At 45.4% G+C, this 72,089-nt stretch overlaps 1 pseudogene; it reads left to right on the top strand.

Moving 5' to 3' along the window:
- Positions 1-12,249: 12,249 nt before the first annotated feature.
- LOC123114846 (uncharacterized) lies at positions 12,250-47,875 on the top strand (annotated as a pseudogene).
- Positions 47,876-72,089: the final 24,214 nt, after the last annotated feature.

Raw genomic sequence — 72,089 nt, 5'->3', positions numbered from 1 at the left:
GTCACTTTTGGCCAGCCAAAGCGGCGGGAAGCGCATGCCTTTAGTCGCGGTTGGTGTCTCCAATCGCGACTAAAGGGGGGCCTTTAGTCGCAGTTGAAGCCACCAACCGTGAGTAAAGGTGGTGCGCTCCCAGGCGACGGGCGCGGTGGATGTTTAGACCCACCTCGCTAGTTGAGGGGAGCCAGCACTTGTTCATAAGCCCCGGCGCAGGCACTGCATCGAGCTCCTCTCTCATGCAGGCCTTCTGAGCCTGCCTCCCCTACGCTGCCCTGGTGGGCCTACTGGGCCTTTTGGCCTGCATCCTGGCCCAACTACAGGTTGGGTTTCTAGGCATATGCAGGCCGTTGTGGCCTAGTAGGCGGGCTTTTTTTTTAATTTATTTATTTTTCATTCTTTCTGCTTTATTTATATTCTTTTGTTTGTGAGTTGTTTTTTGCTTTATTTAGAGTTTCCTTGTGAATGTTTTTGCTTTAGGTGAAAAAATTATGAACTTTCTATAAGTGTCAGTAGTTTTCACATTTGAATAGTTTAAATTTAAATTATTTGAAATTTGTGTAAATCACTAGTATGTGAATAACACTTCTTTAAAAATATATTTTCCAGTGATATTTTTTCTTTTGTTATTATTAGGTTATTTAAAAAAATAAAATGCCTTTGTAACAGATGAGTTTTCGTCTGAAACCCTGATATTTCGAAAGAGATTGTCCATTTTGTATATGAAGTGCATCCAGTTTTTGCCGTAACCCTCTCAACTTTTTTGCACATGCTATGTTGCTGAAATGATGATACCATGCCAACTTTCAACCTTTTCAAAGTTCATTTATAGTTCTTTTCAATTTCATGGTCATTTAGCTCAAAATAAATCAGTACATGCATGAAAAATAGCAAATGAAGTCAGAAAGGCTTGAAAATAGATGACGTTGCTAAGAATGGTGCATACTGAACACACAAAAAGTCTGGAGTTGAAATATGTTTAAAAATATGAAATGCCTTTGTAATAAATGATATTTTAGCCCAAAATCCTGATACTTCGAAAGAGATTGTCCATTTTATACACGAAGTGCATCCTGTTTTTGCCGTAACCCTCTCAAATTTTTTGCACATGCTATTTTGGTGAAATGATGATACCATCCCAACCTTCAACCATTTTAGAGTTCATTTGTAGTGCTTTTCAATTTTAGGGTCATTTAGCTAAAAAATGAGGAAATGCATGAAAAATAGCAAATAATGTCAGAAAGGGTTGAAAAATGATGAGAAATGAACCACACATAAGTACCCGAACTATTACAAAGATTCCCTCCAGTTTGTCCGAAGTGGGACTTTCCAGATATATAAGTCCAGAAACTCACTATAGAAAAAATTGATGACAGTGAAGTCGGTCAAATTCCAGAGTGGGGTCTTTAGGTGTAAAACTTTTTCTTCGCGTGTCTCCCTTTGCGCCGTAACCATGGAGAATCTTCATCATTTAACTGGATGCTCGGGTGAATATTCATTGTGAAGGAGCAATTTCATGAAACTTTTCATAATCTTCTAACATGTCTGTCTTGTCCTCCACTCCCACAATGTTTCTTTTCCCTGAAAGAACTATGTGGCGCTTTGGCTCATCATATGATGTATTCGCTTCCTTATGTTTTCTTTTTCTCTGCTTGGTAGACATGTCCTTCACATACAAAACATGCGCCACATCCTTATCTAGGACGAATGGTTCGTCTGCGTACGCAAGATTGTTGAGATACACTGTTGTCATTTCGTACTGCAGGTCTTCCGTTACACCGCCTCCTGTCAGATTGACCCATTTGCACCGAAACAAAAGGACCTTCAAATCTCGTCCATAGTCAAGTTCCCATATCTCTATGTAACCATAACATGTATCCTTTGGCCTATTGGTGTTTGCTGCATCAAAGCGGACACCACTGTTTTTGTTGGTGCTCTTTTTATCTTGGGCGATCATGTAAAATGTATTCCCATTCATCTTGTACCCTTTGAAGATGGTAACTTGGACAACAAGTACAACTCATCTTCAACATCGTCATCATCCATGAGACGTGTCTGCAATAAATCAGCGAAGTCTCTGTTTGTTCACATGTAATCCTGTCGTCAGACTGCTCCGGGTGTTTGGAGTGTAGAATATTCTTATGTTCCTCGATATACGGAGCCACCAAGGAGGAATTTTTTAGAACTATGTAGTGTGCTTGAGTGAGAGAATCACTACAAGAAATATGTCAACTTATGACCTTCTGTCAGTGACCCTCGAAGAATTGGTCATAAATTTATGACCATTTCAGATCAATTGGTCAAAAGCTGTTCGGGGGGCTCCAAACCCTAAACCATTGCGACCATTTTGGTCAGAAAGGTCGTAATTTCCTCACACGAAAAGGTCATAAAGCAAACAGCGCTAGTCTGCTACCTTATTTCTAGTTGTTAACGACCAATATAGATGGTCATAGCCTTGTAAATTGTGGTGGGTTGCTATGACTAGGCGCCACCTCATCAGTTTTGCCTATGTGTCATGTCCATGTGGCAGTTTTTGCCCTAGGTTGTGAAGCAACCTATATTTCTGTCATTCCCAAAATTCCCAAAAAAATCTCATAAATTCTTTAGGTCATATCTTCATCAAATATGTAAAAACCTTCCTTGCCTAGTTCAAAACTAATTCAAAAATATTCATTTTCCTATTCTGTTCAGAGCAGCACTTTGTGAAGGAAGTACCACTTTGGCATGTCCAAATGGTATCCATTTTCTACAGTGCTTTCCTATGCCCAAATAACCATCCTCCACCAAATGCCAGCTCAATCCATTCATTATTTTGAGCCGAGCTTCAACATTCGTATTTATGTCCAGTGTGGTGGTTTGCAAAGCAAGTACCACCTAGGCTCCTTCTTTTGAGCTGAAAATTTGTGAAGACGGTCTTCTTAGTAACTGATCATCCTCAGCCAAAACTCACGCCCATTAGCCATGTGCATTTCCCGTACCGCTAATCAAACACTTGGCTGCTAATTCATGTTTGAGCATCGATTGGTCTCCTCGTGAGAATCTTATGTTGTAATTTTCTTCCTAGCACCAACCTGGGGAGTGCCCAACCCACTAGACATGCCTAGGACACCCAGAACACATGGCAACGCCATGGTCACGCGGTGACCACGCGGCGGGCATGCGAGTTTACGCGCTCTAGAGTTGGGGCCCTCGGCCACCGCCCAAACCTCGACGTATCGCCACCAAACCATGTATTTATGATTAAATAGCTCCTTATGTAACTAGAAATGATTTTTGGAAAAAATAAATAACAAATTATGAGGCAGCTGCAGTTCAAATTTGACCCGCTTCCAACTGAATTGGCAGAAATTTGTCTTTTTCACGAGAGGTGGATCAAAAAATTGTACACCAGACCATTTTGTCAATTGTGCATTAAATATGCCCTAGTATTTTATAAAAATGATTTGGTCCAATTTTGCAACAATTATTTGGTAGTTCCTTCACAAAAAAACCTCCTTTCGGGCACTCGAAAAATGGAAAATGGTTTTTCCGTCCAACGAAAATGAAAACTTCCTTAGGCAACATTGTTTGCCATTACAATATGCACCCTTTGCACAATATGAGATCATTTGAACAAACTATGCCATGAATGTGGCCATAAGATTGATCATTTGGCTTGAAAGCCATGAATCTTCACGCATGATAACTCATTTCTGAGAACACTTTTTTAAAATAATTACCGTATTACAAGTTTGTTATTTTTCTTGGGAACTTGGCCACATATAATGACACAATGTGAAGGTTTCCCAATTTTTTGATTTTTTTGGAATTTTTTATGCCCGTCTCAAAATGCGGTCAAAACGGCGGGCTTGACCGTTCCTAGCTAGTGGTTGAATCTTGGAATTTTTTTGGTGTTTCTCTGATTAAATAGATACTTATGTACCTAGAAATGATTTTTGGAAAAAATAAATAGCAAACTATGAGGCAGCTGCAGTTCAAATTTGACCCGCTTCCAACTGAATCGGCGGAAATTTGTCTTTTTCACGAGAGGTGGATAAAAACTTTTTGCACCCAACAATTTTGTCAATTATGCATTAAATATGTCCTAGTATTTTAGAAAATTGATTTGGTCCAATTTTGTAACAATTATTTGGCAGTTCCTTCACAAAAAACCTCCTTTTGGGCACTCGAAAAATGAAAAATGGTTTTTTCGTCCAAAAAAATGAAAACTTCGTTAGGCAACATTGTTTGCCATTCCAATATGCACCCTTGTGCACAATAAGAGATCATTTGAACAAACTATGCCAAGAATGTGGCCACAAGATTGATCATTTGGCTTGAAAGCCATGAATCTTTAGAGATGATAGCTCATTTCTGAGAACATTTTTTTAAAATAATTACCGTATTGCAAGTTTGTTAATTTTCCTGGGAACTTGGTCACATATAATGACACAATGCGAAGGTTTTCCAATTTTTTGATTTTTTTGAATTTTTTATGCCTGTTTCAAAATGCGGTCAAAACGACGGGCTTAGACCATTCCTAGCTAGTGGTTGAATCTTGGAATTTTTTTGGTGTTTCTCTGATTAAATAGATACTTATGTACCTATAAATGATTTTTGGAAAAAATAAATAGCAAACTATGAGGCAGCTGCAGTTCAAATTTGACCCGCTTCCAGCTGAATCGGCGAAAATTTGTCTTTTTCATGAGAGGTGGATAAAAACTTTTTGCACCCAACCATTTTTTCAATTATGCATTAAATATGTCCTAGTATTTTAGAAAATTGATTTGGTCCAATTTTGTAACAATTATTTGGTAGTTTCTTCACAAAAAAACCTCCTTTTGGGCACTCGAAAAATGAAAAATGGTTTTTTCGTCCAAAAAAATGAAAACTTCCTTAGGCAACATTGTTTGCCATTCCAATATGCACCCTTGTGCACAATATGAGATCATTTGAACAAACTATGCCACAAATGTGGCCATAAGATTGATCATTTGGCTTGAAAGCCATGAATCTTCAGAGATGATAGCTCATTTCTGAGAACACTTTTAAAATAATTGCCGTATTACAAGTTTGTTATTTTTCCTGGAAACTTGGTCACATATAATGACACAATGCGGAGGTTTTCCAATTTTTTGATTTTTTTGAATTTTTCATGCCCGTTTCAAAATGCGGTCAAAACGCCGGGAATGACCGGTCCTAGCTAGTGGTTGAATCTTGGAATTTTTTTGGTGTTTCTCTGATTAAATAGATACTTATTTACCTAGAAATGATTTTGGAAAAAATAAAGAGCAAACTATGAGGCACCTGCAGTTCAAATTTGACCCGCTTCCAACTGAATCGACGGGAATTTGTCTTTTTCACCAGAGGTGGATCAAATTTTTTGACACCCAACCATTTTGTCAATTGTGCATTATATATGGCCTAGTATTTTATAAAATTGATTAGGTCTAATTTTACAACAAATATATGATATGTCCTTCACAAAAAAAACTCATTTTGGGCACTCGAAAAAATGGAAAATGAATTTTCGTGGATCAAAAGCATTTACATAAAATCATTTGGTCAATTATACATACAATTTGGTCTAATACATAGAGTTGGTAGGTTCGTCACAACAAAACTATTTTTTATACTTCAACAACGAAAAATGCTTTTCTCCTGCAAAAGAACTTATTTTTAATCATTTACGACCTATTTATATGGTCATAAAATCATCAAGGCCTTTATTGCATTCTGATTGGTCCACGAGCACCTCACGCGGATCATGCCCGACCACCGTTGGATAGGCCTGGATCGACGGCAGCCCTCTTCCCCCACCCCCTCTACCCCTCATCCCTCTCATCCCCCTCCCGAATCAGCGCAGCTCTCGTCCAAACCCTAGCCGCGCCATCCTCCGTGCGCCGCCGCCCCCATCGATTCCGCCCAACACCGCCGATCCCCTTTCACCTCTTCCACCCATCCCCTCGCCGCCACCCACCTTCGCCACCGACCAGTCCCTCGCCGCCACCCACCTCCGCCACACCTCCCCTCCCCACCTCAGATCCCTCTCCCTCTTCCCACTCCCAGATCCAACTTCCCACCGCCGCCTCCGGCGCCCCAATCCCGGCGACCTAAGGCGGGATTCGACGGTGCCCAGCAGACCTACACCCGTCACTGGCCATGGAGGCGGTGGCCCTCTCCGCCAGCGACGCGCGGACGAGACCTACACCCGTCCCGTCCTTCTCCTTTCCTCTGTCTCTCTCTCTCTCCCTCACGCATCTTCCCTCTCTCTCAGGTACATCTACAACAGCCCCACCATGGATGGCCTCTTCACGAGCTCCTGCCGCCGCTGCAGTTCGTCCCGCGTCGTCGCCCTGCAGACCACCCCTGCACCTCTGCAGCGGACCTGCTCCACATCTCCTACAACCATGACTACGTCTGCTTCACGACGAGATGCTCGCGGCAGTGCGGGCCTCCGACGCCATCCTGCTCGGCGCGATAGGAGGGTGAGTGGAAACGATCTGGCAATAGAAATTAGTTCAGAAGTTGTGATGTGCATCTGTGACTTTTAGTTTCAGTAAATGGACGCTGATGTTGTGCTTGCATGTATAAGTGGGACAACAGTGAGAAGCATCTCAAGCCTGAGACCGGGCTGCTCAACATCCGTGCCGGGCTCAGCGTGTTCGCCAATCTGCGGCCAGCCACGGTGTTGCCGCAGGTATATATCCCTATCTTGTTTCAGCTTCAGTGCATTTCACATAAGTACTATGCTTTACTCGACAGCACTGCCTTTCGTACTCTAGTTTGCTAGTTGCATCCAAGGCCATGTATCGAACACATCAGATTGTCTCCTGCATCCCCAATGTAATCTCTAGTAGCGGCACATAGTTTAACCAAGCAGCAAAATACTAGCAAATGTAGCCATAGCTGCAGGATTTGGGATGGGTGGACTTGTTTAATTCACTTAAGAATAATAATGTCCTGTGTAACTACTTCCCTCTCTGCTCAGTTAACTAGCTAGCTCACTGGTTGTTGCTGTGGTGGTTTAGGGTCCTGGAGAACGCTTGTAGGGACGACAAGGAGATGCGCGCCATCCTTGGCGACAGCATCGGCAACCTAGAGCTCATGAAGCAGAGGGTGCATTTTTCTGTAATAATAAATTACCAGGGTCTTGATTCTTGGGGCCTCAAAGTGCAGTGCGTCTGCTGTGCTGAAATTGTAGAGCTTTGTGTGCTTGCTGTGCAGATACAAGAGAGGGTGCGCGCGAAAGGCAGGGAGGGGTTCAACAGGCCCAAGACGGGCTCCGTCGCCGCGTTCAAAGTCAGCTTCCGAGAGTGAGTTGTTGCGTAGATGATGAACACACATGTATTGTTATCTTCTAGGCATGCATGATAGCTGAAAGTGATTCTGGACAGCTTCAATGACTTCGTTGACTGATTCGTTGTTGGTGAACTTGGTGATATTGTGCATGTAGATCATGATGTACCAGCTCTGCAATGGCGTTGCTTTCTGCCACGAACGCGGTGTCCGGGACCATGACTCGAGCCACACAACCTGCTCATGGGTGGATGCGCTGGTATCCTCTGGTTCTGATTCCCAGCAAGAAGGTAGTCTTCTCTTCTCTTTATCAACCAAAGGCACTTTCTTTTCTCATGGATGGATGGACTCCATTAATTTAGTATCAATTCAGGTGTTAGTATGCTATTGATGCTCGTGTTAATGCCATGCTTTTTGTCTTGTCATGTCCTGAAATTAAGTGGCAGCATCAAATGCAAATCTATTAGTGTTGTTAAACTACTGGTAGGCTAGCTACAAACTGACTTGTTATTTTCTTCTCTAGCAAATTGTATACATGAATCTCTAGTTGGCCATAAATTTGACATATTGATTTACATATGCATACACATGACTATTTCTGTACACTGAATATTTAAGCTTCTGCCTAGCTTACCAAAATTATGTATACAGAGCTGCACGTTTTAAACACTAGAAATCAGTTTTCTCTAGCATATATAATAGAAATACAGAAGTGCTTCTTTCCATATTAGAGCTGTGCTTGGCTAATTTTTCCATGTGATGACTACCACTTTTACAGGTAACGCTGATGGTTTCGGAGATACTCGTAAAGAAGAGTTGTACAATGCATGTGCTACTCTTAAGGTACTTGGGGTCCTTCACTTCTCCATAGTAGATTGTTTCCAACCTTTGAACTCCTAGGAGATTTTAACACAAATTGTAACAGATGATTCCCTTAATAGACAATGCATGTGCTACTCTTAAGAATTTAATAAGTGCATGCTATACTGTTGCTTACTAGGCCAGAAGTGTTTTTTTATGCTAGAAGTCATTAGTAGATCATGAGCAGAGTGAAGCCTAGAATTGCTGCTGCACAAATAGATTGCTTGCCACTTTGCTACCTGAAACAGAGCCTCGATTCCATTCAGATGCTTTTCTGACTCTTTATTTATTAGCGGCCCGTGTAAGAACAAAAATAAATAAAGCTCCAATTAAGTATGGTATTTTGTTTTTATTTCATGCTCTTTGTAGCTGACGGGTTGGGCTGTGCTTGGATGGGCCATGTTGTAGCTTACAGTTTGGTGTTGCACATGGTCTTTTTTAATTTTCATTTGATGATTAGGATACACCCCTGTCTCATTTTTCAGAAGTATTTAACTCTGTTATCCACTTGCTTGGTTTAAGGGAGATTCACATGACTAGGGGATGCTATACGTGGTCCAATAAACAGGAAAACCCAACCCTTGAAAAATTAGATAGAGTGTTGATGTCTCTTGATTGGGAAGATTTATTTCCCCTCGCTTCGGTGAGTAAGCTGGTGAAAGAACTATCGGACCACAATCCCCTTTTATTGGATGGTGGGGTCGCCTCATCTAGAGCACCAGGGAATAGGTGCTTTAAGTTTGATAATGCCTGGCTTGGTAATCCTGAATTTCTCCCCTTGGTGGCTGATATTTGGTCAAGACCGGTATATTGTGTCGACCCCATTGATATTCTTAATATCAAGTTGAAGAGGTGCAAGAAGTTTTTCAAAGGTTGGGGGTCCAATGTGTTTGGGCATAATAAGATTAGGAAAAAACTTATCAAGCTGGAGTTGCAGGAGTTGGAAAAGATTGAGGAGACCATTGGTCTATGCGGGGATGCTTATACTAGGAAGCTCGAGATCCTAGTAGAGCTCAATAACATGTATGCAGAAGAAGAGCTTCATTGGCATCAGTTTTCTAACAAAAGGTGGCTGCTGAAAGGAGATAATAACACCGATTTCTTTCATAAAGTTGCGAATGGGCGTCGCAGGAAAAATTCCATGAAATCCCTTGAATACGGGTCTGTGGTTGTAGAAGGGACCAAAAACTTGCTCTCTCATGCCACAGAGTATTATAGAACCCTTTTCGGGACGGCTCTAGGTAACCTCTGTCATATCGATGTAGAATTATGGTCTCACGAGGAGAGAATTACTCATGCTGACAATGAAGACTTAACTCGGCCTTTTTCTCTTGAGGAGATAAAAAATGCTCTTTTTGAGATGAAATCCAACCGTGCTCCTGGGCCGGATGACATCCCTGTTGAGTTTTATCAACATTGCTGGGAGGTGGTTGCTCAGGATCTTTTTCGTCTTTTCGAATGGTTTTACGAAGGCAAGTTGGACGTTCAACGCCTTAACTATGGCGTTATAACTCTTCTGCCCAAATCTGCGAATGCTGCGAAGATCCAGCAATATAGACCCATTTGCTTGCTTCGCTGTCCCTATAAACTTATCACCAAAACTATGGATATTAGAGTGAGCAAATATGCCCATAAGCTGTTTAGTATCCAGCAAAATGCCTTTATTAAAGGGAGACATATTGTTGATGGTATTCTCTCCTTGCAAGAGGTGTTGCATTATACTCATATCAAAAAACAAGTGGGGGTGGTCCTTAAACTCGATTTTGAAAAAGCTTACGACAAAGTTAACTGGGACTTTTTGCTGGATTGCCATCAAAAGCGTGGGTTTAATTCTAAGTGGTGTGGGTGGGTATCTCAAATCCTTAAGAATGGCACGGTGAGTGTCAAGATCAACGATGAGATAGGCCCTTATATTCAAAGTGCTAAAGGGGTGCGGCAAGGCGACCCTCATTCACCCTTTCTGTTTAATATGGCGGCAGAATGCCTGACAAAGATGGTGCTCTCAGCACAAAAAAATGGTCTCATCAAGGGTTTGGCTGCTGATCTTATTGAAGGAGGAGTGGGTATCCTTCAATATGCGGATGACACGGTGGTTTGTTTTGAACATGATATTGATAATGCTGTCAATGTCAAACTTCTGCTATATCTCTTTGAGCTCATGTCAGGATTGAAAATCAATTTTGACAAAAGTGAGGTTTTCACTATTGGAGGGGACAATGAGATTGACGAAATATATGCAGACATGTTTAACTGTCAAGTGGGCACACTGCCCATGAGATATCTGGGTGTCCCTGTCACATACTCTGCTCTTAAGAACATAGAGCTGGATTTCCTGGAGGGTAAGATGATTAAAAAATTGGATGCTTGGATTGCTTATGCTGCATCATCAGGAGCCAGGCTCACTTTGTTAGGATCCAGCTTGGATGGAATTCCATCTTATCTTATGTCGATGTTCCTTTTCAATAAAACTTTTGTTGAAAAAATGAAAAAACATCGCAGACGATTCTTTTGGAGGAAAAAAATAAGAAACATGGATACCATATGGTGAAGTGGGATAGAATATGTCGCTCTAAAAAGATTGGGGGATTGGGGATTAAGGATCTTCGCAGGCAAAACATCAGTTTGCTTGTCAAGTGGTGGTGGAAGCTTGAAACAGGCGATGGCCTATGGCAACTATTGTGAGGGCCAGATACTTTAGAAACAAAACAGTTGCTGATATACCGAGCCGTTTCTCGGACTCACCATGTTGGAAAGCTATTATGAAAGTCAAAGACACATATATGGCTGGTAGAAAATTAATATCAATAGTGGGAACCTAGCCAGAGTTTGGTATGATCCTTGGGTAGATGATACTGCTCTTTGTGAGCGCTTCCCAGATCTTTTTAGTATTTGTCAAGAGCAAGATTGCACTGTTGCTTCTTGGGTTGCAAACAACTATAATCTGGGTTTTAGACGCAGGTTGTTTGGTGAGCTGAGTGATCAATGGGCTTGGATGGTTGCGAAAGCCAGGCAGCTGTCGTTGAATAATTCTTCGGCACTATCTCATGGAAACTTAGTAGTAAAGGAAAATTTACAACTAAGTCGGTTTACGAGTGGCTAGAAAGGAACCTATCTGGCCCTAATTACAAATGGGTGTGGAAGGCCCCTATTCCACTGAAAATCAAAATTTTCTTGTGGCAACTTTTTCAAAATGCTGTACTCACTAGAGATAATATGCGAGCTAGGAGGTGGCATGGGGATCTTACATGTTCCTTTTGTACCGATATGGAAACAACAAATCATTTATTCTTCACTTGCCCGCTCGCCCGCACTGTTTGGGGTGTGTTGGGAATGACGGGTGGGGCATCTTGCTGCCCTCGATCGCTTTGGCAAAGCTGGGCGTGGTTGTATAGGTTCTTCCCAGGAGGGGAACCATTTTATATGATGATTATCGCTGCTGTTTGCTGGGGGATCTGGAACCTTCGTAATAAAGTCACTTTTGATAAACATGTTGCTCGCACTCCACTTGAGGCGGTTTTCACTGCATGTTCTTTTATGCTATATTGGGCAGGTTTGCTTAAAGAGGATGACAATGTGCAGTTCCAGGCTGGTGTGAAGAGGTTGGCTCATGCGGCTGCGGCACTCGCGAATCGATCCTTTCCTCGCGGCAGACTCCTCCTCGGCGACAATGATCGGCTAAGCTGAAGTCCACCAGTGTCCTCTGGTCTGGCCGTCCACTGGGGTTTGATGCCCGCTGGATCTGGCACCTTTTGGTAGTGTCTTGCTGCGGCAAGAAACTTGTTGTTAGTCAGTCTAGTTATTAAACCATCTTAGTTGGGCAGTTGTTGTTAGTGCCATCAGGTTTTCGCCCCACGGCGGATGGTCCGCTTTAGGGTCATCATGCAGTGGGTTTCCTGGTGGTGCGCCAACTCGCTCCTCCCCTTTTAGTCTTCTTTTGCGCTGTCTCATTCCAGTCTAGCTTTTTTCTGTTGGTAGTTGGTTACATGACAAAAGACTTGGATAATGACTGATGTATTTCCGTTGATTGCAAAATTAATGAAAAGGGGTGAGAGCCCGGTTGGAAAATTTGATGATTAGGATTAGCTGGGGCAACCAGGCAAGGCAGCGGACGATGCGATGGCGAGCAATGCTGCGCGGGCATGCGACGGCGGCGAGCCGGAGGAGCACAAGTGTGACAAACCGACGAGGAAGAAGGATCTAATTGTTGCGTACGTGCTCATCTTCGCGGAGCTTTGCTCAGCTCCACTGGCCTTATTGTAATCACACTGTGAAGTTGAAGCAATAGAGAAAATCACCGGGCCATGAGCAAATACGAGAGCAAGAACGATCCGGTTGCTGCGTACGCCCGTGCGATGACCATGCTTGTGTATCCGGCCGGCGGCGGCGAGTCTACCTCCTTGTGTACGTGCCGTAGAAGCCAGCATGGAGCACAAACCTCCGGTTGTCGCATCGCATGTGGCTGAAAATAACTCACGCCATGGACTTCGAAAGGACTAGGCAAACAGATGATGGGAGGAAAGGGAATCTTTTTATTTTTTGAGCAAATGGTGGGAAAGGAATCTGCCTACCTGATTGATAAACATTCAAGTACCCAATATGCCCCTAATTAGTGCCAAAAACCTGAGGTAGTACAGAAATGAACGGCCCAAATTGCATTGATGCACTGTAAAAGGTCTCAAAAATTAGTTTCACCAGACTGTTAGGTCTTCCAAAGGTCATAATAATAAAGAAACAAGGGAAACTCAGAGGGCAGGTATACAGTCCATATCTTCCAAGCATCCCTGGCCCTGACCCTGGTGTATATACAACAGGACACCTGCTCATTTCAGAATACAGACGACATCTTCTTCAGCCTGCAGCCCGGTCCACCTCCCGATCGACTACCAGGTATGTGCAACTCGATGATCCCGACTCGTTTTGGCTTTTGATTTCCTAGCTCCTGACCTGTTGTACTACTCCAAGATCCACTTGTCTGCATGCAAAACTTTGTTGGTTTTAATTTGCCCAACTAAGTTGAGATCTAAACTGCAAGCCGCGAATTTAGCCTGTAGAAATAAGTAGCAACAACACCACCCAAGTCAACCTAAATGGATTTCGGGAGTTGTTGTTGTTGTTGTTGTTGTTGTTGTTGTTGTTGTTGTTGTTGTTGTTGTTGTGTGTGAGAGAGAGAGACCATGGGGAAGAGATGGATTTGACATGAACAACGAGTCGACGGTTTTATCATATAATACAACAAACAGGTCAATGGTTTTTTTTTTCTTTAAGAGAAGTTCCAGGGGTTTGATTTCGCTAGCCACTATGAGTTCAAGGTTGAGAGTGGACTAATTTACTCATCATTTTTTCCCCCACATCTCAGCATCCTTCATTAATATTAATATTAATATATGCAGGGTTGTTTGATGATCAAGTCATTGGACATCTCCATAAACACAGTTCCAGTTTGTGCTCCGTTGACCTCCTACACGCTCATCCCATAGGTACGCAACTCCTGTTTGGATCCATATGCTTAGTCTCTCATGGTTCATGATGAACTGCATTACATTTACTGCGTAAGTACTATGTCGAATTAGCACACTCTGTACTCTACTTAGGATGGACGAGGCAATCATGGAACGCGACGTATTGGAGCGTATATTTGCCGGAAGCATCAAACCAACAGATCTGAAGTTATCAGCTCTACAGAGCATCACCGGAAATTTCTCAGAAAAGCAAATAGTTGGTACGGGCGGATTTGGAATAGTTTACAAGGTAAACTTCACTTTTTAGGGATTTATTTTGTGTAAACAACCCAAATATCTCGCGTGCTTGATCGAACATTTTATTTATGTCGACATAAGCACAAAATAAAACTACCTTTTTTGGAAATGAAGGCGTGCCCCGGGCCTCTGCATCATGACGATACAAGCAGCCATCTTATTAAAAAGTCTCGAAGTATCACAGAAACAAATAAGTATTACAGCTCGCAAGCGGAGCGAAAAATAAAAGGAAAATTACATGCTCAAACTCCCAATCGGAATGACAATGCCAAGGGCAAGCTCCCTAGACTCCGATCCTGTTATGCAACCGTCATCCGAACTGGTTGAATATAGCCCGCGCTACCATCTCCCACTAGTTGCACCCAGTAACCAAAGGCTGCTTGGAGTCCGTAGGAGTGAGTAAGAACCACATACGGATCCATGCAGACGCTCTGAAGATGACCTGCAAGAAAGTTAAAGTATATTGTCTGTTAAAAATCATATCATTCCTGCAATTCCATATATCTCACATGAGCACACATATTCCAATCCGAATACGAGCCGCAGTAGTCTGATCAACCCTAGCTAACCACGTTCCAAACAACGATTCAATGTCAACTGGAGGAGTAATGTTAAAGGCTATATGGATCGTTCTCCAAAGCAGCTTGGCGAGTGGGCACTCTATGAATAAGTGTTGTATTGTTTCACCATGATCACAAAAACAACAACGCGAACTACCTACCCACCGCCTCTTAAGTAAGTTATATTTGGTGAGGATCACTTGCTTGTGGACGAACCACATAAAGATCTTAATATGCAAGGGAACCTTAACCTTCCAAATATGTAACGATCTCGAGATTGGGCCAGAATTAATCAAATCCATATAGAAAGATTTCACCGTAAACACCCCATTTCTATCTAACTTCCATTGTGTCGAATCAGGTTGGTCGTAGAATTGAACATCTATCAATCTCCGGACCAAATGCATCCAGGCAGTCCATCGCTCACCAACTAACGCACGTCTAAACTGAATGTTCAAGGGAATCGTTTGAAATAATGTGCCTACGTAATCCTCCTTACGTTGCACGATGTTATAAAGGGTGGGGCATTGTATGGCTAGGGGCGTCTCTCCTAACCACGTATCCTCCCAAAATCTTGTTGACATCTCATTGCTAATCAATAATTTGACCCTACAAAAGAACAAGTCTTTCATTCGCATGAGTCCCTTCCGGGATGGTGAGTCAGTTAGTCTCACTGTGACCTGGGGAGCGTTTTCGACTGTAAATACTTATTACGTAAAATCTGTGCCCACATACCTTCCGGTTCTGTCTCTAACCTGTAGAGTCATTTACTCATAAGACATTTATTCTTAATTTTCAAGTTCTCTATTCCAAGACCCCCCCCTGGTCCTTGGGTCGGCAAAGAATATCCCATCGTGCAAGATGGTATTTCTTCTTGGCCTCATCTGACCGCCAGAAGAAACGAGATCTAAAGAAATCAAGTTTTTTCCTCACCCCTTCCGGTACCTCGAAGAAAGATAGTAGGAACATCAGTATACTAGTAAGTACGAGTTAATTAGCACTAGCCGACCACCATACGACATTAGCTTGCTCTTTCAGCAACTAAGCTTTTTTCAATTCTATCTTCGATGCACTTCCATTCTTTATCTGATCACTTACGGTGATGAATCGATATGCCCAAATAACTGAAAGGCAAAGAACCTAATTCACACCCAAACAATTGTCTATAAGCGTCTTGTTCTTCTTTAGCCTTTCCAAAGCCGAACAGCTCGCTCTTGTGAAAGTTTATTTTTAATCCAGACAATTGTTCAAAGAGACACAATATGAGCTTCATATTGCGTGCTTTTGCAATGTCATGATCCATAAATAGGATAGTGTCGTCAGCGTACTGTAAAATGGAGACTCTCCCATCAACCAAATGAGGGACTAGTCCTTCCACTTGACCGTGATGCTTGGCCCTGCCTATCAGAATGGTCAACATATCGGCCACTATATTAAATAGGAGAGGAGACATTGAATCCCCTTGTCTCAATCCCTTGTGTGTCTGAAAATAGTGACCGATGTCATTGTTAACCTTTATTCCGACACTACCCTTCTGGACTTGAGAACCCACTTGGTTCTGCCAAGCCTCACTAAATCCTTTCATGCGCATTGCCTGCTGAAAGAAATGCCACTTAACTTTATCATATGCCTTCTCAAAATCCACTTTGAAGATAACCCCATCTAGCTTCTTCGAATGAATTTCGTGCAGCGTTTCATGCAGGACGACAACCCCTTTAAGAATGTGTCTCCCAGGCATGAAAGCTGTCTGGCTCGGTTGCACCACCGAATGAGCAATCTGTGTCAATCGATTGGTGCCTACCTTTGTGAATATTTTGAAGCTCATGTTGAGAAGACATATTTGGCCTGAATTGCTCAATCCGAACCGCCTCTTCTTTCTTTGGTAATAGCGTAATCATGCCAAAGTTAAGATGAAACAGTTCTAAATTACCGTTAAAAAATAATGAAACACTACTGGAAAAAAAGTTCCATTGGTAGATGCAGAATTTTATCAATAATCACCGCTATGTCTATGTGCTATACTGCCAAGCAAAATACTTTGGGTGGTATGTTGCCAAAACAAATTGTTGCATTGCATCTTCAGATAATTTCTAATGTCATCCAAGTTTAAACAGGGTGTCCTTCAAAATGGACAAGTTGCTGTGAAGAGGATAAAGAACAATCATACGATAGATGAGAAAGTATTTCGTCGGGAGGTTAACAACTTATTGCATGTCAGCCATAAGAATATAGTTCGGTTTCTTGGCTTCTGTTCTCACACAGAACATAAAGTATTCGAAAATGAAGAATCGAGAGATTACATTTATGCCGAGAATAGAGAAAGAATACTCTGTTTCGAGTACGTCAACAACGGGAGTCTTGAAAAATATATTACAGGTACACCCTGGATGTGAAACTTTTCTCTCTCTTTATTATATTAATATATTTCCTTTGTCAAAAACTTCTACTCTTCAATAACTGGGCCACAGATTATTACGGACTGGCTTACAATTATATCATTTTTTATGTCTAACAGTGCACAAATAAATGTTGAAAGACCTCACGCTCCTCCTCCTTTTTGTTCGGCAGATGAATTAAGAGGGCTTCAATGGGACACTCGCTATTCCATAATAAAAGGAATATGTGACGGTCTGCAGTATCTTCATGTGGAAAAACATATTATTCATATGGATCTGAAGCCAGCAAACATACTAATAGATTATAATATGGTAGCCAAAATAACTGATTTTGGCTTATCAAGAATGGAGGAAAATGCACAAACAAAAAGTACAGCCGGTTTTTCATCACCGTAAGCATTTCCCAAAATAACAAACTTCTTTTACCTTCGTTACAATTCATTTTCTATGTTCTGTAATTAAAATGTTCTCATGCAGAGGATACACCGCTCCAGAATACATAGACAAAGGCAAAATGTCAGTCAAGTATGATGTGTATAGCTTGGGAATCATAATAATCGAACTGGTGACAGGACAAAGGAGTATTCCCGATAGTAATAGTGTAAGAGTTTTTCATATTGTAGGTGGCCTGTTTTTACAGATTTAGCAAAAATATTTCTGTTGCATACAGTTAGAAGGTTTGGTATGCCTATGGCTCGATGCAAAAATAAAAACATACAATTTTTTCGGTTAAGAAGGGTAATACAGTCGCATGTTTATGGATATTTAGCTTCATGACAATCCACAAAATTCCGCACGTGACACAACAAACACCTGTTTTGTGCCCCTCATTTTTCTTCCTCATGCTTCCTGTAAAGTGGGTATTCCCAGAATCTAGACAAGGTACCCCCGGTCCGAAACCTTGTAACTTTATTCATCTTGTGACATGTCTAATATGTGCCCATTACAGATCTAATGTCGACTAACTTGGACAACAACCGAATATACTCTTTCAAGTGTTTAAAATCCATTAATTTAATCAAAGGGGAAATAAGCTAAGTAGTGATTAAGCACCCCATAAATGTTTAAGGGAAATAGGAATTTGCATCTCTAATGCCATTTCTGCCTAATTTTCATTACAACCATCGGATGGCATATTGAATTTTTCTTGGTGCCACAGTTTAAATTAGATCTAAAACATGATGTGTACATACCTGTTATCAAATGATGTCTTGATTCCAGAACCGTGCCGACATAGTTTTTCTACCCTATGCTTATACAAATAATGGGAATTGAATATTTTGTCACTATATCAGCCTTGTCAAATGGCAGGTACGTAGAAGATGGAGGCACAGATTCCATAAATCAGGGAAAGAAACTCTATTCAGATGCCAACAGATAGAGAAACTCATTGAGATAGGGCTACTCTGCCAACAAGATGATCCCTACAAGAGGCCTTTTATATCAGAAATAATACATGTTATCAATGAACTAGAAAGCACATATAGTAAAATCAGCAATGCGAACGAATCTACGATAGGGCAGGTAAGTTCATGTGCTCCTCATAACTTCAATAACAGTCCAATTGTTCCTACATTGTTCTTTAGATATCATTGTTTTGTTTAAAGAGAGAACATGGAAGCAAAGTCTACGTGACAAGGTCCTTAAGGAAGCCCTATGTACATGTAAATGCACACGAGAAACAAACCAAGAAAGTGGATCCTACATTGTGGCAGAGGACTCTTAGATATATGCTTGGATGCACTGTTTCCTCTAAGCACTCATATATGGAAACAATTGAAAGTGATATTATACACGCAAGAGAGTGTGCCTATTACCATGACCTGGTGTTTAATTTCCATCAATGCGAATCCAAACATTTTATTAAAATTAAAAAAATCCATTTCCTTTTGGCTACTATTCTAATTGTAGAAGTTTCCACCTTTTGAACACAAAGCTTATGAGATTTTATGAAAAGTACATCTCACTGTCACAAGGCATCTTGGTTTGTTCTTACAGATAAGCCCCTACTTGGAGGATGACATGCTTGGGATTGAGCCGCTCGAGTTATGCTTTCCTTTTAAGCTCAACACTTAGATATCATGCTCACTTAAGCTAACCAACGAGACAAATGATTTTATTGCATTCAACATTGAAACGACAAGCCCCCTGCCATACTGTATACAACCAAATAAAGGCTTTGTGGCTCCACGATCGAAGTTTGGTGTCGACATAACATTGCAACCACTGGACAAGGCACCACAAGATAAGTACACGGGTGATTTCATTGTGCGGAGCACCAGAGTGAATGACAATCTTGAGGACATAACTGAAGATATATTCAAAAGACAGGAGGGTAAATTGGTGGATGAGGTGAATCTGACGATTACATATAAGGCCGAGGAACCCGAAGTGGATGTGCCACTTGGGTCGCCTATAATTTTAGACACAAGAATTTTGCACGGTCCACATGTATCCACGGTGCTGTCAACCGAGGCAGAATCCAAGGTGAGCATGGTGACTTAATTAAACTTGTGAAGAGTTTAATCACCTTCATTAGCAGAACATACAATTGTTTAAGAATTTGATCTACTCGGCTTGGGTATAACTACACATGCACATTAACCTAATTAATATTTTACATAGAGCGTCCAAATATTTGCCATATTGGTTTTCTGGTTGACAACAAAAGTCTAATCCTCATTGCGATTTACTTGAGTTGACTATGTCATTTGTGAGTTTTATGCATTTCAAAACGTAGGTAAATTTAAAATTATCATTGGGGAGACTAAATATGTGTCACTTTGGTTTTTTGGCTAAGAACATAATCTTGAATGTTATTTATTTGGTTTGATTATATCATCTATCAGTTTTGTACATGTTTAGATTACCTTTTTAAGTAGACAAGCTGACTAGCTGCTAATCTCTGTTGAAAACAAGATCCATATGTCTGGCAGCAGTGTGCCTAGTTCATCATGACACCTACTTTCCCTGTTAATTAATTCCACTGCATCACTATTTTGTTAAGAATAAAATAACGGATGTACCCTAAACCTGAAGCTTCAAATGGTTGGCATCATCGGTATGCCTGATGATTAGTGTTCCAGGAACAAAAAAATGTCCTGTTGTGTTCACGGTCCCAGTTTTGTCCCTGGTTTTTACTCTAATTTGAAAGGAACCACCGATGTGCTAACTCACTTCCTCAAATTTGAAAGTAGGCGATGTTTTCACAAATTGCACTTACCAAAAAGAGATAGAATGACCCGTATTTGACAGGATATTTTTTTACTTCTGGATAATGGCGTCTTGCTTATTCACTCTACTATATAATAATAACAACCACTGGAAATAGTTTAGTATGAAGCTGTTGAAAGGAAAACAAGCTGGAAAATTATCTCAAAAAAGTGAAATGGGCTATACTTGAAACAAAACTTGAAAGTTAGAATGTCCAATTTAAATATAGATACTAATTTAGCTGCAAGTTAGTGTTGTATAATTGAGTGTTTCTAATAGGCCCATTTATCCATGGATGTGGTATTATTTTGCAGATAAGTGCATCTACCTCAGATGAGGTGATCCAGTTTGATCCCCCCGAGCTCTGCTTTCCCTTAGTGCCAGATAAAAAGGTGTTATCCTCAGTTAAAATAACCAACATTAAAGATCTGTATGTCAGTATAGCCTGGTCTTCACCAGAAGAAAACTCCGCAATGTACGCCGTAACCTGTCCCTTATCGATCATGCCACCACGGTCCACACAATGGCTCACACTAACAAGAAAAGAAAAGAAAGATGCAGTAAAAGACATGCAGTTCAATGACCAAGTCTTTGTGTGGTACACAATCGTGGCCGAAGATATCAAAGTCTCCGACCTTGATTCGGAGGATTACAAGGAATATAAAAAGTTGCCTGTCGTTCTAACAAAGGTAACTACACTATTTTTCTTTTGAGAAAGTTCACTAATTAGATTGCAAAATTCTTATAGTCTAGTTATTTTCGAAAAGAAGGATATCCCCGGCATTCTACATCAAGACGATGCATGCAGCCATATATTATTAAGAATGTACATCGACCCAAAAAATAAAGCAAAAATATAATATGAGGCTGCATGCCTCGCCACGGTAACTCCATCATATAGCCACTAACCCTATGTTACAAGACAACATGAAAACGTAAAATATACAACTCACAGGCTACGCTTTCAACAAGGAATCGCTGCACATGCGGCGATGATGGCGAGTCCAACACAAGCTTGCACTCCGAATTCTCATCCCTAAAGTCAAGTTTCAATCCACTATCTTTAGCAAGGTCACGACATAGGCATGGCTCAACGTAGCCTGAGCAGAGATCTTGTGTTTCCTCCGGAGTGCATAAACTCGTCGTTAAAGTCGTCTGTACCATCATTCCTTATCCAGCAATCAACCACCTCGATAACAATATACTTCTGGAGAAGACACCGGAAGACAAGGACGTCCCATACTGCATGCCTCCCGCCACTGTCGCACCACGTTTGATCTAGCAATAACAGGGTAAACATGACACCTCTGCCAGAGCAAACATGCATCACTTGCCGGTTGCAGGCATGACTTGACGCCTCTGCATGAGACGTCGTGTGTAGGATCCGCCGTCGGCGTATCTGTCAGGGGCTTCACCTGCCGGCGACACACATTGCTCGACGTCTCCAGAAGAGACGCATGTGTCACCTGCCGAGCCGCATCGAATCCGGTTTGTTGATGGAGGGGATGTCCCGTACCGCCGCCAACATCAGAAGGGTCGTCACCTCCTCGAGATACGATCTCCGAGTAGCCCACATGACCACGGATGCTGTCGCCGTCCAAGAGGATGGGTCGCCGCCTTGATTTAGGGTGCTACAGGAGCACCCACCGCCACGCCAGCCGCTGTCGTCGGCCATACAACGGCAAACGCCGCACCATCGTAAAATGGGTACTAGTGCCCGAATGTCACACGCGTTGTCCCTTGGTCAGCCGTGCTCAGCGTATCGTCGCGTTGTCGAGTAGGCCGCTACCAAATAGGCATTCGGGTCCACAGCCGCCGACAGATCCCCTCCCTCCAGGCCGAAGCCAGGAAACACCGGCGCCACGAGCCGCAGCTCCCCGACGGCCGCCGCGCACCCTACCTCGCCATGCTACCCATCCTGCCAAATCTGAGGCCGATCCGCGTGCCACGCACCAAGGCGCATGCTCGCGACCAGTCGGTCCGCCACTGCCTTCCCCGGAGCCATCCGGACTTTCCCAGACGGTGCCTCAGCGGCGGCAATCCGCGCGGCAAATATGATTCCCCCCATCGCACCTGGAAACTGGCGACTCTGACTCCGCTATAGCTTCCGATATGCCGTAATGGCAGCAGAAAGCCTGAGAAGGCGACTCTGCTAAATCGATAGACCACAGAAGCAAAAGTGGTGAGCCTTGTCACCGTCTTAGCTAGGAACACCTTCGTCTGCGCTGTCTAAGACAAAACCACTCAACTGGTGCCAAAGCGTAGACCACAGAACATGGATGCATGGTCGCCACGGCAGCTCACCACCCATCAAAACTACTCAACATCGGTCGTTGTCGCCACACAAGAAGCCACCCATGGAACCATGCATCCATGTTAGGCCAACCATGCACGATCAGCCTACCAGGAACCAGGGACAGAGCTGCTACATAAATAATATTGTCAGCTCACACTACTGATACTTTTTTTTTCGGAAAAACTTCCAATCTATTCATCTTCAATCATGGCAGTACAACGAACACCAGAAATAAAAATTACATCCAGATCTGTAGACCACCTAGCGACGACTACAAACACCGAAGCAAGCCAAAGGCGCGCCGCCGTCATTGCCCCCCCATCACCGGAGCCGGGCACAACTTGTTGTAGTAGACAGTCGAGAAATCGTCGTGCTAAGGCCCCATAGGACCAGCACCCCAGAACAGCAAACGCCGCCGATGAAAAATAACGTAGATCGGAAGGATCCAAAACGAAGACACACGAACATAGACGAACATCGACCAGATCCGAACAAATTCACCAAAGATAGATCTGCCGGAGACACACCTCCACACGCCCACCAATGATGCTAGACGCACCGCCGGAACGGGGGCTAGGCGAGGAGACCTTTATTCCATCTTCAGGGAGCCGCCGCCGTCTCGCCTTCCTGAGTAGGACACAAACCCTAACAAGATTGGAAAAAAAACTAAAAACGAAGCCCTCCCGCCGGCCCTTGCTAGGATCCTCCGCGCCTTCATGGTCCTAGGGCCACCGGAGACGAGGTGGATCTATGCCGGCATTGGCGAGAGGCACGAACCGTAGCTTCCTTTCTTCACACTACCGATACTTAGTAAAACCTTCACTAAATCACTCTTCATTTTGTACGTATAAGCACACCCATCGAACTTTTCTTCTAGCTTCGTCTGACATGACTTAGGAACACCTTCGTCTGTACGTGTCACGTGTAGACGAAGGTCTTTTTTTTTTGAGAAATGTGTAGACGAAGTGAGGTGCTGAGACCTGGAGCAGTCCCAACTAGCTAGCGCAGCCCAGCCGCCACTTTTCAGATGACCAGCCACGCCATCGCGCCGGATGGGAAATGCGAGGGCCCACAAAAGAACCGCTCAGCCGCGCCCCCTAGGGGACCAAATTTTGTCATTTTGGGCCAAAATTGGCACCGGCGGTTGGCGGATCCAAACCAAACTCAGCACGTTATGAGGCGACTTGGGGCGCCGTGGGAAAGAAAAATGGCGCCAAAACATCCCGCGCCAGATTCCCACGAGGCGGGCCCGCCGAGACAGCGACTAGGCTTCATTGTCTTCATCGCCTCGCCTCAGCTCGAGCGTGATTCAATGTGAAGGCTCCTGCCAGTCATCCTTCCATGATTGACAGATGGCGCAGTAATGGCGAGCCGCCAAGCGTCCCGCCCTTTCCCGCCATGCGTCCACACCGCTCCCGCCCTCTCGCCGCTATAAAGGCCGACCTCGCCGCACACTCGCCATCTCTCTCGCCCACACAGCTCAAGCCCAGTGCCGACCACCTTTCTCGCCTTCTCTCTCGCCCGCACAGCTCAAGCCGTCACCACATAAGTCATGGCGGAGAGGTTCCCCGGCGATGGGGCGGCCACCAACGGCTTCGGCCGTCTCTGGCTTCATGAGTGGGAGGCGTGCCTGCTGCACGAGGCGGACTACCCAACGTCGCCCGACATGCGCGTCCTGGGTGAGGGAGTCCTGGACTGGGGGGTCCTCGGGCTGCCGGCTTATCTTTATGGGCTGGACAGCTGGGCTGCGCTACAACTGCTGGAAGACCGAGCTATGAGGTGACCTCGTATGCGGATTGGAGATCTTCGGTGCCTTGGTGTGTCCTCCAAGGCAAGACGAGGAGAATCGGCATCTTTGTTCCTTCCTTGTAACCGACCATGTGTAAACCTTAGAACCAGAGGGTTTAGTCCGTATAGGCTAGAAAACCATCATCATCCTACTCGCCTATGGTTTAGTTCATCCGATCTCATCGTAGAACTACTCTGTAATCCATTCATATACATCAATACAAGCAAGCATGACGTAGGGTTTTACCTCTTCGAGAGGGCCCGAACTTGGGTAAATACCCTGCTCTTCGTCACTTGTTAGCCATTGATCCAAGATCCACACCTCGGGACCCCCTATCCAAGATCCGTCGGTTTTGACACCGACATTTGTGCCTTCGTTGAGAGTTCCGTTGTTGGATCGCCGAAGGATCGATGGCTCATCTAACCGCTGGCAACACCGTCCGCATCAGCGACATCTTCGTCCTAGGCCAGATTTTCGTGTTTGGCAGTATCATACTACGCGCTGATCTGACTGGCTGCCTTGGCCAGATCGATGACTTCACCCCCAATGAGGCGACCGAGCGCGGCAGCCTAGAGTTCGTTGCTAGCCCGCGAGAAGATCTTCCTCTTACAAAGTCCTGGACTCCTATCAAAAAAATTGGCGAGCAGGACGCCTTGACGTCAAGTTCGACAATACTGGTAGAAACTGGTATTGCACGGCGTCTGGCCTTAAAGCCCGACCCCGCGAAACCATCCGGAGTACGCCTGGCCGAACACCACTCGGAAGTGATCTCGAACATCGCCGTAGCTGCGGCACTACGGGTTAATTCCGAAAACCCAGAGAGTACGGATCTAGCATCAGTAAACGATCTGCTAAATCGGTTTTGTGCCATGGGAATCTCCGTCGACCGGCCCTTTATTTATGATCATATCGGGCTTAAACCCGACGACAGGGAGATCCATACCCCGCCGGTTACACACCTCGTCGCCGTCGTCGAGGAGACGGCGGAGGGATCACAATCTCCAAGGTTAAAAACAAAATACACCCGAGTCTCCGATCATCCTGCCTAGGCTTCTGCCCCAGAGAATGATGTTCGCCAAAGGAAGGCCCGGAACCAAGCCCAAACGCAAAGCATGACCTTGAGCCTGCACAATTACACTCGACTGAAAGTCCGGGCGTCGAATAGGAAGCGCCATACACCGCGATAGAGTGGGCTGCCGCCTGGTGTGGTCACCTACTCCGGGTAGGGTCAATTACCCATCATTCGGGACCCGCAAGCGGCCCATCATCATCGTAGGTAAGTCTCTGGACCATGCCTGCACCTGGATGCGCAAGTCAAGGAATCCACTCGTACGACTCAGCAGCACTCGGGAGTCATCTCAGCACTCGGATAACCACACGTCACTCAGCTAATGAATCAGTACTCGGACATAGAAGAGGAGAGGGACGTCGTGGGAGCTGCAACGGTCGAGGGATCCTAAGCAATCCATTAAGCCTAGTCAATAGCTATGGTTACCTATAACTGTTGTAGTTGAGGTTCATTACACTAGTAACGGAATATCATCAATGTCATTAAATGCCTCGGCGGCGTGGGAGACGTGGGCTGCGGTGCACTCTATGTAAGCCGTGCTCCTCTCCACGCCTGAGCAAGCAAGCATTCCTGTAATCATACCGACCAAATCAAAGCAAGCCCCAGGGCACGAGACATAGGGCTTTTACCTCCACCGAGTGAGGGGCCTGAACTCGCTAAACACCAAGTGTTACACCTACTTCATAGCTAGACTCTACCTCCTTATTCGTACCCCCTAGTACTCATTGTAAGGATAGTAATCCCGATAGTTGGCGCCCACTGTGGGGCTAGGCGTCTAGCAAAACTTCATGACGTAGGTGGAATTCATCATCATCGTCATGTCTGTCAGCAGTGAGATTCACTTCGGGGCTCTCTCCTTCGTCGCTCACGACTCAGCGTGGCTGTGCGAGGCACCGCTAGACGTGGAGGCGTTGCCCGTCTATGGCGCGATGCACTTCTGTGCATCTTCTTATCGGATTCTTCTCCGACGGCCCTCAGCCCCGTGCCGAGTGGTTGCTCAACCCACCATCACTCGCCGTCGCAAGCGCGCTGCGTATTCACGGCTACATCACTAGATAAAGCATGATGTTGCCATTCAGGCAGCAGCAACGCAGGTGGTAACTCTTGACTACGATGAGCCCGCCCTCGACCTCGCCAATGGGTCACTCGGCGACTACTCCGAGGAGTCCGAGTCTGAGAGTACCAAGTCGTCTGCCGAGATCCTTATGGTGGATAACAACGATCACCGCGCGCCTCCAGGGCACGGGGCACAAGGACGGCCACGCAGGTACATCTCACGTCGACACCAACGGTGGCATGGCTGGCCACGAGCAGTACGTGCCCCAAGCTCTCACTTGGGAGCAGCGGGAGGAGCTCCGTCAGCGGAACGAGAAACTCCTCAACACCCCATCACCGGAACATCTCCTGAGGCCTTGGCCATGGAGTCAACTCGCTTCGCCACTCTGGCCGAGTGTGAATGTCTCGAGCGGCTCCAGAGGAAGCTGGACGAGCGCGCGCGCCGTCTTCCTAGTTCCAGTTGGCACAAGTGCCGGCTCTTCCCTAACAATCAGCCTCGTAAGTACCGAGTTCTCAACACTCCACTATAGAATCTGGCAGCTGCCACTCAGATCATGGATTCCCTCCAGCCCTCTGGCTCCACAGGCGGAGAGGGGATTCGACAGATCCAGGCGCTCCTGAAGACAGCATTGTCACAAAACGCGGCAGTGTCTCAGTCCAGGGATCGGATGCACAGTGCAATTGTGCGCGTGGAGACGGTCCAGTCGATGCACAACCTACTCGGCTCTAGCGGACGCCGAGCTGCTTCCTCTTCACGAGATCACCACGATGATCGGAGGCACGATCGGGTCGAGTCGCCCGGGTGCTATGACGATTACGATCACGCTCTGATGCCTCCATCACGGGATGGCACGTACGAGCGTCAGTCCCATGATGATAGACGTGCACACGGCGATGATCGAAGGCCGAGTCCCGCTCGCTACGTGAGGGACGCTCGCAACCCCCAGTTCAACAGGGGATCCGTTGTTGCTCAGAACTTGGTCGACAAGCGCCACGCCCTGCGAGAAGGCCAAGACCATGAAGTCTTGAGTAGTTCCGTACCATCGGGTCCCGAGTGCTTTAGTCGCTACATTCGGGCGGCGGAAATTCCCCACAACTTCAGGTTGGCCACAAGAATAATGAAGTTAACTGGCGAGTCGAAGCCAGAAATTTGGTTAGAGGACTAACGGGTGGCAGTCCAGATCGGCGGTGGCAATGATAATGTGGCCATGAAGCACCTACTCCTGGTGCTGGAGGGTTACACCTGGGCCCGGTGGACTCAGCTCGCGCTAGGCAGTATTTTCTTCTGGGACGACTTGGCGAGGGTATTCGTCAGGAACTTTGAGGGCACTTGCAAGAGGCCGGGTGGACTGGCCGAGTTGCAGAATTGTGTCAAAGAGAAGAACGAAACTCTCCGAGAGTACATTCGGTGGTGGAACACCTTGCAAAACATGGTGGAGAACATCACTGAACACCAGGAAATCTGCGCCTTCAAGGACGGAGTTTGTTACCGAGAGCTGAACATGAAGTTCAGACGAACTAAGACTCCGACTCTCAGTCGAGCTATGGAAATAGCCAGTCAGTATGCCAATGTTGAGGAGGAGGACCGGCTGAGGAGCGGCAAATCTCGAGCTAGAGATGCCCACCATCGGATCACAAAGGCAAGAAGAATAAGTGAAAGGCTGACGCTGGAGGGGGTGTCGAGGCCGCAACTCTGGCCGGCCAAGTCAAGAACAAGGCCCCCCAAAAGCATAAGAAGGAATGGAGAGGAAAGAAGCAGGTTACAAAGAAGAATGATATTCTTGACCAGCCCTGCCAGATACACACCAACAAGGGATGAGGAGGGCAACCTGATTTTTTCCAAACACACCACTCGGGAGTGTCGGTTCCTGAAGCACGAGATGCGGCAAAGTCCCCCTGGGGACAAAGATGAGGACGATGACGATGAGGGCATAAGTGCCTCCGGGTATCCGAATGTCGAGAACGTCTTGATGATCTTTGTCGACATAGAGAGCAGGATTCACCTCAAGGCCATCAACCGAGAGGTGAACATGGTAGTTCCGATTGTCACCAATTATCTTGATTGGACCAAGACGCATGTCACCTTAGACCAGTCGGATCACCCGACCCATATACCTATCCCTGGGCGGTAGGCTCTGGTGGTTGACCTGGTTGTTGGTGGTACCCAACTGCGCAAGGTTCTGATGGACGGCGGCAGCAGGCTCAACACCATCTATGTCGACACGTTGGAAGCAATGGGCATTCAGATGTCCCATCTCAGCAAGAGCAGCATGTAGTTCCACGGTGTAATACCCGGGAATAAGGCCAAATCACTCGGGTAGATCGCCCTAGATGTGACATTCAACGAAAAGACAAACTTTCGGAAGGAGCGACTGACTTTTGAGGTGGTGGACTTCCGAGTGCTTATCATGCCATCCTGGATAGGCCCGCCTACGCTCGTTTCATGGCCCGGCCATGTTACGTTTATCTTAAACTTAAGATGCCAGGGCCGAATGTTGTGGTCACCATCACCGAAAATCGGAAGTTAGCCAAAGAGTGCCTTCAGAAGGGCTCTACAATTGCCGACGAGCAAATGGCGATGGCCAAGTTAGACGAATACAAGAAGGCGGTGGACCCAAGAGAGCTGATGATGACCAAGAAGCCGATTGTGGAATCCGCTTTCCAGTCAGCCGGAGAAACAAAGCTAGCTCACATCCACCCGAAGGACCCGAATGTACCCCGACCAACATCTCAACGACGTTGGACAGCAAATAGAAGCCGAGCTCGTCTAGTTCCTTCATGGGAACTGTGATATCTTTGCATGGAAATCTTCCGACATGTCGGGTGTTCCCAGGGGACTGGTCGAGCACAGACTATGCGTCGGCTTGAAGGTGAAGCCTGTCAAGGAGCATCTTGGACGGTCTTCTACCGAGAAGCGCAAGGCAATTGCCGAGGGGATCGCGTGACTCTTAGCCGCCGAGTTCATCCGAGAGGTCTACCACTCTGAGTGGCTCGCCAACGCCGTCATGGTGCCAAAGAAAGACAAGTCTATTCGCACGTGCGTAGATTTTAGACATCTCACCGGGCCTGCCTGAAAGATCAATTTCCTCTCCCCAGCATAGATTAGATAGTTGATTCTACTGCCGCGTGCGAGAGGTTATGATTTAAGGATGCGTACTCTGGGTACCTTCAGATCCGACTGTATGGCCCCGATGAAATAAAAACTGCATTCATCAGCCCATTCGGGTGTTTTTGTTACATCATGATGCCATTCGGTCTGAAAAATGTTGGAGCCACATGCATGCGCATGATCCAGAAGTGTCTATGAAAGGAGATTAGTTGGAATATATAAGCCTATATGGATCACATCGTGGTCCAAGTCGAGGAAAGGTTCAGACCTCCTGACTGTCCTCGCTAAGACATTCACAAATCTGCGTGAGTATGGCATTGAACTCAATCCAGCCAAATGTACATTCGGCATCCCATCGGGCAAGCTACTCGGATTCCTCATTTCCGAACGTGGTACCGAGGCCAACCCCAAAAAGATCAGGACGATCATCCGAATGAAGCAACCAGAGCGCGTCTCCACGACGATGTGTAGCTCCTCACAGGCTGCCTGGTAGCCCTGAGTAGATTCATCTCTCAACTCGGTGAAAAGGCCCTGTCCCTTTACCGACTGATGAGAAAGTCTGATCGGTTTGAATGGACTCCTGAAGTGCATGCCATGTTCGAGGACCTCAAAGCTCTGCTCTCCACCCAGCCAATGTAGCTGCTCCGTGCAGCAAGGAGCCCTTGCTCTTGTACATCGCGGCCACATGTCAAGTTGTCAGCACGGTCCTAGTGGGGGAGCGGGAAGAAGAGGGCAAGGACTTCAAGCTCCAACATCCTATGTACTACATCTCTGAGGTCCTGACGCCTTCCAAGCAGAGGTATCCACACTATCAGAAGTTAGTATACAGAATTTATTTGACTGCGAAGAAGGTGGCACACTACTTTCAAGAGCACTCGGTCACGGTGGTTAGTGACGCCCCCTGGCCGAGATCATGCACAATAGAGATGCCATAGGCCGAGTGGCTAAATGGGCCATTGAACTCCTTCCACTAGACATTAAGTATGAAGCCAAGAAGGCCATCAAATCTCAGGCTTTGGTCGATTTTCATGCCGAGTGGATTGAGCAGGAGCGGCCCGTCCCGAGTGTTCCCAAACACTGGATGATGTTCTTCGATGGTTCCAAGATTCTAAATGGCCATGGAGCCGGAGTGGTCTTAGTGTCCCCCAAAGGCGACCGACTCAGCTATGTTCTTCAGATTCACTTTGATTCCTCCAAGAACGAAGCTGAATACGAAGCCCTACTGCACGGGCTCCAAATGGCAATCATCCCGGGGATTCGCTGACTGATGATGTATGGCGACTTGGATCTGGTGGTAAATCAGGTCGTGAAAGAATGGGATGTCTGCAACCCGGCGATGACGGGCTACTGCAATGCTGTCAGGAAGTTGGAAAAGAAATGCAAGGCTCTGGAGCTCCATCATGTGCATCGACTCAAGAATCAAGCATCAAATGACTTGGCCAACATGGGCTCCACTTGGAAGCCCGTGCCCAAGAACGTAACGTGTTCCTAGAGCACCTATACTCGCCCACAATCAAGGAAGATCCTTTTGTGGAAGAGCCCCCGCAACCAGTCGGTCCTTCCAATCCGACTGAGGTTGATATCCCCGCAGTAATCGACTTGGTCCAAGAGGTCCTTGTCATCATTCCTGAGTGGCCCATACCTGGCCTACTTGCTTCGGCAGAAAGTCCCAGAAGATGAAATTGAAGCGCGATAGATCGTGCGTCGATCCAAAACCTTCACTGTCATGGGGGAAGAGTTGTACAAGAAAAGTGCAACTTGAGAAACTCAATGGTGCATCTCGCTGGAAGAAGGACAACATATCTTATAGGAAATTCACTCAGGATCCTACGGACATTACGCGTCCTCTCGGACCTTAGTCGCCAAGGCATTCAGGGCTGGGTTCTATTGGCACCGAGCCAATCAGGCCGCTCGAGACATAGTGGACCAGTGCGTCGGGTGCCAGTTTTACAAGAATCAATCGCACAAACCGACGTCTGCTCTCAAGACTATTCCACTCACTTGGTCGTTCGCAGTCTGGGTCTCGACATGATCGGCCCCCTCTGAACTAGAGCGAGTGGTTTCACTCATCTGCTGGTGGCAGTGGACAAGTTCACCAAGTGGATCGAGGCCAAACTCATAAAAAAGTTGGACTCGGCCACTGTCATTCAGTTTATTCGGGAAATAATCTTCAGATTTGGAGTCCCACACAGTATCATCACCGACAATGGGGTCCAATTTTGAATCGGACGAATTTCGTGAATTCTGCCACACCCAAGGCACTCGGGTCGACTACGCCTCTGTGGCGCACCAGCAGTCGAATGGCCAAGCCGAGAGAGCTAATAGACTCGTACTTGAAGGATTAAAACCTCATCTCATGCGCGACTTGACTCACGCCACAAGAGCATGGGTGACTGAGTTGCCTTCAGTCCTTTGGGGATTGCGGACGACTCCGAATCGATCCACCAACCGCACCCCATTCTTCATGGTATACGGGTCAGAAGCAGTCTTGCCGAGTGATTTGCTCCACAATTTTCCCCGAGTGGATCGTTACTCGGAGGCTGAAGCTAAGGAAGCTAGGCAAGACGGCTTAGACCTTCTGGAGGAAGAACGTGAGCTGGCGCTTATAAGGTCAACACTGTATCAACAAGACTTGCGCCACTACCACGACAGACACGTCGGAGGGCGTGCTTTCCTGGCGCCCCCCTGGGAGGGGCCATTCACCATATCCAAAGTCTTGCACAATGGAGAATACATGCTCTATAACTTCACCAGAGGAGTAGAAGAGCCCATAACTTGGAACGCAGATCTGCTCCGCAAGCTTCATACTTAGAATAAAATTTTCTCCTTTGTAATAGTTAGTTTGAATGATCTTAGATAAATAATTAAAAGAATCACTTCTTCCCATACTTTGTCTAGTTCGGCCCATGGTCGCATTCACTCAGGTGACGAATTGCATTTGGAAGCTAACACACCTCCAGTGGGTGAAGAGAGGAGAGGAAAACCTAGCCGCGAACCAGCTTTCACCTAAGTTAAAAATAACTCGAGTGAGGATCTGCTCCACACTCGGAGGCTTAAGTGCAAAACCAGTTTTTCCTTGAGTCAGAAACCAACCCGAGTGAGGATTTGCTCCACACTCGGGGTCTTAGCCGCGAACCAGCTTTCGCCTAAGTTAAAAATAATCTGAGTGAGGATTTGTTCCACACTCGGGGGCTTAGTCGCGAACCAGCTATCGCCTAAGTTAAAAATAATCTGAGTGAGGATCTACTCCATACTCGGGGGCTTAGACAGGAACCAGCTTTTGCCTAAGTTAAAATAATCCGGGTGAGGATCTGCTCCACACTCGGGGGGCTTAGACGCGAACCAGCTTTTGCCTAAGTGAAAAATAATCCGAGTGAGGATCTGCTCCACACTCGGGGGGCTTAGCCGTGAACCAGCTTTCTCCTAAGTTAAAAATAATCCGAGTGAGGATTTGCTCCACACTCGGGGGCTTAGCCACGGACCAGCCTTCGCCTAAATTGAAAACAATCCGAGTGAGGATCTTCTCCACACTCGGAGGCTTAGCTGCAAAACCAGTTTTTGCTTAAGTGAAAACCCACCTCGAGTGAGGATTTTCTCCACACTCGGGGCTTAGCTGAGAATCAGCTTTCGCCTAAGTCAAACAAGAACTTAGAAAGCAAATAAATTCTCAAAGGGTTGGGCAACAGCGTAGGTGTCGGCATGGGCGTAGGCGCGGCCGTCAATGGCATCTGGTTCAAGATAAGGCCACGCTCCGCCATGTACCACGCCTTGACATGCTCTTCCATCGAGAATGCTAGGTCGGTGTTCCTTTTCTTCGCGGCGACGTTTGTCCGGAGTAGGTCGAGATTAACGTGCTGGTCTTCATCAACGCCGATGATGTCATCGTCTTGCTCATGGAAGCCGGGGTAGGAGGCGGTTGCGAACGAGCGGCTCGTGATGATCTCTTCCATGTCGGTTTTCGTCGGGTCGGGGTTGCCGAAATGCGACGAGGCTTGCGAGAAGGGCAGGGCGCCATGCCATAGAGGCGGCGGCGGTGAGGCAGCGTAAGCCGGCGGCAAGTAGGTGCACGGGGGGTACTGGACGCGGGAGAACACGGGCGAGGGAGTGTGCTGATCGGGGTTCATCATACCGGCGGGAGAGGATCGTTGGCCATGTGGAAACGTGATGTTGGGGTTGAATCCGCCATGCACGTCGCCATCAGAATAGCCAAGCGAGGGGGCACAACGCCATTCCGGTGGCGAGAAGCTGGCTGTCAATGCAACGCTTTGCCGGCTCCATGTCAGGCCGTGGTCGCCAAGCGGATGTATCATCCCTGTGTGAGATGCCTTGGCCTGCTCAGCGACCCTCGCGTCACGGCGTCCCAGGCTTTCTTTGCGTTGAACCTGTTCCATCGGTCAGTGGTGACGGCCTCCCGGCGCTGAACCTCCACCCTCCACTCGACGTTTGACATGCCCGGTGGTTTTGCCATCGGCGCCCTCGGCTTCCTTTGCTTCGGTGGGTCGGATTAGAAGCCATGGCAGCGGCGCGAGGGGCCAAATACTTCTTCGACGGCATGGCGGGGTGGCGGCGGCCAGATGGCGGGGAGAGTGAGGAGAATGGAGAGGAGAGGGAGGAGAATGTCGGGCGGGATGCGGGGAAGGAAAGGGGAAATGGAGGGAAAAGTGGGGAAACGGCGGGAAAAGGGCCTCTCGCTGACAGAGCGGACCCATGCACCTTTTCACTTCGGCCGGCGCCAAGCGACCCCCTGGAGGATGTGTTCGGCTTGGGTTCGCCGGCTGTTATTTCGGCCCAAACCGGTGACAAATGAGGACCTAGGGGCGTGACTGGTCCGATTTTTCACCGGCGGCGCTAAAAAAGGGCCCTGGGGGCATGTTGGGGGGGGGGCGAGTGGAGATGCTCTTATCCCCTACGTTCCCGATTGTTCGCCTAGGGGGTAAAGTGATCACCTCTGCAATTGTTACGACTGGGTCAGACGGGTACGTACCTCAGACGGGTGAAGCCGAAAGCTAGCACTCTTAAGAAGATAACTGGTCGGCCACGAGGGAAGAGAAAAATACTTCGGTGACTGTCACCACAACATGGGGGTTGTCTCCCCACATTAACGACAACTGCACACCATGGGTATTCGGTTCAAAAACGCCTATGGTTAATATGACAACCCGAAGAAAGAAACCCATGAAGGAACTATTTTCTTCCGAAGATGTTTCTTGCATTAAAAAGTAATATAACATAACTCTCCGCACACGTTTTGTCTGTTCGTACCAAATGGACGGATTGGTTGGTTGCCCGATGTGATTTCCTGTTACCACATGTCACATAGTACGGAACACTCTCCAGCCATTGGCGGGAGATGCGGAAGCCGATGGCCGGTTAAGACAACAGTTACATTGCGGATGGATAATGTTTGATGTAAAGTAGATTGATACATAGAATCAAACACTTTATTCTTTGTCCAGACTGTCTATTATACTATCTAGGGCACAGTCTTCCTGAGTGTATCGCACAACGGGCATCACATTATCATATACCAATTAAAGAGGTATTTCTTGCCCATCCGGCCCTGCCGGTCCGACACGCACCATGTGTTCTGGCTCGAGTTTGGTAAAATAGGTCTTCACCATGGCCCATGCCTCCTGTGCTCCCTCTCGGCAAGCTGGTATCTTCCATAACTCCAAGAGACGCCGAGCTCCTTTAAACCGATTGACAAGTTCAGCCATCCCTTCTGGAGACGTCTCGGTCAGCCATAACGCCTTTACCAGACTGTTCATAGCCTTTCGAGCTCGCTTGTGCACAACGGATAGTTCCTTCAATAGGTTCCCTCCAAAAGAGTTCATCTCTACTTCTGGGTGCCCGGTGGGGAGACCTATTAAGAGACACGGCATATCTTTTTACACGTCCAGAATACACGTTCGTCACGTGATCATAAGTAGAAAATCACTCACCGAACATGGTGCCTTTCAATCTTTGGTTCTCCTCAAGAGCTTTCACAACGGAGTCTTCAACCTCTCAATCTCTTCATCCTGCTGCTGCTTTTCCACCTTGAGTTTATTCTTTTTCTCATGGCTTCGGGTTATTACCCGGCGGCCGGCTGCCTCTTGCGCTTCGGCGTACCTTTGGGACTCTTTCGCCGCGTCCAGATCCCTTTGCAGCTGACCTATGGACTCAGTTGCTACAAAGGACACCTAGGTCAAACAGTGCAACCTGGAAATTCTGGCGTATTGAACTTCCTTATTCACCATGCGCTTCCCTGGTGAACTTCTTGACGTCCTCCAGCTCGGCCTTTGCAGCAGCCAATTGTGTTCAGTGTAATTCCAGGTCCACAGACAACTTTTTATTTTGTTCTTTCAAGACCTGCACAATACCGCACATATATACGCTATCCATCCTTAACTCGGCCGTCCCGCCCAAGTTAAGGCTTGGGGGTTACTGGGTTAGGATTTGTGTTTGGATTTCAAACTGAACCCGTACCTGCATATTGGCCGACAGCAGATTGGCAGCTCCCTCAAGGCCAGTTCGGCAGCTCTGAGGTATGCGTCTACCGAACTCAAATCATTGAATTCTAGATGGGAAAATGCAGCATGACGCAGTGATTCTTTCCGCCGCCGGTGATTCATTACGCTTTCATCTTCGGAGTTGGTAAGCGAAACATCCCTAGAATCCGCTGGGGCCTGGTCTACGGTGGTTTCCGCATTGACCCCAGTCCGAACAGCAGGCCTCTGTTCAGTATTATTCCCGCGCATCTCCTTGAGGTCTCAGCTGCGTTGGCAGAATGTTTTTTCTACAGGATGCGGCAAAGTTATAAGTACTTGCAGTGGTCATATTGACAAATAAAGTCGCGACTTACCTCTTGGTCGGGGGAGTAACTGATGTAGCTCTCGCAACTTCCTTGCGCTTAGAAGCTCCAATGCTGGTGGGTATCGACATGGTAGGCGCCGCACTCATCGTTGTTCGGCGCACGGTACGGCGACCCTTGGGAGTAGAAGTCAGCGTACTCGGAATGGCACGAGACGAGCGCCGATTTTAGGAAGAGGCCTTCTTGCTACTTACAGTGGAAGCAGGAAGAGCCCCAGGATGATCGGCTATGAGGGCCACCTTGGAGCCATCGAGACTTTCCTGGTAAAAGAACCGTCCTCGAAGTCAGTTGACGTCTCCGGATCGACATGGAATCATAGGTTCTCATCACGAGAATGATCCTCCGGTTGTGGCGAGGGGCAGTCGATGCCCTCGACCACGCGTCTCCAGCTTTGTTCAGAAGCATAGAAGATAGGATTAGACAAATTCGGATGTAATGTACGAACTGTAAGAATAAAAATCAAACTTACCCATTCAACGAGATTATAGCTCGAGTAGCCGTCCCTGTTCCATAGGCGGGTGAAGTCTTCTTCTTCCCCTTTGAAGAGGTTGTCTAGCAGGGTAGCCATTGTTGAGCGGTTGGCCGGCCCTTGCCGTGTGTAACTTGTAGCATCACCTGTCCCATTATAGCAGCACAAGGAATGCATCCTTTTTTGAAGAGGTTGCACACATCGAGTAATAGCGGCGGTCATCACGTCGATGATGGTTCATTTACTATGAGTTAACAACCTCACCTTGGCGGCCAGTTGTTGTACCTCGGCACTCTCTTCTCGAGAAGATCTTTTTCGCTGCCAGTTGAACCGCTTCTTTTGAGGAGCATCCGAGTATTCGGGCAGGCCCTGCCGAGCCGGTTCAAGTACTTATATATAAAACAACTCTGAGGTCTATTCTTTGAAATCCTTTTTGGGGTCCTGATCCGATACCCTATCCCGGCTATGTGTCATACTTCGGCTCCGCCTACTTCATAGATCGCCCCTTCTCGGCTATGAGGAACAAGGCAAAAAAACTTCATCCATAACTCGAAATGGACCTTGCAGCCCAAGAACATCTCGGAATGGGCGACGTAGCCCGAGATGTGCAGTGCGGATCCAAGGGGTGAGATGGTGGAGTTGGATCCCGTAAAACTCTAATAGGCCCCTGAGGAAGGGATTTATGGGGAAACCTAGACCTCGTAAGAGAAAAGGCACAAAACATACCCTCTCCTTCTTGCTTGGGGTAGGGAAGTTCTCTGCGAAAGATTCACCATTCATGGAGATTAGTCCGGCGCGAACGAATGTCAAACCTGGGGCAGGAAGGTATCCTTCCGTCTGAAGCATGCTTAGTTGAAGATGTGAAACTGAGCAGCTGGCCCAATCGCCTGGAAGGAGGCCATGGGGGTGCAAGGATGAGCTTGGGGCGCCAGCCATCTTTTCGATTTTCTGTGGTTTTCCCGTGGTTTCTTGATCTGGGGTGGTTGAAATATGCGTCGAGTTCCCAGCGTATTAAATAGCCACATTCTGTCTGGGATCTTTCCTCTGTGAAAGGGCGATGGCCTGTTCACCTCCCCTGGCGCGCGGGAATCGAGGGATGTCTTTGGCCCCTGAGGAAAAATTTAAGATGAGGGCCCTGTGATGACTTGACTTGCTAGATTGAAATGTCATGGGCTGCCGATAAGGGATGGGGAAAAGGAACTCATCTCGCAAGCCGGAGACCTTGAACGCACAAGACGACTGGCGATACGGACCCCGACGTTGGAGACTAGTTCGGAGGCTACTAAGGGAGTCCTGGACTAGCGAGTCCTTGGGCTGCCGACCTGTCTTTATGGGCTGGACAGTTGGGCTGCGCTACAACTGCTGGAAGACCGAGCTATGAGGTGACCCCGTATCTGGACTCGGGATCTTCGGTGCCTTGGTGTGTCCTCCAAGGCAAGACGGGGAGAATCGACATCTTTCTTCCTTCCTTGTAACCGACCATGTGTAAACCCTAGAACCCCTGATGTCTATTTAAACTAGAGGGTTTAGTCCATAGAGGCTAGAAGAACCATCATCATCCTACTCGCCTAGGGTTTCGTTCATCTGATCTCGTGGTAGAGGTACTCTATAATCTATTCATATACATCAATCATGTTGGACGTAGGATTTTACCTCTTCGAGAGGGCCTGAACCTGGGTAAGTACCGTGCTCTCCGTCCCTTGTTATCCATTGATCCAAGATCCACAGCTCGTGATCCCCTACTCGAGATCCACAGGTTTTGACACAGACACCGGGCGCATGGCGTCCCCGTGCCTCTGCCACCCCCTGCTGGAGTACGCGCGCCGTGAAGCACAGTATGCGGCGGCAACACCCCCGTCGGGACCGCACACTTCCAGCGCTGCCACGCCGAGGAGCTGGTGTCCAACAACGGGGCCCCAAGGTAGAGGGGTCGCCACAACTCGGACGGTCGGCGTCAATGGTGGGGCGCGTCGGGGCGGACTCTCTCCGCCGTGCTCGCTCACATCCAGGGCGACGACGAGCCGCGGCTGGAGTACCCGGCACTATCCTTCTCTCGCCGTGGCGGGAGCTCCTGGATGCCGAGGTGCACGGACACGCCATCCTCGTTGTCCTCGGGCTCCTGCTCCTCCGGGTTGGCAACCTCGTACCGGTCAAGCCCGAGCCGCAGGAGATGCCGCTCCATCGACGTAGCCGCATCGGCAACCTCGTCATCAATGAGGGCTCTCATGCCCTTTCCCCTCCTCACGGCCACTACCGCATGGTCAAGCTGAAGGAGCCAGCGGCAACCGTCGGTGAAGCAGGAGTTCGACGCAATGGCCGCCGACCTCAAGAGTGGCCTCGCCTGGCTACGTGCAGGAGGAGATGGACCGCCAGCGCCGCGCTCTTGAAGAAATCGTCGTGCGGTGCCGCGGCCGCGGTGAGGGGGCGTCATCGTGCTTTCCGGCAGCGACGAGGAGGTCACTGCACCGAGCCAGCCGCCCCGCAGTGGCGATCCAGAGGAGGGCTACAGCCAGGCCCCCCTGAAGGACAGGCCACCGAGAGACGGCGACGATGATGACGGCGGCGACGACTACACCGCCTTCTACAAACTCCTCGGCATGAACTAGGAGTAGTTTTCTTTTTATGTTTTTATCTTATGTAAATTCGCCTAAATATCAATGAAATAGCCTAAATTCTGTCCAAATTTACTGAATTTCATCGAATTTGTCCTTTGAAAAAAATCGCTCATGCCGGTGCGGTCGCGACTGAGAATCAGTTCCCCAAGCCGAAATTATCGCCGCCAGGCCCTAGAGGCGCTATTTTACGCCTAAAAGCGCCCTTGGGGCCGAACGACTGGAGATGCTCTGACCTACGCATGGTCTTGACCCGGCGGTAATCACCACCTGCAGTGAAGGGGAGGTGGCAGAGGAGGGCTGGGTGATCTGACTTGTCCACACATTAGCTGGCTAGCTTGGGTGTTGTTGTTGGTGGCACACATTCACATACATACATACATATAACATCTCTTCCCTTCCTTTGATTACCTAATCCCACGTGACATCTCATTGTTATCGATTTATTTCTTCTGTACACTAATGAACAAATAATCTTGGTTCTCTGATTGTTTTATTCACCGAGTCAGACTAATCCACCTACGATTGCTTGCCTTCATTTTTGTAGATAAACGATTCTTGTACTACCTCACCAAATGAGCTGATCCAGTTTGATCCACCCGAGCTAAGCTTCCCTTGCCTGAACAAGACGTCACTCTCCTCAGTTAATATAATCAACATTACAGATTGCTACATTGGTTTCAATTGTTGGAACCTCACTGAGTTTTCTGCGTGCCACGACAGACAGCCCCGTCAAGGAATTCTGGCACCACGGTCCACTCAGAGAATGGTTGTACAATGTGTACCCAAGGAAAATGAACCAGTAGAGGACATGCATTACAAAAAAAGCATATTCGTGTGGAACATGATTGTGGCTCAAGGTGTCGAATCCAGCAGCTTGGAGGATCAATGCAGTGATGAAGACAGTAAGGAGCTGCCCTTCATTTTTAACAATAATGTGAGTTCCCTAATGAAGCAATGCATTATTTGTACTATTCTTTTTACTCGTGTAAAACTTCTGCCTCTCTGATCCTGCCTAAAAAAAGTAAAGGAGCTTAGTAACTGGAATCATAATTGTAAGTTAGTTATGTGGCATCTGTTTTGACATGGCATCGTAATTGGTCAGTCCCACTCCCACATGCCATCCCCCGTAGGATTTAGATTAGCTGGTAAGTTAGTTAGTTGGTTGAGCATTGTCAGGCATGCATGGCAAAGAAAGGTGAGGCGGCCTGATACACACACACTTGTGTCGATTTTGTTTTTGCAGATAAGCAGCCCATGTACCTCAACCTCAACCTCAGGAGACGAGCTGCTGATCCGGTTGGACCATCCTGCAGGGCTTGTCTTTCCGCGAAACAAGACAGGCTTGTTCTCAATTAACATTGTCAACGTTACCGATTACTATGTTGGTTTTCGTCTATTTAAGCCCAGAGAAGATGCGGCCGTGACCCGCCGTACACATACTGAAGTAGGAATTTTGGCACCACGGTCTGATCAAAGACTCGTCGTAGCAAGGCTAATAAATGAAAAGGAACCACAAGACACAACATACAACGACGACAAGCAGCTCTTAATATGGAATGCCATTGTCAGTGAAGGCGTCAAAGTCAGCGACCTTGATTGTTCCATATGTCTCCAGATAGAGAAGAGTATCGAGTTGCCCTTGATTTTTGATAAGGTAAGTTCCCTAACTACAAAACGCATTAGTATTACATGGAGTGTTTTTTCCTTCTTGTACCATTGCTCGGAGTTGGCGCCTATGAAACTGATGTTAGAGAGTATTGCCCACTGCGTGATCCTTATTTTGATGATGGTGGCAATGCCTTGAATCTGGAGATATACTTTACGCGGCAAGATCGCCTGTTTCTTTTGTCCCCGATTAATCTAACACCCATATTCTCCTCTGCAGATAACTTCATCTACATCAGTTGAGCTGATCAAGTTTGAACCCCCCCAAGTCTGTTTCCCCTTCCTGCCAAGCAAACGTCTGTTATCTCCATTTAAGATAGTCAACGTTACAGATTATCACATTGGTTTCGGTACACGAGTTGAGGAAACAAATGTGGCGTTGTACATCACGGTGCCACCGTATGGAATCCTGCCACCACGGTCGACACAAGAACTGGTGGTAACAAGGGTCGCCAAGAAAGAGGCACCGGAACTGGAAGACATGCAGTGCAAAGATAAATACTTTGTGTGGAGCTGCTTTGTGTCTCAAGATGTCAACGCCAGCGAACTCACAAGATATATGCCCCAAAGTGAGAGAAGGAAGTTGCCCATAGTTTTTACGGAGGTAAGCTTCGCAATTTTGCAACCCATCGGTTTTAAATTTGATTTACTCTTTTGCAATCGCACCACTCGGAAAATAAGATCTAAATTTAGATCACGATGGTTTCAAGCTACTGCCATTCTACTAATTTTCCAAGGAACGAGAATTTTTATAAGTGTAAACATTTCATGTTTCTTAAAGAGTAAATTGCACCAGATTTTCCCCATACTTTTCCTGAATTCATATTTTGAACATAATGGCTTAAATTTAACCAGCACATCCCTCAAACACCTAAACTAGACACTCTCAACTGTTAAAACTAGACAAGATATGCACCCGTCGAGACCACTCCGAAACGTTTTGAGCGCTGAAATGCGAGTACTGTTGGATGAACCAAATACTAAACGTTCTCTGCCTGCATGTTTCTTGGGCACGAACTAAGCCACAGCTATATATGTTCCATTTTGCAGACAAGCTCAAACGAGTTGGTTCAGTTTGATCCTCCCGAGCTCAGCTTTCCTCTGTTGCCAAACCAGAGAGTCTTGTCGTCAACTAAGATAGTCAATATTACAGATCAGTACATCGTTTCAGAGTATGCACCAAGAAAAGCAATTCAGCAAGGTACAACACAAATCCGGCGGAAGGAATTTTGCCACCGCTGTCCACGCAAGTAATACTGGTAACAAGGATAGCAGGGGAAAAGGAACTAGAAGACACACAGTGCAACGGCAAGTTTTTGGTGTGGAGCGGCATTGTGACTGAAGATACGAAAGCCAGCGATGTTATTGATAACATGTCCGAGACAAAGTGTACCGGTTTGCCCATTGTTCTTACACAGGTGAGTTCTCTATATGTAATGAATATGTCTTATTTTTTTACCTTTGTGTTTTTCTTCTCGACCGCATTAAAAGAGCTAAATTCCCCATCAATGTCAGCTCCCATACCTTTTACTTTTGCTTTTTCTACTGAGCTCCTTGTGGCTCAACTAGAACACTTTTGAGCATATTTATTTCGATTAGCCTCCATTTTAAAAAATACAAATTGAGGCAAACAAAAATAGAACACTATTAGATTCGTGAAGGATAAGAAGAGCCATATGTAGTTGTGAAGAATATTGAACCAAATATGGTGCCAATGACTACATACTTGCTTACAACTACCTCCGTTTCTGAAAAGGAGGCCTATAAGTTTTCTAAAAAAATCACATAATGTAAAATTTGACCAAGTTTCAGAAGAAGAAAACACTGTCAACAACTATTGTACATATTAATGTTTAATTTCTAAAAACAAAGTAAAACTTTAAATTGTTTGACTTCAAAAGAACTATCGGCCTTATTTTCAGGAACATGGGTAGTAGTTCCTTGAACAGGAGTAGCATATGCTTAATGTTTGACTGTATTTACTGCAAACCTGGGTACATATATACAACTATTATGCTATGTTTTGGAAAGCGGAACAAACGCTATCCATTGCACCAATTGATGCACACATCCATTTTATTGCATTTTTTTCCTCGTGATCAAAATCACGTTGTGTTATCTAATTGCATATTTTACCCGGCCTAATTTATACATATGCTATGTTGTTTTCAACAGACAAGTTCATCTATCTCAGAGGAGTTGATCCAATTTGATCCACCAGAACTTCACTTTCCCATTTTGCCAAACAAGAAGGTGTTGTCCTCAATTGAGGTAGTGAACCTTACAGATTACAATGTTGGTTTCAATACATATAGCAGGCCAACAAATGTGGCATGGTACCACACAGAGCCACCGAGAGGAATCCTGCCGCCACGATCCACTCAAAAACTTATGGTAACAAGAGAAGAAAAGGAAGATGCATTAAAATATAAGCAGCTCACTGAAAAGTACTTTGTGTGGACAGCCATTGTATCTGAATGTGTCAAAGACAGCGAGCTTAGTGATTGCATGGCTGAACAAGAGAGCAAAGAGTTGCCCATTGTTCTTGACAAGGTTAGTTAACTATTTTTCTTGAGGAGAAATTCATGATTATTTACTTGGTTTATTATTAAGACCGAGAGAGTCCACCTGTGCTTTTCCCATGGTTTTTTATTTTGAAATGAATAATATCTGGGACCCACTAAAATTTGGTAAATTATCCAACATTCGTTAAAAACTTCAATTCAACATGATTATATTTAGTTCAAACGGAAACTAAGAGCAAGAAAAGGAGAAACAATATGGAAACAACTCTACATATCCATCCCTAATATGGCAACCACTCCCACCCCTAAGAGGATGCTACTCTTGGAATCAATGCTTCGCAACCAGCTCTCAAAGATATTTGCAACACAACAGAGGTGGATAAAGGCACATCGTTTACTGATCATATAGAACACGCAAACTTTTACTATAAAAACTAAATGTTCAATATTCTTGTCATGATGACAGAACAAACACTTTGTACTATTTTTTTCATAAAGATAACTAAGTTACTGCTTTAATTTTATTACAAACATATGTGAGATCCTACCAGGTGCTGCGGATTTCAATGAATAAACGGCATATGGTTGCCAACATGCAATTCTCACTATAATTTCAGTTTAAACTAGTAGAATTGCGACATTACGTAAATTCTTATAATTACTTCATGCATATTTCTAATTAGCTATATAGAAAATTCTAAATTTCAAAGACAATGTTTTTCTTGTTGATACCATCATCAAACTAACAACACTTCTATCTTTTTTTTAGCTCTAGTGATCTACTTCAAAGCCCATAGAAAAAAACTAGCCAACATGGCATCACAGTCTGTTTTCTAACTCAAACTAATGTGTTCTTTTTAATAGCTATTGTACTGTTTAGAACTATATTTTGAGTACACATGGCCAAATATCGCAATAGTAGCTTTTCAGTATTGTAGTGATATAGATTTAGTTTTGTGGATATTTTAAACAAGGCAAAAGATTTGCCATTTCACTAATTAAGAATAAGAAACTCGTTCGGTTAATTAGTGGAGAACTGGTCGAAAACCGATTCAACGCCAATACGGCCCAGTTCGATGATCCGACACACATAAGGTACAACACGGTTGAGAACAAAACATCATCAAGGTAGCACATTGACATCATCATCATCATTTCTCCTAAAGCAAACAACTCTGACTCCACCACAAACAACCATCGACAAAGCCCACACGGCAAAGGTCACGCGAAGTCATGAAGATCACAGCCAAGCAATCAGCCACACGCAATGGAGGCAATGCAGCTCCGATTATGAGAAGAGCTATGGATGGAGATATGCATGGTTGGTGCCGTGGAAGATCACTGAACAGACCACCTGTCGCTCGTCACCATCACTACATGGACTCTGCCGCCACAACAAACAACCCGAGACAATCTGGCCGACATGTTGAAGAGCCAACTACTATGGTCTTGTCGCGGCCAAGGCATCGCCCTAATCCCTGGTCTTCACTCGGATCTGACTAACTGATCCTCATGCCCACACATCGGTCAAACCACTTGCAACTTGCTTCAGATCCGGCCAGATAAAGCCACTGGTCCTGTCTACCTTCCAACCCCCTCACCACATCTAAGATAGAATTTTACCCCTGTCAATTTGGTTCAGTAGTAAAACCCAGCACCAACCCCAAGGGCCCAACCTAACCCCCACAACACGTCATAAGTCAAAATCGATACCCTTAACTATTCAAACTAGACTATGTTTCCAATAAATATTTAGTAACCTGGCCTATATTTGGCAGATCGTCAGGCCACCCACAATGCGAGTATCATAAATCAATAGTAATATATGTTACTATCTTCACAAGGCCTAAGTAGTCAAATGATCACTGAATCCATCTCTCTCTCTCTCTCTCTCTCTCATGATTGATATATCACAAACAAATGATATTTTGTTGCTGATGGCAATATACTTCTAGTCCAACTTTATTTATTCCAGCAGAAACGAATTGACGAAGATGTTTTCTCATTGCATGAAAGTCGTCTTTGTTTTGCAGATAAGCTCATTAACCTCAGATGAGCTGATCCAGTTGGATCCCGCCGAGCTCTGCATGCCCCACTTGCCAAACAAGAAATGAAGTTCATAGTAAATGTAGTCAACACTACAGATTTCTACGTTGCTTTCAATGTATATTTCATCCGCAGGAATGCAGCACGGGACAAGAGACCTGCATCGGTAGGTACAGGATCGAATGTAATCCTGCAACCACGATCCACCAATAGACAAATACTACATTGGATAATTGATGAGACGGAGGAGCCCGTAGAAGATTACTTTGTGTGGAGCCGTGTTGTGACTGAAGGTGTGGAAAGCAGAGACATCATTCGTTACATGGTTGAGGAAGAGAGTAAGAAACTGCCCTTTATTGTTAATAAGGTGAGTTCCTAATTATGCAACGTATTTTCTTGTATGGTCAACAATGATCGATTTAAATAAATCATTAAAAGCGAACTGATGATGATTTTCTTTGGGCACGGTTGTGTTGTTTCTTGGCAGGCAAGCCCGGCATGTACCTCAAACGAGCTGATCCAGTTTGAGCCGCCTGAGCTCAGCCTCCCCTTGATGATGATGCCAAACAAGCCCTTGGCGTTTTCAGTTAATATACTCAACAGTACAGACTACTATGTTGGTTTTGGTGGATATAACCTGAAAACAAATGTGGCCTGCTACTCCATAAAACCTGCGGGTGGAGTTATGCCACCACGGTCCACTCAAAGACTGGTTGTAAAAAGGGTACCAAAGAAAAAGGAGGAGCTGCTTAGTGAGTGCCAAGATGATAAGTTCCTCGTATGGAGCTGCTTAGTGAGTGAAGGTGCCAAAGCCAGCGACCTCAATGGTTGTGCTAAATACACAGTGGGTAGGGAGTTGCCAATTGTTTGTACTAACAAGGTAATTAAGTTCCGTAGCTATGCAATGAATGTGTTAAAAATCAATTTACTATTGATCCCATCTGAAATCACGAGCTAGGTTCTCATGATATATGTACACTCCTACCTTCAGAGCTCGTGTCGGTTAACTTTTTCTTTCTTTGTTAGTGTTCCAACATTTTTTTGTCCTACTACCTCCATTTTGAAATTTCAAAAAAAATTCATGCTACTCGCACACATTTCGACTTGTTATATTTATTTTCTTCATCCAAGATCCTTGGACTTTTTGAATTGAAACAGCCGCATTCCTTTTCTTGCAGACAAGCAACTTATGCACCTCAGACGAGTTGATCCAGTTTGATCCTCCACAGCTCCCGTTCACCTTCCTTCCCAACATGAGGGTGTCCATGTTGCGCTTGCTTAAAATAGTCAATGTTACAGATCACATCGTCGGTTTCAGTACATGGTCTCATGAAGCCAATTCTGCATCATACACAATGGAACCGCGTGCAGGGATCCTGCCACCACAGTCCACACAAGCAATCAAGGTAAGAAGGACCCCAAAGAAAAATGAAACGGAAGACATGCAGTGCAAAGACAAGATTTTTGTGTGGAATGGAATTTTGACTGAAGGTGTCCAAGTTAGGGATGTCTGTACATACTGGAAGAACGAAGATAAAGAGTTGCCCATTGTTCTAACAAAGGTGAGTTTCCTAATTAATTTCTCAGTCTTAAGTGTCCATTTACCCCTGTCAGTTCCAATAACCCATCCCATTGGAATCGCCAATGAGCACCATACTAGGTATAATTGTTGGGATTGACTGTCTTGGTCCTAAACCAGCTAGGTACAAAAAGATACAACTATTACGGTAATTGACACAACTAATAACTATGGGCTTTCTGTATATGTTGACAGCCTGGAGAAAGCAGTTCAAGGTAGGATCGGCAGCATGGTCGAATCTCTTGGACGTAAAGCTGGCTTGACAAGGTAATTAATGTACTACTCCCTCCGTCCCAAAATAAATGTCTTGAGCTTAGTACAAATTTGTCGGCAGCGTGATCCAATCGATGTAGGGGACGCGGGGTTGCACAGCACGTCAGCACACCACACCAGAACCGTTTTCTGCAACTGCTTGCTGCCAACCATGAGATTGCCTTTATCAAAAAAAAAACATGAGAATGCCGTTCCGTAAAATGCATGTTTGGACACTGGAAAATGTATAAGGAGGTCTAAATTAACACATGTGTTTTACAAGTGTAGAAATATTAAACGGTCTTTAGTAAATTATTATAGGGAAGGGCTGGCAAATCAATTGTGATTGTCCTGTTTGTTGGCTTTTAGGTCAATTATCCTTTTTCTTACTAATTATTATTACCTCAATTGTAGTGTATGCTAGTTTTTTCGCTTTGAAATTCATAACTTGGAACATGTTTATCTATATATGCAGGTCCATCATGGGTTTGTAACAGAACAGAAATCCTGGGTATATATTGACATGGCAAAATCTACATGTATACTCTAAATGAAGCCTGCCTTGATCGTCATTGATGGAATCATCTAATTATTATAAAAATAAATTTGATACAATAATCTCAGATTGTGGCCGTAGCTTGAACTACTCCTCTGTTTCTGGTAATTTGTACGACCCGATCGACATAACTTGTAGCATGCATGTGCGTCGGCATGTTCACCCATGCCTTGACGTCATTTCTACTATTCTGGTGTATTCAACACTGTCATGCGATTTGTTCAACTAATTATCAACTTAAGTAAATTCTAAATTTTTAGGAGAATGAAGAACAAACTCCCAGGCTCTCATGGAGTACTGAATAAGACGGCAGAGGGAAGTAGCTAGTTGCGTAGTGTAAACTTTGGAAGCGTTCCTACTCCTCGTAAGGAGCCGCGTGATTTTTATTTATATGCGACAGGAAGAGCCCCTGTTCGTGGCGTACAAGTTGAGGCCGATCGCTAGGATACAGCGGTACATATAGAGAACAAGAGGAACACGAGAGGGAATAGAGATAAGGGGAGTTTGAGATTACAACGTGGTTTAAACCATAGTTTCAAATAGCCGGCTATAGCCCCGCTATAGCTCCGCTATAGCTTTTTGAGCATGTTGCCGCTAAATTATTTCATGTACAATTTGCCGCTATAGCCTCGCTATAGCCTGCTATAGACCAGCTATAGCTGTTTTTAAGGGTTGCCGCTATATTCCATAGCCCGCTATTTAAAACATTGGTTTAAACTGAATCTTCTAACACCCTCCCTTAATCAATACTACCCTATATTTAAGTTTCTCTTGAACTCCTCGAACGGCCTTGCTGGAAGGGCTTTGGTGAACCCGTCTGCCACTTGATCTTTGGAAGGAATAAACCGTATGTACAACTTCTTCTCTGCAACCCGTTCTCTCACAAAATGAAAGTCAATTTCAATATGTTTGGTTCTACCATGAAAAACCAGATTAGCAGAAAGATAGGTTGCTCCCAAATTGTCACACCATAAACAAGATGTACGATGTTGCTTAATTCCTAGCTCATGAAGAAGTGATTCCAACCAAATAATCTCAGTTGTGGCATTTTCTAAGGATTTGTACTCAGCTTCTGTACTTGATCTCGACACCGTGGCTTGTTTTCTGGCACTCCAGGAGATAAGATTAGAGCCAAAAAATATTGCAAAGCCTCCAGTTGATTTTCTGTCATCACTGCATCCTGTCCAGTCAGTATCAGAAAATGCACTAACAAGAGTAGAACTAGAACGTCTAAACTGGAGACCCAAACTTGCAGTATGCTTTAGGTATCTTATAATTCTTTTAACAGTTGTCCAGTGTGCAGTAGTAGGTGCATGCAAATACTGACAAACCTTGTTAACTGCAAAGGATATATCTGGCCATGTCAACGTCAAGTACTGCAAAGCTCCCACAGCACTCCTATATTTTGTGCTTTCTTCTTCCTTGAGTGGCTCACCTTCAAACGCTGAAAGTTTTTCTGAAGAGGACAATGGAGTGGGTGAAGGCTTATAGTCCTTCATCCCCATACGAATTAGAAGTTCAGTAGCATATTTTTCCTGATTCAGTACTATGCCATCTTGAACCTTCTTAACTTCAATGCCTAGGAAGAAGTGTAGATCACCAAGATCTTTGAGAGCAAATTCCGAATTTAGATCATGCAGAAGAGCATTAGTAGCACTTTGTGAGGAACTTGCAACTATAATATCATCAACATATATCAGCACAAATATAACTATGTTTCCCTTGTTGTAAATGAAGAGTGATGTGTCAGCCTTGGATGCAATAAAACCAAGACGGCTCAACTGAGAACTCAACCTTGAGTACCATGCTCTCGGTGCTTGTTTCAAGCCATAAAGAGTCTTATCAAGCTTGCACACATAGTGGGGTGTTTTCTCTTCTCATACGTACCCACGTGGTTGTCTCATGTAAACCTCCTCTTCCAGAACACCATGCAAAAATGCATTCTGAACATCTAGCTGTCTCAAGCTCCACCCCCTAGACACAGCAATAGCTAGCACAAGCCTAATAGTTGTAGCTTTGACAACATGACTGAAAGTATCTTCATAACCCAAACCATAATGTTGCTTAAAACCTTTTGCAACTAGTCGTGCCTTATATCTGTCAGTCGAGCCATCTGCCCTTTTTTTGATTCTGTAAACCCATTTACAATCAATGATATTTTTACCTCTTTGTTCAGGTACAAGATGCCAAGTTGTTTTTCTTATAAGTGCAGAGTATTCTTCATCCATTGCATTTTTTCACCTCAGATCTCTGAGTGCATCTTCTAACCTTGTTGGTTCCCTTGCAATACACAACATTGCCATATGGTATAGTTCCATCAGTTCGGATTTTTGGATTTCTAATAGCTTTTTGTAATCGAGTTGAAACACGCGAGATCACTGGTTGAACAGGAAGTGTCATTTGTTGTGTAGGGGGGGATGTAGATTCAGCCGCAGAAGATCCTGATCCTGGAGAAACATCATATCCACTTTGTACAGCAGATCTGGAGTTGGACATTGTAGCCTGCGCTGTGGCCCCTGTTCCTGAATCAGTAGCCACAGAGAATCCCGAGTCGGTCGCTTTCACGGCCTCTCGCTCGCGCGTGGATTGCGGCGATCCCGAGCCGGCCGCTGGCGCATGCAGGCGCATGGGTCATGGGCCAGCCGCTACAACAGATGACGTGGCGCCCGCCCGCTGGCTGGACTGGGCTCTGCCAGGCACGCGATCTGGTGCAGATCCTCGCGCGCGATCCGAGGGATCCTGGCACACAGGAGTTCCAGGTGACGCGGGATCCTCCTCGTGTCCAGCGCCTATTTCGTCTCCTTCCTGTGCATGAAATATAACATCATTTTCAATGAAATTTTGATCATTTTCTTCACAGTTTTCTGCACCGTTTCTTTTGTGTCTTCTCCATGAGCCTGCATAGGTATAGACACATGACGAGTACTAGTAGAATCATCATTTTGGATAGTACAATTGTCGCCCCCATGATCAAAATCGTGAAGATTAAACGGAAGAAGAAGAATTTCCTTTTTAAGGAGGGCTCCGACATTAGGATGAAGAGATGCAAAGGGAAAAACAGACTCGTCAAAAACAACATCACGAAATATGTAGACCCTACCAGTGGAGATATCTAGACATTTGACCCCTTTGTGAATTGGACTATATCCAAGAAAAGCGCATTGCTTTGAACAGAAGGCAAGTTTATGTGCATTGTATGGTCTAAGGTTGGGCCACCATGCACAACCAAATACACGAAGTGATTTGTAATCAGGAGTGATGCTAAAAAGTCGTGTGATAGGAGTTTCAAACTTGATGACTCTGCTAGGAAGCAAGTTTATAAGATATGTGGCAGTCAAGAATGCTTCATCCCAAAATTTTAGTGGCATGGATGCATTTGCTAGTAGGGCTAGCCCTACCTCAACAACATGGCGATGTTTTCTTTCTGCACAACCATTCTGTTGATGAGCATGAGGACATGAAACATGGTGTGAGATACCAAGTTGCTCAAAGAAAGAATTGAGTTTCTTGTATTCACCACCCCAGTCAGTTTGCATTGCAATGATCTTAGTGTTTAGTTTTCGTTCGACAAGATTTTGAAAAATCTTGAAAACTTCAAACACTGCAGATCGTTTCTTAAGGAGATAGATCCAAGTAAATTTACTATAATCATCGATGAAGCTTACATAATATGAATGTCTACCAACTGAAACAGGAGCTGGCCACCAAACATTTGAGAATATAAGTTGTAGGGGTGCAGTAGAGATACTAGTAGAAATAGGATATGGCAGCTGATGACTTTTAGCTTGTTGACATGGATCACAAGCTGACTCAATACTAGCCTCATCAGTATGAGGGAGTTTATTTCTACTAAGAATAAGTTTAACAATAACTGATGAGGGATGAGCTAATCTACTATGCCACTTCAAAGAAGATGCCTTGATGACGACAAAAGCTTGCTTATTCAGCGATGATGATGATGACAATGATATGAGTGGGTAAAGACCTCCCATGAACTTGCCCCTAAGAAGTATTCTCCTCATGTCCAAGTCATTAACCAAAAAGAAGTAAGGATAAAATTCAATGAGAACACGGTTATCACGAGTAAACCTATGAACTGAGACAAGATTTTTTGAAGTTTCAAGCACATGTAGAATTTGTTTTAGATGGAAATTTTTCATGGGGGTTTTAACAATTGAATGACCAACATGAGTGATTTCCATACCAAAACCGCTAGCGGTGTGAATTTGATCCGGTCCATGGCACTTGTCTCTGATTGTCAACTTGTCCAGTTCACCCGTGATGTGATTTGTTGCTCCAGTGTTCGCGTACCAGTTAGTGTCGATGCCATAGCTGTTCGTTGGTGACAGCATTAGCCTCTTTCTCCTTGTAGTCATCTTCCTCATAGCGATCCCAGCATGCACGGGCACCTCCCGCGTGGAACTTGTAATAGATCTGGCACTCGGGATAATACCAAGGGGGTTGTTGACAATGTTGCTGCTGTTGTTGTGGGCGGCCTCTGTAGCCTCTGCCACCACTGCCGACAGGGGGAGAAGGGGGACGCCTTCCTCGGCCACGCCCTCTGTGGCCACTCCCACGTCCTCGATTCTTGTTCTGGCCGCGCCCCATGTACACCGTGTTTGCAGCCGAATTGAAGGTCCCATCTGTACCATCACCGAGCATCTCTACTCGTTGGTCGAAGGCAGAAATCTGGGCGAAGAGCTCATCCACCGTGATGGAAGTTTTGACTGTGCCAATGGCTGCCACAACCGGATCGTAATCTCGGTCAAGACTTGCAAGTACATAATCCACCATCTCGAGATCAGACACCAGACGACCCACTGCTGCAAGTTCATCCCCAAGGTTTTTCATCTTGGCGATGTAGGTGTTGTTGGACATGGCGCCCTTCTTCATGGTGGTGATGGCGATCTACAGGTTTGTAATTCTGGACTGGGACTGCGATGCAAAAATTGTGGTGATTGCGGTCCATAGATCGAAGGTGCTTTCCTTACCAATGACTTGAGCAAGGATCTCCTTGGAGAGTGAATTCAGCAGGTAACTTAGGACTTGTTGATTCTTCGACATCCAAGAGCGTACAGAGGATTTGGTACTGCAACCATGGTCTTGTCTAACTACTGCTGCTCCAACGTGATCGAGGGCGCTGCCTCGGTTCGATCTAGAAGCCCTATGACATGCGCTCCTTGCAGACCGGGCATCACCTGAGCTTTCCACAAAAGGTAATTCCCCTTTGCCAACTTCTCGGATGGAGGAGGACCGAGGTTGAGGACGACCGTGTTCGAGGTGGAAGACATGGCGATGGAAAGAGGCTTTTCTGGAGGCTAGATTGGGAAGAGGATTGCTCTGATACCATGTAAACTATGGAAGCGTTCCTACTCCTCATAAGGAGCCACGTGATCTTATTTATATGCGACAGGAAGAGCCCTTGTTCATGGCGTACAAGTTGAGGCCGATCGCTAGGATACAACGATACATATAGAGAACAAGAGGAACACGAGAGCGAATAGAGCTAAGGGGAGTTTGAGATTACAATGTGGTTTAAACTGAATCTTCTAACACGTAGCAGACGTCCCTTGCGCATCCAACGGAAGCGGGTGAAACCTTGCCAACAAAACAAGCTGTGTAAGAGCATCTCTAGCAGACCCAGTATATTGCTGACCCACAAAATGCGTTTACAGTTTGGAGAAACTTGCAACGACATTGATCATGCATTAGCTCATCTACATACTACATTTTTCATACATAGTTCATCTACATTGATCATACTAGAGGGGGAATCTGCGGGCCCAAGCCTAGCTACCAAAATTGACGAGCTCGTGGCGGCGACGACGTGGCAGAGGAAGATGCACTCGTAGTCGAGCTCACAGCGGCAGAGCGCGTCGGCCTCCTCCTACTTCCTCGCTGAGCACTTGAGAATGACGCGCTCTAGGTGTTACTCCTTGTTGAGTATATATGTTGTGCATATGTGTGTATGGGGCCCACCTCCACTAGCATAAAACAGGGCTTTGGTTCAGGCCGGGCCAGCCCATTAGTCCCGGTTTAGTCACAAATCGGGACTCATGGGGGCATAGGTCCCGGTTCGTGAGGCCAGGGGCGGCCGGGCCTTGTGGGGGCATTGGTCCCGGTTTGTCTGGCCCCTTTAGTCCCGGTTCCAGACACGAACCGGGACCAATGGGCCTCGATCCTGGCCTACCACCATTGGTCCCGGATGGTGGCTTGCACTGAGACCAAAGGGTGTCCTTTAGTCCTGGTTCCAGCCACGAACCATGACCAATGAGATGCCTATATATACCCCCTCGCCTACGAGCAGAGCACTCCACTGCTCTATTTTTTTGGCCGGCCGCTGGAGAGCTTTGTGGTGCTCTGGCTCACCTCCTATGCATATGAGGTGTTCGGTGAAATGCCCAAGCCACACTTAAGCTTTCTCCTCTCGAAGCTCCTTGTCCAAGCTCCATTTTCCTCGAGATTCGTCTAGGTTTGGCGGTCTGTCCTGTCCCATCTCCGTCCTCACCGCCATTGATCGCCCGCGCCAATCTCATTGCCTGCACCACCGTGGTGAGCCTCTTGATCTTATCTTATTTCTAAAAGAAAAAAGTTCTTACTTGTATGATTTAGATAGATACTTGTGTAGTTTTCTTACTTATTATTGTTTGTTATTATACAGTGCAATGGTTTTGGTATCTGCCTCCGTCGGCCCTCGTCCTGTCTATGATTTAGATGTGGTATATATATTTTCTTTTATAACTATTATTTTCATTTAGTGTTTATGACAATTATGCCGAGCAACGTGACATCTATTTTTTATCTAGGAGGTATGTGAACCGAAAATTCCAACCGACCCTATTGTCGAGAGGTTAAATTTAGTTGAAGAAGAACAATTACTTGAAGGAAAAATTGAAAAACAAATTGAGGAGGAGAAGATGATATTGGAGTTGCATGTTGCGGATGTCGTCGATGATCACAAGATCAAGATGAATGCAATGCGCTTGACAATTAGAAAGAATAGAAAATATGCCATTCATACTGAGGCTTGGTATCATTATGCCGTTGGATCAATTGTTACCTTAGTTGCGGTTATGATCGCATTTGTTGTTGCATTGAAATCTTTTACGTAGTTTCAATGTATGGTTTAATTAGATGCTCTGGAGAGCTATATGTTGTTCAGTGAGAACTATGTATGTACTTTGGTGTGACACCCCCGATTCAATCATACACTAATCATGCACGCAATGTGTACGATCAAGATCAGAGACTCACAGGAAGATATCACAACACAACTCTAAAAATAAATAAGTCATACAAGCATCATATTACAAGCCAGGGGCCTCAAGGGCTCGAATACAAGTGTTGGATCATAGACGAGTCAGCGGAAGCAACAATATCTCAGTACATACATAAGTTAAACAAGGTACCCTAAGAGATGGATAGCACAAACTGGGGATACATATCGAAAGAGATGCAAGCCTCCTTCCTGGGATCCTCCTAAACTACTCCTGGTCGTCGGCGGACTGAACGTTGTAGTAGGCACCTCTAGTGTAGTAGGAGTCGTCGTTTACGGTGGCGTCTGGCTCCTCGGCTCCAACGCCTAGTTGCGGCATCCGAGTAGAAGAGGAAAACGAGGGAAAAGAGGGAGCAAAGCAAGGAGCTACACTACATATGCATGGGTATATGTGTAAGGAGGCAATATGAGTGGACTGAATTGTTGAATGCCAGAATAAGAGGGGGATAGCTAGTCCTATCAAAGACTATGCTTCTGGCAGCCTCCGTCTTGCAGCATGTAGAAGAGAGTAGATTGAAGTCCTCCAAGTAGCATCGCATAGCATAATCCTACCCGGCGATCCTCCCCTCGTCGCCCTGTGGGAAAGGGATCACCGGGTTGTCTCTGGAACATGTTTGGGTGTGTTTTATTAAGTATCCAGTTCTAGTTGTCATAAGGTCAAGGTACAACTCCGGGTCGTCCTTTTACCGAGGGACACGGCTATTCGAATAGATCAACTTCCCTGCAAGGGTGCACCACATAACCCAACATGCTCGATCCCCTTTGGTCGGACACACTTTCCTGGGTCATGCCCGGCCTCGGAAGATCAACACGTCGCAGCCCTACCTAGGCACAACAGAAAGGTCAGCCGCCGGTCTAAATCCTATGCATGCAGGGGTCTGGGCCCATCGCCCATTGCACACCTGCATGTTTCGTACGCGGCCAGTGAGAAGACCTAGAAACCTCCATTTCAAAGGAAGTTGCGTTACGCGGTCCAACCCGGCGTGCGCCGCTCAGTTGCTGACGTCAAGAAGGCTTCGACTGATACCACGACACCGAGTGCCCATATCTGTTCCCGCGTAGTTGGTTAGTGCATATAGGCCAGTGGCAAGACTCAGATCAAATACCAAGATCTCGTTAAGCGTGTTATTATGAAGTAACCACGGACGTCGATCAGGGCCAGGCCCACCTCTCGCCTAGGTGGTCTCAACCTACCCTGTCACTCCGCCACAAAGATCCACACAGAGGGCCGTCGGGACAATGGTTCTTTCAGCCCACAATCCATGAATCACTCATGGGTACTCTTCAAGCCGACCCGACTTTAGTCACCATCTGTATAGTATGTATATATGAATAGTATATACACGTGATCACCTCCCGAGTGATCACGGCCCGATAGTATAGCAAGGCAGACTGACAAGAATGTAGGGCCACAGATGATAAACTAGCATCCTATACTAAGTATTTAGGATTGCTGGTAAGGTATCAACAGACGTAGCAACAATGACAGGCTATGCATCAGAATAGGATTAACGGAAAGCAGTAACATGCTACACTACTCTGATGCAAGCAGTATAGAGGAGAATAGGCGATATCTGGTGATCAAGGGGGGCTTGTCTGGTTGCTCTGGCAAGAAGGAGGGGTCGTCAACTCCGTAGTCGAACTGGGCAGCAAAAACGTCGGTCTCGTAGTCTACCGGAGAGAAGAAGGGGAAGAAACAGTAAATACAATGCAAACATAATCATGACGATGCATGACATGACAATGAGCGGTGTTAGGTGTGCCCTAACGCGGTAGTAGGCGATACCGGCGAAAGGGGGAAATATCCGGGAAAGTATCCCCGGTGTTTCGCGTTTTCGGAGAGGTGAACCAGAGGGGGAAAGTTGCGTCTTTGATATGCTAGGGACGTGTGGCGGACGAACGGGCTGCGTACCAGGATTCGTCTCGTCATTCTGAGCAACTTTCATGTACAAAGTTTTTCCATCTGTGCTACGGTTTATTTTATATTATTTTCTAAAGTTTTAAATCATTTTCTAGAATTAACAGATTATTTCAAATTGAAATTGCTTTTATGATGTCATCATGACGTCAACAGTCAACTGTGGACTTTGACTAGTCAACAAACCACTAGGTCCCACATGTCATAGGCTGTCTAATTAACTAACAGGTTAAGTAGATTAGTTACTAGATTAATTAGGTTTAATTAGTTTAGTTAAAAAATAATTAACTTAATTCATTAGTTAATAATTTATTTATTTTAAATTCACTTTTTTAATAAAAAGGTTCTGGGGCTCGGCCCCGGTTGTCAATTGGTCAGAGCCTTAGAGGTTCGGGCTAACGGGCGCCTGGAGCGGGCGCTGGGCACACGCAGAAGCCGACAGGGGGGAACAGCGATGGGCACCGGCGGTCTTCGCGACGAGCGGCAGCAGCAGCACAGGGGGCCTGGGCTGCGCGCCGATGCGTCACAGCAGCAGGACCGCCACGGGATGGAAAAGGGGCGGTGGTTCGGGGAGCCGACAAGCGGCCAGTAGGGTGCGTGCGGCAGACGAGGCCGTGGGTGCCCGATGGGCGCGAGCGCCGGGAGCTACGGGGTCCCGGAGTTGGCCACGGGCGCGGTGGTCCGGGGTCGGCAGCTGCACGGGGAGGCATGGCGTAGGCGAGGCAACGGCGACACGAGCGGTGGCCGGCGAGCAGCCCCAGCGGGGCGAAGCGGGGGATGCTTGGTCGTTCGTGGCCGTGGACGGGGGCACGGGGCGGCGCATGTTCAGCGCGTCCGCGAAGGGGGAGGTCAGGGGCGGAGGGGCTCGTGCTAGCACGCGGGGACGAACGGGAGGCGGCGCCGGACAGAAAGGGAAGAGAGAGGAGACGGGCCTCACATTTGAGTAGGGACCAGGGGGCAGTGAGGCTCGAGGGAGCCGTTGTGGAGGAGGACGGGGACGACCGACGGAGACAGGGAGGAGATCCGGCGAGGGAGCGCTCCGACGAGGTCCAGGCGGGGCGGCGGTGAGGTCGGGCGGCATGGCTTGATGCGGGCCATCAAGGACGAGGTCGAGGACAGAGCTGCGGGGTCCGGCGACGGGGAGGGTGGCGACGAACGGCAAGGTTAAGGCGGGGCACCGATGCAGGAAAGGGGATCGGGCGCGGGGTGAAGGAAATATGCCCTAGAGGCAATAATAAAGTTATTATTTATTTCCTTATATCATGATAAATGTTTATTATTCATGCTAGAATTGTATTAACCGGAAACATAATACATGTGTGAATACATAGACAAACAAATTGTCACTAGTATGCCTCTACTTGACAAGCTCATTAATCAAAGATGGTTATGTTTCCTAGCCATAGACATGAGTTGTCATTTGATTAACGGGATCACATCATTAGTAGAATGATGTGGTTGACATGACACATTCCGTTAGCTTAGCACACGATCGTTTAGTATGTTGCTGTTGCTTTCTTCATGAATTATACATGTTCCTATGACTATGAGATTATGCAACTCCCGTTTACCAGAGACACTTTGTGTGCTACCAAATGTCACAACGTAACTGGATGATTATAAAGGTGCTCTATAGGTGTCTCCGAAGGTACATGTTGGGTTGGCATATTTCGAGATTAGGATTTGTCACTCTGATTGTTGGAGAGGTATCTCTGGGCCCTCTCGGTAATACACATCACTTAAGCCTTGCAAGCATTGCAACTAATGAGTTAGTTGCGGGATGATGTATTACGAAACGAGTAAAGAGACTTGCTGGTAACTAGATTGAACTAGGTATTGAGATACGGACGATCGAATCTCGAGCAAGTAACATACCGATGACAAAGGGAACAACGTATGTTGTTATGCGGTCTAACCGATAAAGATCTTCGTAGAATATGTGGGAACCAATATGAGCATCCAGGTTCCGCTATTGGTTATTGACCGGAGACGTGTCTCGATCATGTCTACATAGTTCTCGAACCCGTAAGGTCCTCATGCTTAACATTACGATGACAGTTATATTATGAGTTTATATGTTTTGATGTACCGAAGGTTGTTCGGAGTCCCGGATGTGATCACGGACATGAAGAGGAGTCTCGAAATGGTCGAGACATGAAGATTGATATATTGGAAGCCTATGTTTGGATGTCGGAAGTGTTCCGGGTGAACTCGGGATTTTACCGGAGTACCGGGAGGTTAGCAGACCCCCCCCGGGAGGTTAATGGGCCTTATTGGGCCTTTACATAGAAGAGGAGACGCGGCCAGGGCTAGGCCACGCGCCCCTCCCCCCTAGTCCGAATAGGACAAGGAGAGGGGGGCGGCGCCCCCCCTTCCTTCCTTTCTCCCTCCTCTTCTCCCCCTCCCAAGTCCTAATCCAACTCGGAAAAGGGGGAGTCCTACTCCCGGTGGGAGTAGGACTCCTCTCGGCGCGCCTCTCCCCTTGGCCGGCCGCACCCCCTTGCTCCTTTATATACGGGGGCAGGGGGCACCCTAGAGACACAACAATTGATCGTTTGATCTTTTAGCCGTGTGCGGTGCCCCCCTCCACCATAGTCCACCTCGATAATACTATAGCGGTGCTTAGGCGAAGCCCTGCATCGGTAGAACATCATCATCGTCACCACGCCGTCGTGCTGACGAAAATCTCCCTCAACACTCGGCTGGATCGTAGTTCGAGGGACATCATCGGGATGAACATGTGCTGAACTCGAAGGTGTCATACGTTCGGTACTTGATCGGTCGGATCGTGAAGACGTACGACTACATCAACCGCGTTGTGCTAATGCTTCCTCTTACAGTCTACAAGTGTATGTAGACAACACTCTCCCCTCTCGTTGCTATGCATCACCATGATCTTGCGTGTGCGTAGGATTTTTTTTGAAATTACTACGTTCCCCAACAGTGGCATCCGAGCCTGGTTTTATGCGTAGATGTCATATGCACGAGTAGAACACAAGTGAGTACTGGGCGATATAAGTCAGACTGCTTACCAGCATGTCATACTTTGGTTCAGCGGTATTGTGAGATGAAGCGGCCCGGACCGACATTACGCGTACGCTTATGCGAGACTGGTTTCACCGCCACGAGCACTAGTTGCTTAAAGGTGACCGGCGGGTGTCTGTCTCTCTCACTTTAGTTGAACCGAGTATGGCTACGCCCGGTCCTTGCGAAGGTTAAAACAGCACCAACTTGACAAACTATCATTGTGGTTTTGATGCGTAGGTAAGAACGGTTCTTGCTTAGCCCGTAGCAGCCACGTAAAATTTGCAACAACAAAGTAGAGGACGTCTAACTTGTTTTTGCAGGGCTTGCTATGATGTGATATGGTCAAGACATGATGGTAAATTTTATTGTATGAGATGATCATGTTTTGAACCGAGTTATCGACAACTAGCAGGAGACATATGGTTGTCGCTTTATTGTATGCAATGCAATCGCCCTATAATGCTTTACTTTATCACTAAGCGGTAGCAATAGTCGTAAAAGCATAAGATTAGCGAGACGACAACGATGCTACGATGGAGATCAAGGTGTCGCGCGGGTGACGATGGTGATCATGACAGTGCTTCGAAGATGGAGATCACAAGCACAAGATGATGATGGCCATATCATATCACTTATATTGATTGCGTGTGATGTTTATCTTTTATGCATCTTATCTTGCTTTGATTGACGGTAGCATTATTAGATGATCCCTCACTAAATTATCAATGTATAAGTGTTCTCCCTGAGTATGCACCATTGCGAAAGTTCTTCGTGCTGAGACACCACGTGATGATCGGGTGTGATAGGCTCTACGTTCAAATACAATGGGTGCAAAACAGTTGCACACACGGAATACTCGGGTTAAACTTGACGAGCCTAGCATATAACAGATATGGCCTCGGAACACGGAGACCGAAAGGTCGAGCGTGAATCATATAGTAGATATGATCAACATAGTGATGTTCACCATTGAAACTACTCCATCTCACGTGATGATCGGACATGGTTTTGTTGATTTGGGTCACGTGATCACTTAGAGGATTAGAGGGATGTCTATCTAAGTGGGAGTTCTTAAGTAATATGATTAATTAAACTTAAATTTATCATGAACTTAGTACCTGATAGTGTCTTGCTTGTCTATGTTGATTGTAGATAGATGGCCTGTGCTGTTGTTCCGTTGAATTTTAATGTGTTCCTTGAGAAAGCAAAGTTGAAAGATGATGGTAGCAATTACACGGACTGGGTCCGTAACTTGAGGATTATCCTCATTGTTGCACAGAAGAATTACGTCCTGGAAGCATCGCTGGGTACCAGACCTGCTGCAGGAGCAACACCGGATGTTGTGAACGTCTGGCAGAGCAAAGCTCATGACTACTCGATAGTTCAGTGTGCCATGCTTTACGGCTTAGTACCGGGACTTCAACGACGTTTTGAACGTCATGGAGCATATGAGATGTTTCAGGAGTTGAAGTTAATATTTCAAGCAAATGCCTGGATTGAGAGATATGAAGTCTCCAATAAGTTCTATAGCTGCAAGATGGAAGAGAACAGTTCTGTCAGTGAGCATATACTCAAAATGTCTGGGTATAATAATCACTTGATTCAATTGGGAGTTAATCTTCCGGATGATAGCGTCATTGATAGAATTCTCCAATCACTACCACCAAGCTACAAGAGCTTCGTGATGAACTATAACATGCAAGGGATGGATAAGACGATTCCCGAGCTCTTCGCAATGCTAAAAGCTGCGGAGGTAGAAATCAAGGAGGAACATCAAGTGTTGATGGTCAATAAGACCACCAGTTTCAAGAAAAAAGGCAAAGGGAAGAAGAAGGGGAACTTCAAGAAGAACAACAAGCAAGTTGCTGCTCAGGAGAAGAAACCCAAGTCTGGACCTAAGCCTGAGTTTGAGTGCTTCTACTGCCAGCAGACTGGTCACTAGAAGTGGAACTGCAACAAGTATTTGGCGGATAAGAAGGATGGCAAGGTGAACAAAGGTATATGTGATATACATGTTATTGATGTGTACCTTACTAATGCTCGCAATAGCACCTGGGTATTTGATACTGGTTCCGTTGCTAATATTTGCAACTCGAAACAGGGGCTACGGATTAAGTGAAGATTGGCTAAGGACGAGGTGACGATGCGTGTAGGAAATGGTTCCAAAGTCGATGTGATCGCGGTCGGCACGCTACCTCTACATCTACCTTCGGGATTAGTTTTAGACCTAAATAATTGCTATTTGGTGCCAGTGTTGAGCATGAACATTATATCTGGATCTTGTTTGATGCGAGACGGTTATTCATTTAAATCAGAGAATAATGGTTGTTCTATTTATATGAGTAATATCTTTTATGGTCATGCACCCTTGAAGAGTGGTCTATTTTTATTGATTCTCGATAGTAGTAATACACATATTCATAATGTTGAAGCCAAAAGATGCAGAGTTGATAATGATAGTGCAACTTATTTGTGGCACTGTCGTTTAGGTCATATCGGTGTAAAGCGCATGAAGAAACTCCATACTGATGGACTTTTGGAACCACTTGATTATGAATCACTTGGTACTTGCGAACCGTGCCTCATGGGCAAGATGACTAAAACGCCATTCTCCGGAACTATGGAGAGAGCAACAGATTTGTTGGAAATCATACATATAGATGTATGTGGTCCGATGAATGTTGAGGCTCGTGGCGGATATCGTTATTTTCTCACCTTCACAGATGAGTTAAGCAGATATGGGTATATCTACTTAATGAAACATAAGTCTGAAACTTTTGAAAAGTTCAAAGAATTTCAGAGTGAAGTTGAAAATCATCGTAACAAGAAAATAAGGTTTCTACGATCTGATCGTGGAGGAGAATATTTGAGTTATGAGTTTGGTCTACATTTGAAACAATGCGGAATAATTTCGCAACTCACACCACCCGGAACACCACAGTGTAATGGTATGTCCGAACGTCATAATCGTACTTTACTTGATATGGTGCGATCTATGATGTCTCTTACTGATGTACCGCTATCATTTTGGGGTTATGTTTAAGAGACGGCTGCATTAACGTTAAATAGGACACAATCAAAATCCGTTGAGACGACGCCTTATGAACTATGGTTTGGCAAGAAACCAAAGTTGTCATTTCTTAAGGTTTGGGGCTGCGATGCTTATGTGAAAAAACTTCAACCTGATAAGCTCGAACCCAAATCGGAGAAATGTGTCTTCATAGGATACCCAAAGGAGACTGCTGGGTACACCTTCTATCACAAATCCGAAGGCAAGACTTTTGTTGCTAAACTCAGAGCTTTTCTAGAGAAGGAGTTTCTCTCGAAAGAAGTGAGTGGGAGGAAAGTAGAACTTGATGAGGTAACTGTACCTACTCCCTTATTGGAAAGTAGTTCATCACAGAAACCGGTTCATGTGACATCTACACCAATTAGTGAGGAAGTTAATAAAGATGATCATGGAACTTCAGATCAAGTTGTTACTGAACCTCGTAGGTCAAACAGAATAAGATCCGCACCAGAGTGGTACGGTAATCCTGTTCTGGAGGTCATGCTACTGGATCATGATAAACCTACGAACTATGAAGAAGCGATAGTGAGCCCAGACTCCGCAAAATGGCTTGAGGCCATGAAATCTAAGATGGGATCCATGTATGAGAACAAAGTATGGACTTTGGTTGACTTGCCCGATGATCGGCAAGCAATTGAGAATAAATGGATCTTCAAGAAGAAGACTGACGCTGACGGTAAATGTTACTGTCTACAAAGCTCGACTTGTTGCGAAAGGTTTTCGACAAGTTCAAGGGATTGACTACGATGAGACCTTCTCACCCGTAGCGATGCTTAAGTCTGTCCGAATCATGTTAGCAATTGCCTCATTTTATGATTATGAAATTTGGCAAATGGATGTCAAAACTGCATTACTGAATGGATTTCTGGAAGAAGAGTTGTATATGATGCAACCGGAAGGTTTTGTCAATCCAAAGGAAGCTAACAAAGTTTGCAAGCTCCAGCGATCCATTTATGGACTGGTGCAAGCCTCTCGGAGTTGGAATAAACTATTTGATAGTGTGATCAAAGCATTTGTTTTTGTATAGACTTTTGGAGAAGCCTGTATTTACAAGAAAGTGAGTGGGAGCTCTGTAGCATTTCTGATATTATATGTGGATGACATATTGCTGATTGGAAATGATATGGAATTTCTAGATAGCATAAAGGGATACTTGAATAAGAGTTTTTCAATGAAAGACCTCGGTAAAGCTGCTTACATATTGGGCATCAAGATCTATAGAGATAGATCAAGACGCTTAATTGGACTTTCACAAAGCACATACCTTGAAAAAGTTTTGAAGAAGTTCAAAATGGATCAAGCAAAGAAAGGGTTCTTGCCTGTGTTAATTACAAGGTGTGAAGTTGAGTAAGACTCAATGCCCGACTACTACAGAAGATAGAGAGAAGATGAAAGATGTTCCCTATGCTTCAGCCATAGGCTCTATCATGTATGCAATGTTGTGTACCAGACCTGATGTGTGCCTTGCTATAAGTCTAGCAGGGAGGTACCAAAGTAATCCAGGAATGGATCATTGGACAGCGGTCAAGAACATCCTGAAATACCTAAAAAGGACTAAGGATATGTTTCTCGTTTATGGAGGTGACAAAGAGCTCATTGTATATGGTTACATTGATGCAAGCTTTGACACTGATCCAGACGTTTCTAAATCGCAAACCGGATACGTGTTTACATTGAACAGTGGAGCTGTCAGTTGGTGCAGTTCTAAACAAAGCGTCATGGCGGGATCTACATGTGAAGCGGAGTACATAGCTGCTTCCGAAGCAGCAAATGAAGGAGTCTGGATGAAGGAGTTCATATCCGATCTAGGTGTCATACCAAGTGCATCGGGTCCAATGAAAATGTTTTTTGACAATACTGGTGCAATTGCCTTGGCGAAGGAATCCAGATTTCACAAGAGAACCAAGCACATCAAGAGACGCTTCAATTCCATCGGGGATCTAGTCCAGGTGGGAGACATAGAAATTTGCAAGATACATACGGATCTGAATGTTTCAGACCCGTTGACTAAGCCTCTTCCACGAGCAAAACATGATCAACACCAAGGCTCCATCGGTGTTAGAATCATTATTGTGTAATCTAGATTATTGACTCTAGCGCAAGTGGGAGACTGAAGGAAATATGCCCTAGAGGAAATAATAAAGTTATTATTTATTTCCTTATATCATGATAAATGTTTATTATTCATGCTAGAATTGTATTAACCCGAAACATAATACATGTGTGAATACATAGACAAACAGATTGTCACTAGTATGCCTCTACTTGACTAGCTTGTTAATCAAAGATGGTTATGTTTCCTAGCCATAGACATGAGTTGTCATTTGATTAACGGGGTCACATCATTAGTAGAATGATGTGGTTGACATGACCCATTCCGTTAGCTTAGCACATGATCGTTTAGTATGTTGTTGTTGCTTTCTTCATGACTTATACATGTTCCTATGACTATGAGATTATGCAACTCCCGTTTACCGGAGGAACACTTTGTGTGCTACCAAATGTCACAACCTAACTAGATGATTATAAAGGTGCTCTATAGGTGTCTCCGAAGGTACATGTTGGGTTGGCATATTTCGAGATTAGGATTTGTCACTCCGATTGTCAGAGAGGTATCTCTGGGCCCTCTCGGTAATACACATCACTTAAGCCTTGCAAGCATTGGAACTAATGAGTTAGTTGCGGGATGATGTATTACGGAACGAGTAAAGAGACTTGCCGGTAACGAGATTGAACTAGGTATTGAGATACTGACGATCGAATCTCGGGCAAGTAACATACCGATGACAAAGGGAACAACGTATGTTGTTATGTAGTCGGACCGATAAAGATCTTCGTAGAATATGTGGGAACTAATATGAGCATCCAGGTTCCTCTATTGGTTATTGACCGGAGACGTGTCTCGATCATGTCTACAAGTTCTCGAACCCGTAGGGTCCGCACGCTTAACGTTACGATGACAATTATATTATGAGTTTATATGTTTTGATGTACCGAAGGTTGTTCGGAGTCCCGAATGTGATCACGGACATGACGATGATTCTCGAAATGGTCAAGACATGAAGATTGATATATTGGAAGCCTATGTTTGGATATCGTAAGTGTTCCGGGTGAAATCGGGATTTTACCGGAGTACCGGGAGGTTACCGAACCCCCCCCCCCCCCCGGGAGGTTAATGGGCCTTAGTGGGCCTTTATGGAGAAGAGGAGAGGTGGCCAGGGCTGGGTCGTGCACCCCTCCTGCCTAGTCCGAATAGGACAAGGAGAGGGGGGGCACCCCCCTTCCTTCCTCTCTCCCTCCTCTTTCCTCCCTCCCAAGTCCTAATCCAACTAGGAAAGGGGGGGAGTCCTACTCCCGGTGGGAGTAGGACTCCTCCCGGCGCGCCTCTACCATTGGCCGGCCGAACCCCCCCCTTGCTCCTTTATATACGAGGGCAGGGGGCACCCTAGAGACACAACAATTGATCATTTGATCTTTTAGCCGTGTGCGGTGCCCCCCTCCACCATAGTCCACCTCGATAATACTGTAGCGGTGCTTAGGCGAAGCCCTACGTCGGTAGAACATCATCATCGTCACCACGCCATTGTGCTGACGAAACTCTCCCTCAACACTCGGCTGGATCGGAGTTCGAGGGACGTCATCGGGCTGAACATGTGCTGAACTCGGAGGTGCCGTATGTTCAGTACTTTATCGGTCGGATCATGAAGACGTACGACTACATCAACCTCGTTGTGATAATGCTTCCGCTTACGGTCTACAAGGGTATGTAGACAACACTCTCCCCTCTCGTTGCAATGCATCACCATGATCTTGCGTGTGCATAGGAATTTTTTTTAAATTACTACGTTCCCCAACACGGGTAGCTCCTCTCCCCGGCACAATGCGTGCGTGTGTGTGATGTGTGGTGGCGATGGGTGAGGGAGACGAGGGGAGCATGGGGGAGTGGGGGTGATTTAGGGTTTGGGGTCAGGGGGAGTGGCCTTTTAGGCCAGAGAGAGTGGGGTGGGTCGTGGGCTGGCCTGGCGGCCCAAAGGCCAGCGGCTCCTGCTCTTTATTTCGGTTCTCTGTTTTGTTCTTTTCTTTTTAGTTATTATTATTTTCTATTTTATTTGTTTCCTCTTAGTTTCTATTTTGTAAAAATTATCACCCGTACCTAAACTTGCATTTATAATTATACTACTGCACAGTAATTATTAACCCAAAACAAAATAGTTTAATATTTAACATAATCCTATATGTATTTATTTAAAAGTGCATGTAAACCTTTTATAACAAGGTGGTTTCTCCACCATTACTACTTATGCATTATTTGGCTCACTCGAAACATTTTAGTTTTAATATTTGAAAAATTTTATTGTTTGCAAGATTTTGAACTTGAATTCGAATCGATTTCGAACTAGCCCAAGATTAGATACTGTAATTGTGGTGACATGGCATAATTAACATGGGATTACTGTATCTAATTATCGGGCATCACGATTCTCCTCCACTACAAGAAATCTTGTCCCGAGATTTAAGCGGTGGAGTAAGGGGGAAAAAGTGTTGGTAGCGAAAACCTAATGAGTCTTCTCGGTCTTGGCTGCCCTTTCGAAGAGGTTGATCCCTTTTGTTGATGTCTTCATTTCTCTGCTTCAAGTCACCATGATCAAGTCGTCATCCTTTCCTCGGGATCTCCATCGTCCTACGAATGCGACCAAGGTGCATAACTTCAGAAGAACGCATCTCCACAAAGCTGGGCATCTGACGGTGAACTCAATGGGAAATACACGAGGTATCCCATGAGTTGTATTTCAGTGAATTCGGTGAGTGCAATATACGATGGTACCAAAGTTTCAAACGGGTAGGCAATCATTGGATGACTCGACAGAAGCCGGAATGGGGGTTTGAACAACGAGAATAACATGGTGTTTGATTCCAGGATGAATAATGGTATAGATTTTAGCTCGTGAATCACATACGAAGCCCGGTGCACAGGATACATTAGAATCCGGGTTGTAAAGAAGAGTTAGGTTTTGATCCAGTGGAACTGTGGGTGATGGGCCCACCATGTGGGTTGAAAGTAAGAAGGGTGGTGACATCTTGCATAGTCGCGACAGGGAGGCATGTCAGTGAATAGCTTGTCAACTATGCCGGCAACAATGTTGGTACCCATGACGGGGAACGAATAGAACCATTTTCCTGCTCGTTGAACGAGGCGAACCAATTGGCAAAGTTATCGCCCATCGGTGGTTACCGAAACGTCATCAACAATAGTAATAGGGTCCTACTGATAGAATTGTACACCGAGGTGTTTACATAACCAGGGGAATATTGTTGCTTAGATCATATAGATCACAAGAAAGGTTAAACCAAACAATGAAGGGAAAATACGATTATCAGATCAAATAGAACAATGGAAAGGAAAATGTGTTTAAACACATATTTCAAGGGTATATCCTTCCCAAGGACAAGCAGAGCAAGATATCCATGACAGGATAGAAAGTAGAAACCATTTAGGTAAGGGGAGAGGAATTTGATGACAATCCCATACAACGTTGTTTGGGCATTGTGGTTCAAATGTTCTTACTGAAAATCAGAGTACCACATACATGCTTCGAGATAGCGTTGACATGGTCTTTAAGCAAAGGTCAGACTTTGGATACACAAAGGATCCATTAGAAACAACCCATAGAATAAGTCTTTCAATTTCCTCTTGGAAGAATGGTTAACATTGTTAAAAGGAAGATCTATAACAATGGGTCCTCCGGCCAGGTGTGCTACGTATGACATCACCTTATCGGGTTATATAAATACCAATGTCATGACTCTTGGAAGATGCTTGAACCACCATATCTAACCGAGATTCAGATCTGATTGGCGTTAGGATACCTCAGACTCAGGATGCCTGAGAAGAAAAGGTGCAACACAAATTGACGAGATAGCATTGTAAGATTCTCAGGAAATGAACTATGGAAGTGAACTTCCAAAACATGGGTTCATCACTAAACCAAGGAGAGGGTGAGGAAAAGTCAGATGGACTCAGCGACAACTCATCGAGATTTCCAAAAAGATGGATTTCCACATTTACGTGAACAAGGAGATAACATATGTTAGATCAAATGATATAATGATGTATGCTCGAGGAAAAACATCCACAATTAAACATTGATTGAAAGTGCACCTAGAAGTATGGACTAAGTAGCATGATCAATGTTAGAATGGTGATTTGATAATCAGAAGACTTAGAATGAAACTATCGGCCATTCACTTCAAAGCAATAGGGTTGCTAGAAGTTTTGAATTCGCACATCATAGTTCGATTGTCGGTTTTCCGATTAGAATAACACGGGGGGGCCAAGGAATGAACGAATATGGCAAAAGGTATCACCAGCATCAAGAATTATTAAGAGGTGGTGAAATTCTCACGACATTCTTGACATAAAAGATGGTAATACTTCAAGGTAGAACATAACATAAGTCGGATAACCATGAACTCAAGGTATAACACAAAACAAGAATAAGTTTTGGTGTTGGAGGGAATGAAAGAATGTTGTCGATGTTAATACCAATCATCGAGGGGAAAGGATGGTATTTCTCATCACAAATTCGATTGATATCATGAAAGAGTTCAGAATGTTGATGATGATCACGACACAATTGTCGAGATATTTCATGAAGATGTAATCAATCGACGATGACATCAAGTCAAAGCAATGATGTAGGGAAAGGTTATTGGAACCACGAGTATGACAAAAACTCAAAATCAAGCTTGTTGTTCAAGGCGAAATGATATAACGAGGAAAATCGACGTAAGCTTAGCTCATTATCGAAACTGGTGCTCCAGGAATAAGGATCGGGTAGCACAGTTAAAATCACCACGACAATGATATAGCCAAACTGGCTTGGGATGACTTGAAGGATTATTAAACTTGTAAGCAACAAAAAATTACTTTTGTTGAATCGGAGTGCGGACTCGATTCAATATTTCGTGTTCTCGGTTGACGACAACCCAGAACCAGGAAAATTGGAATCGGTGACAAATAACGGTTGTTGAGGAACCCATAAGAAGTTATGCAGTTTCATGATATTCTCGAGATACTAGAGCGTAATACTCGGCGGTAGACCAAAGTCAAGGTTGGACTAGGGTATTGATCCGCATAATACAAATGCTTAAACTTGCCCGAGAAATGGGATCAAAGAAGAACAATATGGTCGGAACCATAGCTGCAAGGGATCCAATTTAAGGACACCGAAAGAATTACCCAAATGGTTAAATATTTTGCAAGAAGCTTCCATGATAAGTTCCACATCGGGTCCATGGGCATGAACACAAAGTTCAAGGTCGACTCCCACTTCTTTAATGCATAATCTTTCATTCACTTCTCATCTTCGAAGAAGTTGTAGCTAGTGTGCAAATTTTATCTATTGAAGCATAAGAAGAGTATGACTCGTGAAAACTTTCGGGCTCACACGGTTTAGAGAAATCATAGGTTCAACCCATAGGGGATTCTTAGGAACATATACAACAAACTTTTTAGGAGTAATTAACACAAGCTCGAAAATAGAGCATGGTTGTCAAAGCAGAGGATACAATTTACCAAAGGCATTATGTATCGGGGAAAGGACTTCTTGGGGTTTTTGTATACCAAGGACACTGTCGGATGATAATTCATCAAAGGATCGGACGGCCCATAATGGAGCTGATGTGACCATCAGCACACAACCAGAGGAAGAAAGAATGTAAGGAGATCAGATTATAGAAACAACTAACTAATTCAAAGGTCAAATGCAAAGGAACTATGATTTCCAATTCATGGGATTGGAAGCAAACGCTCTAATTAAGGGTGGATAAGTTGAGTAGGCTTAGGGGTACAATCAATGACAATTTGATTGGTCGAGATCCAGCTCATCCTCAAAATGACATCTGAGCCGAAAGGATGAATTCTAGGACCTGATAGGGGATTGCGAGAATTCACAACATATAGAATCAGCGGACTCAAAATGATAATGGCAGAGGATGCCAATAAGATTACCAGGCTTATGGGATAATCATAGTGCTAGCAAGTAAGAATGTCAAGAGCATTAGGATGTTGAGGATTTTCAAAAGAACAAATGGTATTTCGAAGACTTCTGTGAAACACATGAACAACTTTGGACGAACGGATACTCGGCAAGCGCGAGTAATTATTCGTAGGGGTATTCATGCGGCAAGGAACTGCAGGGCAGTAAGCATGAAGAATTCTCGGAGTATCGGAGAGTATTTCAAGACAACTTGTAGTAACAAGAGCAACTGGGGATGACCATATGAACAACAGGTGTAAGTAGTTATCCAGAGGGATTTATCGATGGAAGTGAATTGCAAAAGTGATGGCACATACTCTCGAGAGCACATCATAGAGTAACTTCGGAATCTTCTATTACATCAGGCGGTCACTTATATCGAGTGGCTCTCCGGGAGGAAGTAGTTATGAGAACCTAGAGTTAGATTTAGTAAAATCATTTTGCCCGAATAGAAGAGAGATCAGAGTCCCAGAGTAAAGGTCGAGGAGTAAAAGATCCTAATACCACCCAATGGCGACGTGGGCCCGTAAGGCACATAGCCAAGTTAGTAAAAGTTTTGTAGTGACTAGACTCGACTTCGACCATGGAGTGTGGAAAGGGGATTCCTATAGGCAGTCGGCTCTGATACCAACTTGTGACACCCCCAATTCAATCGTACACTAATCATGCACGTAAATGTGTAAGATCAAGATCAGGGACTCACGGAAAGATATCACAACACAACTCTAAAAGTAAATAAGTCATAAAAGCATCATATTACATGCCAGGGGCCTCGAGGGCTCGAATACAAGTGTCGGATCATAGACGAGTCAGCAAAAGCAA

The sequence above is a fragment of the Triticum aestivum genome, chromosome 5B (genome assembly GCF_018294505.1).
Source record: "Triticum aestivum cultivar Chinese Spring chromosome 5B, IWGSC CS RefSeq v2.1, whole genome shotgun sequence".
Lineage (NCBI taxonomy): Eukaryota > Viridiplantae > Streptophyta > Magnoliopsida > Poales > Poaceae > Triticum > Triticum aestivum.
The sequence above is the reverse complement of the archived record's forward strand: the minus strand, read 5'-3'. Positions and strand labels throughout refer to the sequence as shown.